The sequence below is a fragment of the Filicampus tigris genome, chromosome 5, assembly GCF_054856515.1.
Source record: "Filicampus tigris isolate MCC_2025a chromosome 5, RoL_Ftig_1.0, whole genome shotgun sequence".
NCBI classification, from domain to species: Eukaryota; Metazoa; Chordata; class Actinopteri; order Syngnathiformes; family Syngnathidae; genus Filicampus; species Filicampus tigris.
In genome coordinates, this window is record NC_141221.1 from 7,143,146 (window position 1) to 7,204,093 (window position 60,948).

A 60,948-nucleotide genomic window follows, 5' to 3' on the forward strand; every position below is an offset into this window, starting at 1 on the left:
CAAGGTGCACCAAACCAAAGGTTTAAATGGTGACACAAGCTGGCAAAGTTAATCAGTAATTCACACCAAATAGTCAAGCTTTGATTTAATCATTATTTTCACATGTATTCCACATACATTATATTAAGCAACCTCCTATTTCAAATCATCCACGTTTAATTAAGGGAAGTTCAGCAAGAACCCTTCACATGTTAAATGGTATTTGAAAATGGCTAACTGTGGAATTCCAAACCAAAAACTGTTAACATTTTTACATGTCAAAGGAAAAAGCGGATTGATTTTGAACGAGCGGATCAATGTGGCATGAGGAAGCTGAGATGAATGGTCCCCCAGGGGGTTAATTACTGTACGTCAAAGCTGAAATCATGCGTATTTTGAATACTGTCTGATCCGAGATGCTCTGGAGTGGCTGAGGTCATCTGCTGGCTCCCATTCTGCTTGAGCGCTCTGCTGGTTTCCATTTCAAACATCTTTTCCTCTCTGTTAATCTTTGATGGCCTCAAAGGGCGACACCCTTCCCCGGTCTCCTGCTGCAATATTCCCCACATGGCCTTTTTTTTTTTTTTTTTTCAAAAACATGATTCAGCTTCAAAGTTAGAGGATGACGCTCTATAATGGAAAACCCTAAGCTGAGTGGAATCTTCAGAATCTCTTGTTTTTATTTACCCTCACTACGCCCCATTTAATACACACGGGCATTTAAATTATAGATGCTCGAGTGAAAACGCGGGCAGAAGGAAATTCTATCCTGAGCGCAGCTGACGTATTTGAAAAAGTAGCGAACGGGCGGAAAGGTCTCCGAGGGCCCACTGGAGGTTGGAGCTTTCAGATCCACCTCCTGCTGTACACACCCGTATCAAAGTAGGCTGATATTTATACAAGCGTCTTGCACTACTTTTTAAAGTATACTGTGAAGTGCAGGTGGAGTCCTTGATGGGTAACAACTCAACTCAATCTCTGCGGATACAGTACTGTACGTACTTTACAATGTGTGTGTGTGTATAGTACAGCTACAGGGAACATCCACACTCATGATCAAAAATGTTTCTTTTAGCAGGTTGTATTCTCACATAAGGGGGAAAGGGGGGGGGGTATAGTACCAAGACTGACATGTGAGCAGCAGCACGGTCCAAAATCCAATTGACTAGGACTAACCACCCCCCCAAAAAAATAACTTTAGTTCGATAGATTACCAACCAAACAACTAATCAATCAACCGATACAATAAACTATGAAAACATCTAGCTAGTCAACCAAACAACTAACTAGTCAAGCTAAAAGCAAACTAACCAAGCAAGCAACTCACGTGATAACAAACAACTAGCGAGTCAATAAAACAACTAACCAACCATCCAAAACAGACATGGGGAAAAAAACTAACCAGTAAACCAAACAACCTCAAAACAAACTCACCAAGCAAACAACTCATGCAACAACCAAACAACTAACTAGTCAACCAAACAACTAGGGAACCAACCAACCAACTAACCAACCAACCAACGAAAACAATAAGCAAAGAAAACACCTCACTAGTCAACCAAACAACTTGTACAAAAACTTTTAAAAAGTACAATCCAAACAAACTAATAACTAGTCAACCAAACAAAAAATAGAAAAAATAGCCAACTAACTAACCAACTAACTAACTAACTAACTAACTAACTAACAAGTAAACCATAAAATTAACAAACCAACCATCAACTAACTAGTTCAATAGCTAACAGACCAAGTAGGCAATTAATGAAGTCAGGCAAGTCTTTGAGCGACTAACTAATCAACCAAAAAAATAACCAAACTAACTAAACATCAACCAAATAATCAACCAAGTGGCCAACTAATCAAACAAAAGATGAACTAATCAAGCAACTACCAAATGAACAAACTAATTAACAAACAAACAAACAAACAAACAAACAAACAATCGAAACAAGAACCAACTAACTAATCAACCAAACGGACAACAAACAAATTAACTAATTAACCAAGTAACCAATATTGGAATTCCCAAAACAAATAAGTCACCAAACAACAAATCATACAATACAATATAACACAATTTTATTTATACAGCGCATTTCATAACAGCTAGAGCTGGAACAAAGCACTTTACAAAACAATAAACAATAAAACAATCCACCAGATCAACTAATCAAACTATAGCAACTGTCGACCATTCCAAAAAATCTACAAATATGCCAGCCAAAACAATCATCCAGCAAAAACGAATTCACTCAACAATCCCACGACGTAACAAACAAAAACCAGTGCGCCACACTCTTGTACCTAATACGCTCAACGTTATGGTTGTCGTTTGCAAAGCGGCTTTTGCACTTCATGCAATTGAAGCTTTCAACGCGTGCATCACAGCAGTGGCTGAGGCGTTTACAGGAAGGGGCCTAAAGTTGAAGGTGGGGCTGCTCAGCGGGTGTGCTGGATGAAGTCGCTGCGCGGGAGCAGATGTCACACCGCATATGACGTAGAGTAAAGACGCATGTGGGGATGGCGCTCGCGCCAACAAGCTATGGATTAAACATCAAGGAGCAGCAGGATTAGCGCACAGTGGCTGCCCACTCGCCGGATATTAAGTCCTTCCCACCAATCATTGCTCCTTTGGCATGTTGGAATTACATTTTGTCGCCGTGAAGTCGCTCCTTTGCGTTCATCATTAATCAGATTTCCAAATGGGGAAAACAGCCTGCGCTTTGTAGACCTAAAGCAGATTTACGGAAGTAAAATGTCGCATGGTCACGTTTATCTGTTTCCTACTTTGTTCATCGTTGTCGTGAGAAATCGCGGTCATGTGTCTTCGCACGGATGGAGATCATTATTGTTAATAGCATATATTAAAGGTCATTTGAGTACATTCATGCGCAGGTGTGTGTCTGGTTACTCTTTCGCATTGATCAGGACCCAAGAAGGACCTTTCAGTTTCAAAAACGTTGGCAAGCCCTTTGTTTCTATATATGAGCAGTAAGACCACACACGCAGTTTTTTTTCCTAGTCACGCGTGGGGTTTCTTCAATTTCCAAATCTTTCAAAAAAAAAAAGCTACATGCTTTATGCGGGCACTCACTTGTCCCAATACTTATGACCACATGACAAAGTTAGGTTTACATTTGAACACTGACGGTGTACGAAGGTCGTGCCTTTCTTTTCTTCACATAAACACAGCCGTTGTCCCATTTCAAGTTTATCCCTCAATCACATCCTTCTAATGTGCAACTTTTATTACAGTGGGTGAATTTCATCTCAGTATTGTTGGGGAGGTCAGAAATCCTGGCGTCAAAACCCAAGAACCGCTCCCTAACATAAGGTTTTTAAATGATGAAATAAACAAGACGAAGATTGCTTTTACAACTTCGAGACTCGCGTAAGGGAAATCGAATGCCAGTTTCCCAAGCTGAGCACAATCAAATGAATTTGGTGTGTGTGTGCGTGGGGGGGGGGGGGGGGGGGGGGGGGGGGGGGGGCGTATAGGAGGAGAGTGCAGCATGCGTGACGCCGGTGGCAGGCGGCCAGAGTCAGAGTGCCGCCTGCATGAAGGCCGCAGTCGTGGTGGACGCCTACATTTGCATGACATTGGATGTGTTTCGTTATACGTTACGTAATGTTGACTCCTTTTTGGAATGAGGAAATTGAATAAACAATATGCTTGAAGGGGAAGCCAACCCAAATATATATATTTTTTTAAGAATATGTTTTATGCAGGCCCACTAAAAAAAAAAGGTATTCTGATAAATATTGTATTTTTGGAATAAGAGTTAATCCACTGGGTTTTAGCCATCTCTGGGGGCGGCCATTTTGTCACTTCTGTCAACTGAAAATGACATCACAGTTGTTCAGGGCTCAGGTAGCGATCAATCACGGCTCACCTGTTTTGGGAAGCTGAGCCATGATTGGTCATCAGCTGAGCCCTGAGCATCTGTGATGTCATTTTCACAGAAGTGACAAAATGGCCACCACCTGAGATGGCTAAAAAAGGGCACGCAAACATTTTTGTTTCCAGAACATGTTCTATGCATGTCCACTAGTTGAAACAGGGCATTTTGTTAAATATTGCGTTTGTGGAATAAGTGTTAATCCACTCGTTTTTAGCCATCTCTGGGGGCGGCCATTTTGTCACTTCTGTCAACTGAGAATGACATCACAACTGCTCACAACGACCAATCACGGCTCAGATTCAGAAAACAGGTCAGCCGTGATTGAACATATTCTGGAAAAAAATATGTTTGGGTTGACTTCGGCTTTAATGCAGTGGCGTCTCCAAAAGCGAACACAACGTATTCCGTGATGCTGATCGTTGCTAAGTTTGAAATGACTTTTGAGGTGTATTTCTGCACAAACTGTTGCTTGAGCTCCACTGTGGTTAGCTTGTTGAGGTTTACCCAATGAAGAGTGCTTGCACTTTGAGCAATGTTCATCAGGTTATTTTTCCTCTTATAGCCAAGAGTCATCTTGTTTCTTTTATTGACCATCATGCCAGTGCCTACTGGCCTACATACACACTGGGATCACTTAGTAGAAAGTACATTTGTAACCTGGACCTTCAGTATATCTCCCCTAGCGACTGTCTGCCCCACACAGTTCTTGTCCATCCTCCATCTCTCGTGTGTGTGCTGTGCGCCCACGGATGATTTTTCTCTCAGTTGCAAAAGTGCCGGCCTTCCTCATCATTCATCCTTTGCATGGGCCGCCCGTATGCTGAATAATGGACGCTTCCGCGGCATCCTTGTTTTTTTTTTTCATTTTTCGGCCAACTTTTTTAGCCATCAGCCGTTTCTCATTGCCACATTTCAGTGTTTTAATGTTTTATTTTTTTTTTATTTTAGGGCTCTAAAAATAATGCTTGGCTCAGCGTCTTTTCCAGAGCTTCACCCAAAAAGATTTTATGTTTTTCCTTTTAATTTTTTTTTTAAATAATTTAAATCATTCCCAATGTCTTCTGTGGTGGGAAGTAACAAAATAGACAACATAATGAAATAGTCTGCCAAAGTGCATGGCTCAGTGCTTGGTAGGTAGTTTTATCAACTGGGCTAAACTTCATGATTGCCTTTCACCGGGCCCCGGCTCCTTTTTAACCATACAGAAAACAAATATTCTGCTGTCAGTTTTTTTTCAAAAATTATTTATTCTTTGCTTACATTAAAAATCTTTACAAGAGAGGTCACAAGAATTGCTAAACAACCCGACCAAATCACTGAGTTGGTGCTTTTGTAAATTATCTCCTTTCATTTCACAGACATGTTGTTAGTGTAAGCAGTGCAGAGGATGCATTTTAAACTACGGAAGCAATAAAAAAATAAAATGATAAAAGGAACTAAACTAAAAAATAGATCAAACAAAATATTGTCCTTACAAACTCACTCTGATCAGAGACTCTGAGTCTCCCTCCAGTGGAGATGTTCACCGCTCCGCGTCCAGACCGCAAATAATTGGCACGTGCCCGAAAGCCACCACAGGCAAATTTGATCATATACTCTATGAAATTGTTGTGAGTGACTGGTGCTGTGGAGGGAATTCAGAATGCTTCGCTTCCGTGCACACGCTGTGACCATCAGCGTGTTCCGCAGGTGCCTCATTTCGTTTTTGTCGTTGTTTGCCATTCCACTCTGTTTTGCCGCCTCATGAATTATGGGAGGATCAACAGCACAATAGCAGAAACAAGGCACTGCTTTGCTTGCTTGTCAAACAGCCCGAGTACACGCATCAAAAACTGCAATGCATTCATGTGACAACGCATAGTGAAATGCTTTCAACCAAATATGTCTGAATGTGTGGCAACCAGTCCAGAGTCTACCCCACCGCTTGGTCAAAGTTAGCTGGGATTGGCTCCAGCTCAGCTGCTACTTAAATAAGGACAAGCGCTATAAAAAATGGATGGATGCCGTCTCTTATTAGAGCCTCCAAGTGTGAACACTGTGAAGCCAATGCTTTGATGCTAGTTAGTTAGTTCCTGTTCATTTTTACGTCCTTGTGACATTGCGAAACGTCATCAGTCGCAGCCCAAAGACTGTTCCAATTGAAAGTACGCACATATGATCAATTACGGAAATATGACAGAGCCAGTGGGAAAAGTTCACACATAAACGACTCTTGGCCCATTAGGCCATATAGGCAGATGCTAAGGGCACCAGAGGCTCAAGGGGGTATAGCTGGGAACAAAATTCATCTTGAATATTAATCAAACAGATCATTCCTTGGGCATTTAAAGTGGTAATTAACCCAAGCACATTTTTTTTTCAAGAATATATTCCCAGCAGGCCCATTAGTTGAAACACAGCATTCCGATTAATATCATGTTTGTGGAATATGAGTTAAGCAGCAAAATCCCCCCCCTCTTTAGCCATTTTAGGCGCCGGCCATTTTGTCACTTCTGTCGACTGAAAATGACATCACAACTGCTCACAACGACCAATCACGGCTCAGCTTCAGAAAAAAGGTCAGCCATATTCTAATGCCAAACTACTGTGAGTGAGGAGTGAAGTCTGCAATTAGCCAAACAGTGAGTCATTTCCCTCGTTGAACTTTGCCGAGGATCAACATCTTTAGGCTAAATTGAAATGACGTCTCGGCGGACGTTGAATAATTTCAGTTTTTTTCTTTTCTTTTTAAGCCGTGTTGAAGTGAAAATGGCATCCTCGCTCTTTGGAGCGCAGCGTTGCAATCAACATCGCGGGCGCCTGCCTGAAAATGTCAAGACGATCCAAACGTGCGGGCCCCCGTGTGTCACTTGAAAGTTGTTATGATGCAGCCTGTGTGTGCGTGTGTGTGTTTGTGTGTGCTTATACGCTTTTAAGGACCTCACGCATGAGGTCATCATCTGCCTATGAGCAGCAGAAGCGTGTCCTCATCTTCACCGCCTTAGGCCCCTTCAGGTGAACTGTTGTTGCCTCAAGCGGCTTGTCCCGTCTGAATAAGCCCAATTACTGTGGAGGAGTATGAGGGCCATTCTGATAAGGTCAAAGATCAGCTACTTTGAAACAAAAAAGTCTTAGGGCCATATTCTCCCGTTCGTGCTAAAATCATTTTTTTACACGCCTGGCTCGCATACTTTCAAGGCTTCTGACCCTTTTACCGTTTCCCCTTACCGTTTTAAAAATAAATAAATAATATCCAATTCTCATATTAACACTTTTTGTCACAATATGACAACTTTATGCGTCTTCCCATTCTAAAATGATAACTTTATTCTTAATATATTGCACATTTTTTGTCATAAAATCAATCAATCAACCGAACTTTATTTATATAGCACTTTTCATACAAAAATACAATTCAAGGTACATGACTTTAAAAGTGCTAAACACTTATTTTTGTTCAATTTTTGATATGCGGAATAAAACAAAACAAAATAACACCCAGGTTTTTACCAGAGGTCAAGGATGTAGAGACAGTGTTCGTACTTTGGTTAAAAGTGTCTCCCTCTGCGGCTCAGGACTGATGATTAAAACTTCAATCTTGTCCTGGTTGAGCTAGAGAAAGTTCTCTGCCAGCAAGGATTTGATGTCCAGGATGATTATAACAGAGCACTCATTGGACTGGTGTCATCAGGAGACACAGAGATGATGAGTGTCGTCAGCATAGCTGTGGAAATTCACTCCGTGCCTCCTAATGACACAGTTAATTTACATATATAAATGAAACAATAAGGGACCTAAAATTGAACCTTGAGGCACACCGCATGTTACTTCATAGACCTTTGAGTAGCTTGTATCTAAACTTACCATACAACTCTCAGTGAGTTATACAAGAAAAAAAAAAATGTGTACAGCACCAGAGAGTTTTAAAATGATGACTTAATTCTTATAATGTGTTATTATTATACCTTCATAGTGATAAAACTTTGTCCCTGTTATGCCTCCACCCCATAAATGACAGCTTTATTGTGATAATATTACACACTTATTCCGCATGCAGTATAACTAGTAGTTTATGCCTGATATACTTTGTTTACAACTATTACTCCAAATTACTCCAAAGTTCTTGCTTGTAGTGCACATTTTCTTATTTATTATTATATATCATACAATGGTCATATTTTTAAAAAAATACATGAAATCCTAAATTTATTTTCATAATACTTGACATATATAATAAAATAAGTTAGTACACTTTTGTAGAATATTAAAAAAAATCTAAACAATGTTGTCATGATAATGCATTTTTTTCTCTCATCAAATATAATTTTATTCTCAAATTATATGTCCATTTTTTTTCTCCTGAAATGAAAACTTTATTCGTACAATATTGCATTTTGTTCTTATCTCTTGAGTGTGTGCGTCATAAATTAACAATCCCCAGCTGTCACACACAAATGGTCCAATTCTCCTCCCTGCAACTATTTGCTTTTTAATGCTGTCGCCTGTGTTTGATGTCACTAGATACAGTAATTGCTCCTTTTTAGAAAGCAAAGAGGCCCACTCATCATTCACAGGATGATGCTGTATCCATGGTGACGAGCTTTGTTACCTCACACTGCAAACAATTGCTTATTGTACCTGGCTTGGGGAAAACACCATTGAGAGGAAGATGACTTTTCTCGTATCATTATAGTAACTTTATCGTTCCTCTCATAAATATCGTTAAACTTTATTGTCAGTCTAGTACACCCTTTGATTCTTAAAATATTATATATATATAAATATATTGTAATAATAACGAAATATTTATTAATATTACATATTTTTCATCTTCAAATCACAAGTTGATTCTTATAGTATGAATTGGTTATTTTATAGTATTACCCCTTTCCCTCAAAATGACAACAACAACAACTCTAATGCGACCACACTCAGGGGACACACCCTCCACAGGCGTACTGTATGGGGGAGAAAATTTAGAACGAACAAACTTTTGGATTAAGGGTGAAACATCTTCCGCAAACAAGAATCAGTCCAATTGCCTCGACTCAATCCTTTGCGAGTTAGTGTTATAGTGTATTACCCCGTTTTTCTGATAGAATCAAACGTTTTTACTGTCACAGTATTACACCCTTATTTCTTATAAAATGACAGCTTTGGCGTCATAATAGTAAAACCTTATTCTTATAATATTAAACTTATTGTCCTAATAAAATGACATTATTGTAAAAGTGAACCACAGCTCCTTTTTCTGTAAAATTTCATAGTCTCATAATATCATCATAATGCCTCGACTTTTTTCTCATTAAAAAGCAGCTTGGTTTTTATTTTACAAACCTTTTTGGTCACATTATTAACTGATGGACGAGAAGGAGATGCTTTTAGGAGAGAGAGAACATTCCAAGAATTCCAGTTATGCGCAGGATTATTGACTGTCATTCTTATGTCCACGTGTTAGCATATTCCATCAGCGTGGCGGGAGCCTCATGATGAATGATGATGAAGGATTCCAGTTCAGCCTCTGCTCTGGAATGCCAATCGCCTGCACGCTTCGTTGCAACGATGAAATTGGCCATCCTACATTTTTGCTGTGATTAGCGTTGCCAAATGCAATTACTACTGCCGGCTGGCTTTGCCTGCCTGCTGTATCAACTTTATTGTATCTCTGGACACTGATGATTTATTTCAATTTTTTGGAGGGGTGGGGGCACTGTCAGCTCCGGTAATTCTCCCAACTGGATTTTTTTTTATTATTATTTTTTTTTAATAGGAGTGCTGACCACGTGAAACTGCTGATGTGGTGGAGCTTTGTTCTCCTGCCTTCTTTCTTGGTGTCAGTGTGAACACCATTTTCTTGCAATATTACGCCCGTGACAGGACAATGACTCAAGAGCAAGCGTCCAGAGTGCCGTTGCAATGTCGGACATACATACGTCAAAAAGATGATGAATGACGCACAGTTGGAAGTTTTATTGTGTTAGATCGCTCTCTGGATCCCTGCATTGCACTTTGTGGATGTTCCAGCTTTTTCATTTATTGAACCACGGACAGGAAGGATAGGAGTGGGAGGGGGCTTAGTTTTGTAGTTTTGTTTCGTTTTTAGACTCTTTTTTCCCCATTGGTGAGCTATTTTGGTTTTTCCTTGATTGAGACTTTTTTCTTTACCACCTGCAAATAGAGCATGAAGCAGGAAGGGTAAGCTGCTATTTTTCTTTAAATCAGGGCTTCGCTACTCCGGTCCTCGAGGTCCACCGTCCTACATGTTTTAGATGTTTCCCTCCTCAAACACGCACACACACACACATTGTTGTCAGGCTTCAGCAGAGCTTGTTGATCACTTGAATCAGAAGGAAGAAAACATCTAAAACATGCAGGATATTGGCCCTCGAGGAGCAGAGTTTCTCATCGCTTCTAAAGTGTTTTTTCCAGTTTTGTTTGTCTAGGAAGTTAGATTAAGTGAATGTATCTTTGTTTGTTTTTTCTTCCCATAGGGCTTAGATAGCAGGTTGGTGAACACTCAATGTATTTTTGTTTGTTATTTTGGCCTTGGCTTACCCTCAAAGAGTGCGTCATTGCGCATTCGAGCCACATCGCCTGTACAGTCACTCGAAGCTATCGAGTGATATACGCCACTGCTTCATAAAGAACAGCTGTTGTCCCATTCTGATAAAATTGATACTATGTTAACTTTCATGCTAATCTCCGGTGATCCCTGTTGTTTGCTGCTGCTTCCTTTCAGAATGCTCGCTGGTCCAAGCATCCATAACAAACTTTGAAGCTACTTTGACAAGATGACATTTTTTCTGTCGAGTTTAACTTGTCCTCCAAGCTTGGAAATCCTCCGGTAAACAGAACAGATTTATTTATTTTTTTCCCCAAACAGAGCTGTCTGTTTTTGTTTCATTGGGGAAATTGACATTTTTTAAATGCCAAATCCTCCACAGGCACCACAAGTCTTTGAGTCTTCCTTTCCTCTCAGGAGACTGACAGTGAGGATCTGTAATTGAAATTCAGATGTAATGTTAAGGAGGGGGGGCCTCGGGATGGGGGGCGGGGGGAGTGAAAATGCATCACTGCTCATCATTATTCTTCCTGCTGGAACGAGACGAGTTAGGGTGTGCAATGAAAGGTCAGCTTCATTTAAAATACTTTAAAATCAAATCAAATAAAGTGCACAAGATCATATACACCATTAGTAGCAAGTTTGTGTGCATAATTCATATAATGTATTCAAACGGCATGCAATATTGGCTTTTTCCGTATTTTCAACTTGTCGAATGCTTTAAACACTGCATGAACTGTGCTGCAGGAAAATTCCATTTGCTGATGGGACAGCATACAGCCATTGATCTCACCCAGACTTTTATCATGCGTACGGCACGTAGTATGATTACGGTCCGTGGCATAAAAAAAGGTTGGTGACTGCTGTAATGTGCTGAACAAATATAGTATTAATAATGTTATCAATAAAATATCAATGGTGTCATTGATTTGACTCTACTTTCCTTACATTAGAGTTGAGTGCAAAAAAAAATCTTTAGTCATTCAACCCGTCCCCTCCCATAAACTAAAAAAAAAAGTTCATGGCACGCAAAGTCACAGATTAGCATGTGTGTGCACACTTTGCATGTGCCAAATAATGAATGCAATGCAGATATTTATGACAACCGTTGCTGTACACAATCGAAATAGAAATGGAACTACATGAAAAAATTCAGTTAAAAATGAAAAAAATTGATGGTATCCGTACACATGGTCACGTGCATGCAATTTGTTATTTCATCTGAATGTGATCCCACCACTCACCATTTAGTCATGGTAACCACAATCTTGAAAAATAGCAATAAACAGACCAACAACAAAATGAGCAGTCCACGAAACGGCCAAGTCCAGCCAGGTTCCAATGGCCTAATGTAAATCACATTGTGCAATGACGTCATCAATCTTGGTCACATGACCTCAGTACTAAAGAACACCAGGATTAAAAATGTTGCTTGTTCAACCCCCATTGCCATCTCATGATTGTAATATTCATATTCGACTGTGCAACGATTCAAATGAGGCCCCGAGGTCGCAGGATAAACTGTGGAATTATCTGTGACCCGACATTCATCCCCCACTCACCATTCAGCTCCATGTCAGATGCAAATGAAAGATCAGTTCAATGCACAAAACACAAAGTCACATGGTGGTAAATAGCTGCTGCTTGATTAATATTATTTTATTGTCTTTTTGAGATAGCACTGGTTACCAAACTGGATCCCCACTTTGTGGATAACATTATTGAGCCCTTTCATCCTGGCATAATTAACACAAAACTTCAACATTTTACTGAATGATAATAATAATAATAATAATAATAATAATAATTAATAATAATTCACAACTCATTCCCAAAAAGGTGCAAGGTATTTTCACTGACTACAATACAATACAATACAATTTTATTTATATAGCACATTTCATAACAGCTAGAGCTGTAACAAAGCACTTTACATACAAACAACAGAATAGCGTCTATTTTTAAAAAAGTGACCATCAAAAAATTGTACATTCACATTTTTGGTAGTTTTGGAGGCTTCTGGAGATGTTCTGTGTTTCCTATATGTCCAAACTGCAAATCAATGGCACTTGCTCAAAGCCACAACTGGCTAATTTAATCAGTTCATTAAAAAAGCGCTCATAATGATTCGATTGTCTTTTTCCTTGTGACGGCAGCACTGCATCACCTAGGAACCAAGTTCCACTCTGCCAATTACAGTAATGTCTCGAATTACTGTGCCCTGATTGTCCTCGACAGGGTGGAAGAAGAAACTGATTTGGACTGTCTCACGCGGACAAAAAATTCACACAAAAAAGTCACAAAACCGTTTTGTATCAAAAGTGATGATAACCCTCATTATATTGCATTTTTCTTTTACCTATAAGTATAAAAAACAACACCTCTGTGTTGCATTTATCAATTAGATTCTACAAAAAAAAAAGCATTTTTATGCCGAGCAAACAGATGCTAGTTTTTCAGAATAGGGCTCTAGCTATTCTGTTTTCTTGAGAAACTTTTTATTTCTTGGCTTTATCCATGGTTTAACCGAATAGCTTAATAAATCGTGGTGCCAGGGGTGGCTGTGATGCATATTTTGAGGAGCAAATAATTAATAATTCAATAAAAGAGCACCATAATTGTCAAATTAAGAATTGTATTTGAGAAACTAAACTAACTCAAATAAAAACAATTTGAAATAAAACACTCATTATTTACCAAAATCATAGAAGGATCAAAGAGTCGCATGCCGGTAACTGAACCGATGAGTGCCGTCTGGTGTCCAACCACAACCTACATGTACTATTCTGCTCATTGCCCAAAGAATATATTCCAAGACACTCAAACTCACTAAAGGGTATCTCAGCAAAAATATTCTCCATTTATGAGTAAGAGTAAGAGTAAGAGTGCTCAGCTCCCTCTGCTCTCGTGTAACATTATTCAAAGAAAATGTTCTTAATTCTTCCTGGGTAGCTTCTGGCTCTCTGCGTTCAACTTGCAAAGGACTTATTATTATTTAAGGTGAGTTTTCACCCGACAGCCTCCGAAAGAGACAACATGTCCAGAAAGGTCAGGGGTTCGGGGCAGACAGCCAGCCAGTGGGCCTTACTCTTTACTGACCTGTCTTTTTTTTTCCGTTAAATGGCAAGTGGATGAGAGGAAGGAAAAACAGAATAAGGTTTGGAGTGAAAAATGGAAAATAAAGAGGGAGTGGATGGTTTCTTTCACTGAAAGGCTTCAGATACAAACAAAAAAAGACTTTAAAAAAAACATGATTTTATGCACTTTTTCCAAAGACTCTCTTGGCCTTTCAATTGTAAAAGTAGTTTTCTGACCTGGATTTGTTCTTTGCCAAGAACAAATTGTGCACTGACAAAAATGATTATCTTTATTTTACTAAAAAATGGTACAGTAGGCAGCAAGGTGGAATAGTTACAAGTACATCTGCCTCACGGTCTGATTGGGGTTTCGAATCTCAAACTACAGGATGAGCAAGGTTTTTCAAACTCAAATTCCAGTTGCAAACAAGCAACAGCAAAGGTAAACCGAGAGAAATTACAACGCTTGAACAAAATAAGAATAATAGAAAGTACGACTAATTCAATGAAAGTATTATAAAAGCATTTATAAATATATTGTTCACATTATAATTGTATACTATTTATATACAATTATATTCACACTAGTGGTGTCAAATTAGTGCATCAATTGCGATCAATTAATTACAGCCACAGTTAAAGCGTTATTTTTTTTTAATCGCATTAATCTCATTTTTAATCTACTGGTTCTGTATCCATTTTGATGCATGGGGCTTCTGCTTGAGTTGTTTGGGGCGTAAAAAACAATAGTCAATGTCACACCCTGAAGTGGACACTGATTGGCTGTCATTGCGTTTGGCATAACCCGATAGGATCCTAGTGTAGGTGGGAGGGCAAATTCAGGAGCAGAGAGAAGACGTGAAAATGGAGGAGCATGTGAGAGTTGTTGGTTTGATGAATGGTAAATTTGAAAAAAAAAAAACGCCCTGACAGCACTACTGGTAAATGCAGAGTCACATGCCTTCTTTGTAAGAAGGACTTTGCTTACCAAAGAAGCAGTTCAAGCCTACCACAGAAATGCCAAGTAACCAACCGCGACTAAAGCTACAGCTAATGATAGCAACAAAGACGCTAATGTAGCGAGCCATTGCAAAGCTCTTCGCCGAGCTAGACTCAAGAACAGCCCGCGTATGAGCAAGTCTGCCACTGACGGGCTGACGAATGATCTTGCCAAGCGAATAGCGATGAACTGCAGGCCGGTCAACATAGATGAAGACAAGTGAAAACAGAAACCAGGGACTTGGTTGATACATGCGAAAAACCGGTCCTCGAGGTGGCAAATGACTGGGTAATTGAAAAAAAGATATACACCATAAATACACAGATATATGCATACAGACATTTTTTTCCTGCAATTTTTAAGTGAGGTTAAAAATAGATTAATTAGATCAATTAATTGCATATCATAATTAATTAATCTCTCATTTTTTTAATCTCTTGACAGCCCTAATTTACACTAAACACACTTAATGGAAATCGTGCACCAATGTTGGAAGGTTAAATTTTGATTTTAATAATCAATCATTGTGGTCATCCAAGTCACAAACATACAATTTCCAAAGTGCTAGAGACGTAATGGGGAAAAAAACAACAACAACAAAAAACGCAGAATCAGGCTAACTGGCGGGATCACACATTGCTTCATGCCACATTTCCTCACATCACGCCATCATCATGAATAGTGCACAGCAGCGTGTCTATTGTTAATTAAAATATGTTTGACCTGAATGTTATCTTCTCTGATCATACACAACACACACACACATTTCTGTTTGAACAGATTACGACGCATGACTACTCACCTCATGACATACTGTAATTTGTCCTACACATGCATACGAGTCATACACACACGGTTGCATGTCCTATTTCATCCCCCTTTGAAATGGCGTGGCCAAAGGATCATAGGATAAGCCCCGTGGCATCTAATTGGCCTCCTTTAGAGACTCTGCATACACATGACGAGGTGTCAGCGCGCTCTCAGGCTGTGGAGATGTGCCGCGGCAAACGTTCTGTGACAGAGACTAATGAAGAGTCTTTTCCACGGGGTTGGCTGCTGAAGCCCACGAGCGACAGTCAGAAATGAACGGGCAACATACTCACGCACACAGACATGCAGGAGAAGGCACTTGGGCAGATGTAAAGAACACAACAGGAGTATGAGCATCGCAAACCTTACGCGTTTGGCACTTATTGTATAAGGTCCAACAATTTTTTACATGCCGTACACGCTGAAAAGACACCGAACGCAAGATACTAAAACCCTCAATTGATTCTGGCTGGCAAAAGTGCTATTATTGTGTTTTCACTTCACCGCTGCTGTCGCCCTGCTGGTAGCTGGTGGCATCATCGAGACCAGCACGAAAACAAAACAAAACCAGCATGCTGGTTGTGCTGGGGAGCACTTATGCTGCTCTCTGCTGATTTTTGTTTTGCTTTGTTTTTTGAATTTTTTTTTTTTTTTCAGCAGGGAATCAAGTCATGTCAGGTTGGGTTACAAAGTATGTAAGCCTTAAATAACAAAAGAGTCCTAAAAGTCTTCGATTCATAAAAATCAACAGCATCCCGAGGGAAAACGCTGAGAAAAAAAAAAAAAACATTTGGAGAAAAATGGAAAATAAAGTAAAAATAAAATAAAAATATTTCCAAATATATGTTAAAAACATAAAAACAATATAGTTGATGATGAGTACAGTTGTTTCATTCGTCTTTATTGTCTGAAACCATGACAAACCTCTGGACTGGGGCGCTTTACCCATTATATATACAGTATGTACATACAGTATATATGTATGTATGTATGGAGAGCTGGTCATTTTACCAAAATGTCCCGGTCCGTTTATCGCCTTCCGCCTGCAGCCGGGCCACCCTTCAACCGTCCGTCTATCCAACTTTTTGTCCAGCCAGAACAAATAGTAATCGCCTGCAGGCCGGTCCGCCGATCATTTTATACGGGCTTGAATTTCCGTCTACAAACTTCGACCAACTTCCACTCACCCCCCACCCCACCACTGAGCGCTATTTGAAACGAAAGACTCACCATGGCGTAGAAGCCTCACCGCGGCCGGACTAAATTCGTCTCCTTTTAGGACCCAGAACCCTTGGCCGGAAACCTCGCCGCGGTTATTGATGGCTCACCGCGAAAATAGACGATAGATGATGACAGATGAAAAAAATGGGCTTCCAACTATGCTTATAATCCATTAATATTTTTTAAGGTTCCCATCTATTGTTTATCACCTACAAATTGGGCGTCCGTCATAGGCGGATAGACGGACCGGAATGGCCAGCTCTGTATGTATGTGGGTTGGGCATTCGAGTGCACTGGAGTCCAAATCGAGAATTCTGTAGTACATGCTGACTTCATTTTAGGTCTGTTAGCCACCAAAAGACCAGCATGTTGTGAGTGTAAGGCTCAGGAAGGAGAATAAAGTACTACTAACTACTAAGAGTACTAAAGTAAAAGTAAATAAAGTACTATTTTTAATAGTTTACATGACTTCAATATGGCGCCCCCAGCAAAGTTATTAGCAGCTACTTTACAAAACGAAATTGGTCCATATGTGCCAGGCACTGCCTCATCCGATTTCATGAATGAAACAGAAGACACTGTTGAAATGATGTTGCTCCTCATTTTATTGATAAGGTGGGGCCACCATCATGAAATCATGTGAACGGAGGCTGCGTTTTGATTGGCCACCCTCAGCACATTGCTCAAGTAACAGCTGCAAGGTCAGTTTTAAACCTCACGAGACAAAAAAAAAAAAATCAAACCATAGATTTTCATGCCAAGGACTCTTGGGGCAGAAAACTCACAGGAAAATTGCTGAGAAAATTATTTTTTGCTCAATATATCACTCCGGTATACATCAGGCTGTGATGAGCAGATGCAAATCACCTCCCCGATTGATCGCGGAGGCCTAGCATTTCCCTATCCAACACATGGTTTCGGTATGGAACAAGTAGCGGAATGCGTACTTTATTATCCATATCACATGAATTTCCTATACACACTATGCACACCTACGCCTCATCTCCTTCAACTTAGCCTTGAGCCTAGACTCTCATTATCCCACACTGAGGATTTCATCCTTTGATGACAAGTATAAGCCAGTACCCCACAGATGCCTCTGATGCTAACATTAGCCCGCACAATGAGGCTAATACAAAAAAAAAAAAAATCTGGTTCACAGTCTTTTTTTTTTTTTTTTTTTTGCCTCTGTGTGGACTGTGCACACATTAAGAGGCAGACTGCCTGCCGCTTTAATGCACACTTTCTTCCATAAGAAAGCAAGTGATCATTGTTAAATTATCCTCTGTGTAAATAGTTGTCATCCCGGCATAGAGGACATCTCTGAACGTGCTCCACTGATAATATACATGATAAACCACCCCCCCCCCCAAAAAAAGAAGCGGATGTACAGAATTATAACTAGAGGGCACGTCATCTCTGCCCATCTTCAATATTTAACAAGAAGAAAATATGATGGAACACCAAGCCCACTGTTTAAATGTTAATGTTTATGGCTGTTTGCTGTTTTATTATGTGGATCCTGTGGATTATGTGGAGCATATTGCTATACTTAAACATCAGTTCCTCTCTCTCTCTCTCTCTCTCTCTCTCTCTTTCTGGAAAATGCAACATAAAAAGACATGAAGAAAAACATGACCCCTGTGATTTTCTTCCTGATGTTTTACGACACTGAAGGGAAAGTGGGAAAGCAACACCTAAAAGGACACCCACTGAGGAATCTACTGAACATCAGCCCCCCAACCCCCTTTTTTTTTTTTATCGCCTCCTAAAAGTTGATAGTCTGAGGTAAATGTTAGATAACAGTCCCACAGCAAACTACTGACTATTTTTTTTTTATTTAAAAAGACACATTATCCAGTTTTTGAAAACAGTTCCCAGTTTTCTTAATGAAATGTCTTGCTGACATGCGTATGTTAAAATACCGTACTGATCAATAATTATTTTAGTTATTATACACTTTGCACACCCTAGTTCTTGTTTTACCGAAACTGGACCACGAAAGCACTGTAGCAACAGTGTATGGATTCAACAAAAGTCAATGCAGCACTGCTTTCCTATTGGCCTTTGACATACTAGTAAATCAGACAATGTAATTTGGCTGTGGCTTGAAAGTGGCTTTGAACCTTTGCCCAACCTACTGACCAGGTCAAGGGAAGATAAAGTAGATTTGAATTGATAAAAATTCAAAAGTGTTGGCAACAAATTTCAATATCAAGTCCTTGTGTCGTGCGATTATTATATCACTATTATATTAGGATCATGAGAACATAATTGCTCTGTATTCGATATAAAATACTGTATCTACCAGAAAAGAACTCCAGCTACTGTATTATGTGATTCTCATTGAAATTGCATTGACGTCACTTTGTGTCACCGCGCCGGCATCAGCGTCTTGTTGGCAGCCAGAACAACATGACTGAAAGACGGCTCAGAGGACACTCACACATATAAAAACAGGATGTTAAGCATTCCGTAATGACCGCCATCTTATAAACACTAAAAGCATGGATTAGTGAACTTTAGCTAAAACAAAAACAGAAAAAGGAAATGAAAGAAATGAAACATAAAAAATATGAATTATATGTAATGCCCTGAAGCTAAAAGCTGACATGTTAAGTGAACCTGTTTACAGGACATAAAACTGCACCGCAATAGCCGGCAGCGCATGTCAGCCGATTTCATTTTAAGGCAGTAAATCTAACGCTTGGCAATGGACAATGCATGATGATGAGCGATGGAGATGATGCAATAAGCCAAGCGATGTTTCCTCACCGTCATGTCTTTGTCTCTCATCCACAGACCAAAAACCGCATCAAAGCTGCCCGAGCCGATGAAAGACCTACAGTGACTTATTTTTCCACTTAATCTTGTTTTGGGAAGCACCACTTTAGACTGTGTTTGAGGAAAAACACTCACTGCCCACTTTTAGTCCAGTATGTCTGACGGAGAACACTGTAATAAATATAGAAATACAACCCTATTGGAAATATGAGAATCACCCATCCATTTTATACTGCATATCGTGTTCAGGGTCACTGGTGAGCTGAAATCTATCCCATCTAACTTTGGGCGAGAGGCCGGGTATGCCCTGGACCACTCGCCAATCACAATCAATTTAACACCTGTGGACAATTTAGATTGTTCAGTGAACCTAACATGCACGTGTATGGAATGTGGGAGGAACTTGAGCAGGCTAAAGATAACATACGCTAGGAAGAGGAGAACTGCCTAACACCACAGAGATTCTAACCCGGAACTTTTGGCTGTGTGGCACTCTAGCTAACATTGCACAGCCCATATTAGAAGCACCCTGTAAATAAATTTAAGACGTTCCTAATGAAGGGAGGGGGAAATTGTGTCCCGCAGGCTGAATACGGGTCACTGCGTTCTTTAATGTGGCCCACCGAGCATTTAAGAGTCCTGTGATATCTGCTTCGTTAATGTAGTTATTTGTTCCAGGTGTTGGTTAAAATGTATGCATTTATTTTCTCTTTTTAATTTATTTTTGTCATTCATTTGTTGATTGAGTTTTGGTAAACAATCAAATCAAAAATAGTAGTAAGTTAAATAATTTGACATGTTTCAGTTGAATGAGTAAGTGGAAATTACATTTGTAAATATATAATGAATTTAATAGGTTATTGTTGACTAGTTATTTTATTATCATCTTGCGCACATTCAGATCGCGCTTTGCGCTAGACCTGCACTGGGCCCGAAAATAGTGTCCATGGTCTGTGCTGTTAATAAAGGTTTTATGATGGAGTTTGACATTATTGTTTCCAATGGGATTTATTTTTCCATTTTTTTTACTTCAGAGGTTCCACTGTATCTTCATGAACGTCCTGGAACATTGTTGTTTTTTTTTATATCCGTAGCATAGGAAACTATTCATCACTCGAGCATGATTCACATGCCAGGTAGAAAAAAAAAGTCCAAAGTAACTCTTTCATCCCAATGCTTGAGGCTGTTATTCAGTGATACATTGGCTCCAGACGTCACACTGTTACTAATATAGATCGTGGGGGTTGATTTGATGCCTGCAAGTGAGTGCATGGATGTACTGTATTTGCACCACCACTCTTTGACACGATTCAATGCATTCAAAAATCAAAGAAGGTTCATTTTATAAATAATAGATGATTTCATAGACGGGGAAAAAAATGGGCTTCCGACTATGCTTAGTCCGACTATTTATTAAAGTTTCCCGTCTATCGTTTATCGCCTCCAAAATGGGCGTCCGTCATAGGCGGTATGCCCAGTTTTGATAATAAAGTCACTCTTTTTTACTTGACATCTTTAACTATTAATGTTGTTGTGGCAAAACATAACAATTATCACGTTCATTGTCTTTATAAATATTCCGATTACATTTGAGTACCTCTTGCCGTCACACAATGTGGTGGGAGTTTTTTCTTGAAGCTCAAATGCATACTGTGTTGTGATCCATGTTTTTTGTTTAATTTGAGGAAGTGTTATAGAAAATAGATAACACTCAGTGGACAGCACACAGTGTGCAACAATTTCGTTTGTTTTAGCTGACACTTATTTCCATCTTCATAACACAAATCTCTGTCCTAGTGTTGATTATGTGGTATGACGCTGGTTTCCAAGCTTTTTTGTCTTGTGTACCCCCAAACTCTGTCGCCACTCCATGAGTACTCCCTCCCTCATTCGTGTCGATGATACTCTAAAAGTAGAACGTAACACAACTGATTGTTCAATGAAAATCATCTTATTTCATCTTCTTAATGTTAGCATTTTCTGCCTTCTTTTTAACTCAAATGAATCTTAAAAATAAATTATATGTTGCCTCTAAAATGAATGTATAATATAAATGTATTAAAATAAAAAATATGAAATCTTAGAAAATGATCCGGGGCGAGCTTTTGAATGAGTCCCCTCAAAACAGGTATTTACATTTTCAGGAACAAAAGACTCCCCTGGAAAACGTGTTCAAGCCCACACATAGCATTTTATTAACGGCTTATGAAATCACACAATACATATTTATCCCCTTGGAAATAAAATATTAAATCTTTCTACATACCCCACAGCACACCATAGGTCTGGTTGGGAAACACTGTTGTATGATATGGACCTGTAAGTCATCAATGCGCTGAAAATAAAAAACGTCATTTCAATTACTTCTCCATCAATTTAATGTGCACTGAATTTGTAATAATATGAGGCGCCGATTAAAAATTCATATTGATTCACTGTCATGAAAAAATTTGTTTTATACCCCTGGGTTATTTGTTAACTGAAAATGAAACTGAAAAATCACTCCTTCTCATCTCAGTTGTGCTTTGGAATGTTTGGCGCCATTTGCCTGGCTGCATTAAACATTGTTTATTTGTTGTCCTTGAGCGCAGCATGGCTGCCCTCTGTCACAGTTACGAGTATGCGCGCGCGTGTGTGTAGCACTAGCAAATAGTGTCAGTCCAGCTCCATCTTTTTGGTATAAAAATAAATGAGCAAAAAAACAACATTCTTTTTCTGTATTTTCTATGAGGGGAAAAAAAAAAAAAAGGAGAAACTGCAGTATACTCTTTCTTACTGACTGATGTGTTTTTTAATTTCACTTTGTCTTCCAGTAGCAACGTAGACATCTACAGACACGCTTAACTCGTTGTGAAAACTTGACACAAGCAATGTTACATTTTGATTTATCAATCAGGCGCACAAATTCAGCGGGGTACATCACACGCATACTGACAATCGGGACAGATTTCAGCGTTTCCCCTCAAAGTCAGTAAAGGTGTGATGATTGTCAGATATATCTGAAAGACTGTCCTTAGCGATTAACTTTGAGGTGGTGGGGTGTGCTAAGAGTGTTTTGAGTTGAATTGAGTCTGTCCTGAATACTCTCAGCATTAATATAGCAATGTATTTTTGCTTTGCTTACTTTTCGATTTTTTTGGGGCCCGACTGATATGGATTTTTTTTAGGCCAAAACCAATTCCGATATGTGGCAGAATAAAATTCCGATAACCAATTAATTGACTGATCAATGAAATCAAGAAAAAAAACTATTATGAATAACTTACATCAACAAAAAATGTGATATACAGGCTCATTAAGCAGTTTGGCATGATTTTGTCCTTTCGTATTGGTTTTACTTTACAACAGATAGAAATCATCAGTCAGACCCTAATTTTCATTCATTTTATTTTACTTTGGATTTTTTGGATTATTGTTCTCTTGGTGAAGTTCAAGCATGGTTATTTACATTGGTTTTTTTTTACCCTTTCAAATGTAACAAAGCAGACTGAGAGCTGGTTCATGCCCTTCTTGACACGACAATTCAGATAATTAATACAATTAATTATTGATAATATTAATATTAATAATATTTGATTGATCGTTTGCAAATTATTATCTTGGCCAGAAATGTTTTTCCCGTTTTCTTTTAGGCTGGAGGGTAGTACAAAGCAAACAAAGCCTGTAATCCCTGCAAGTGGGACCTCTTTATGTAATTCCCTGAGGTCGGGGTGAACGAGGGGCTCCTGCGTCAGCGCCATGCGGCCACCTACCTACTTTACATTAATAATCCCAGTGGGAGGGATTACTGCAGTCCTACATCATAAAAGATACAATATTACAGTACCGGTAGTTGGTCCGTTTAATATTAATGATAATCCCTCACCTCACGGAGACCGAAATGGTAGTGATCTGAATGGTATTTTCATTGGAGTGGAAAATGAAAATATGCCGGAAAATCCATGCACGACCTCTCTCCGAGGCTGTCGTCATTTCGGCTGCAGGTCACCGGTTTGAGATAAATGTACCCCATGAGCACTTTGGGGCATGCTGCATGTCACTGCCACCACCCAGTGACAGGGGTGTCGAACTCGGGACCTCGAGGGCCCCTGTCCTGCCTGTTTTCCATCTCTCCCTGCTGCAACACACCTGTTTCAAATGATCAGATCATCAGCAGGTTCTGCAGGATCCTGATCCCGATCGTTTGAATCAGGTGTGTTGGACGAGGAAACCTCGTAAGACATGCAGGAGGGCGGCCCCCGAGGACTGGAGTTTGACACCCCTGAAAGAGGGAAGAACAAAAAGAACATTGCCATCGCCCATTACCTTCATTAAAAGTAAATAATTAGAAACTATATTTGAGGTTGTTGCTGCACTGTAAAAAAAATTTGAGTTATGTATACTTGAAAAAATCTAGTAACGTTTATTCATTCAGAAATTCTAAGTACATTTTATGCATATTCTCAGTTACCTAAACAAGAATTACTTTTTGCAAGAATTATTAAATACTATTTATTCATATTTATTATTTTCTACTAATAACCAGAGGTGTCAAATCCAGGTCCAGAAAGTAAAAACAAGTAAATAGACTGTCACTTGTACAGCAAGTTTCTACCTTTGGTACTCAAAGCACCTCATTTTACTTACTGATAACACAGCATCAGGAGCAATTGTGGGTTGAGTATCTCAAGGAGACTTTGACATGGTCACAATGGCCAGGGATTGAACCGACAACCTCTGAGTGGGGAACTGACCACTCTACCACTGAGCTATGCCACAGTTTGACTTTAGCCCTAGGTGTCTTGGGGAGTTCCTGTAAAAGCACCAGTGGCTAAAGCTAGCCAAACTGTGGCTGGGTGTTTACTTTCTGGACCTGGATTTGACACCTCTGCTGATAACTACAACTGGACTGGGTTAAATTCTATGTTAAATCTTAGCTAAAAACAACTAAAACAAAAAAAAAATCACTACTTCTGTCTTGCAATTACATAATTTCAATTATTACAGGATCTTGAATATACAAAAGAAACGAAAAGTTGTGGTTAAACAATGTGGGAAAACAACCTAACTCGATGTAAACAGTTGTAAAACAAAGCTCATTTTGAGTAAATCTGAGTAAATCTTACCAGATAATGTCATTTATAAACATTACAGGTAAAATTCAAGTAGTAATATTTTTTTAAAGTAATGTGGATAACAGAGAAAACTGTAGTGAATATAATTATGAAATTGAAGTAATGTTTACAGGGATAAAATATTTTTTATCAGTGTGGTTACTGGTTAGCGTAGCAAAGTCCTCTCTGAAAGAAAGTAATCGTTAATAAAGAGTCTGAAACACACTTCAAATGTGTCAAAGTGCAATGAAAATCACCTTTTGACAAACTTTCTTTCCTTTATCTCCAAACTACACAATACATTTTACTTTATCAAAAAGCATTCACGCAGTTAGCTTGTGCTTTGCGCTAGACTTGCGCTAGACATGAAAACGGGGCCCATAAAGTCTGAAATATGATTGGACAAAAAAAATCCTCCCATACACACGTAAGTACCGGAAACAGTGCAGCCAAGAGAAATGCTACGAATTGAAGAGTCTAGACTATTGGGAACAAATTAATTCAATATCATGGAACAGATATTAGGTTGTAAATATAGGTCAGTGCTTCTGATAGTGTTTAGCTAGCTTGCTGGCCATGACAGCTGAACAATGTATATGTATATTTTAGTAATACAGTATGTATGTAATTTTGTGTGTTTTAATTTTAAAAAAGAAAAGATTTGATTACCCGTACTGTACACGGTAATTTTTAACCAGCCACATCATTACATAGTTTCGACTTATTTATCACTACCAAACATATTAAAGGAGCTCTCTTGATGATGCCCTGCAGTTCTCCAACCACAATAATAAACACGTAGTTCAATAATTACCTGTATACAGCCAATGAAGCCGCTACGGATTTGGGTCCCTTGAAGGAACATTCACTTTAGTCTCTTTTAAGTGTGCAGGTGTAAATAAGGTACTGACCAGTAATTGGGTTGTTCTACGTCATCTCTGCCATCTTTCACCATTGTTTATATGCCACAGGTGTCGCCTCTACATTGTGATGCTGTCTGGTGTTCCTGTCTGTCCCCGCCTCTCTCCCTCCCTCCATCTGTCGCTGACTCCCGATGCCTTGGCTTTGATTTGTTGCCATGGCGATGAGCTGAGTAATCAGCCGGCCGCCCTGTGAGGCCTGTGCACCTATAAGCAGGGGCCTCTTCCTGAAACTTGTCTTTCCTTCTTCCACATTTTCTCATCAGCTCTAAGTGGATTTGTGGCCGGGTTGGGCGTGAGAGACGAGAGTCACGCCAGTGGAGGTTTCCTGCATATTCTCATTTATCATTATTATTGTAGTGCTATACTTGGTGGCGTGCAAGATGGTGGAAAGTGGTTAACACGTGCATCTCACAATTTTAAAATACTAATAATGCCTCAGTATATGTCATGTCAGGTATTAATTTAACAATGTGTTTAGGGTTGTAGTTTTGTGTAGAGTTGCGCTGCATCATATTGAGAGCTGTCCCTAATTAGTTGCTGAATAAATATTACAAACAACTCTCAATAAGTGGTGCTGAGCGACATTAATATTTGTAACACTGGTTGAAATGTCATTGGACAGTCTTTTAGAATGAATCACTTGGAACACAAAACATTTACCCTTTTTTCAACTTTAGTGACTTTTCCATTATATTTTATAAAGGATATCGCCTTGTACTTTAATCATTTTTAATGGTCATCATTAGCTTTTTTTTTTAATTCGCTATCAATATTGCAGTACTTGTACAGTAAGACCTGCTTTCTTTTGTTTCTGTTTTTTACAACAACATACAGTACCTGTATATTTTATACTTTTATTACTTGCCCCATAAAAACAATACCATTACCATCTTTGTTGTTTCGCTGTTGTGGCCGCTGTTGTTGTTGCGGTACGTTATGGACTTGTTCCAAGACTCTTTCAAAAGTTGTAAGCATTATTGCATTTTTCAAAAACTATTATTTATACTTAAAACTATACTATAAGCATATTTTTCCTTTATTGTCATGACCTTAAATTCAAGTTGAATTTTTTTCTTTTGTATTTAAGTCTATATTTCATTATTATTGTTATTATTATTATTATTATTATTAGTAGTAGTAGTAGTAGTAGTAGTAGTAGTGGTAGAAGTAGTAGTAATAATAATAGAGGCGGTTATAGTAGTAGTAATGTCATCATTCACCTACAGTAAGGTACTGCATTATACTGTGTCATGTGGTATCACTTTTGACTTTATAGAGTCGTTTATAAAAGGCTACATTCGCGTTTCAGTGTTCGTTATTATTATCTTCACAAAGGAACAGTCCATGTGTACCTAATGTGGTGCCCGCTGTGTGTTTTATGATGACAACAACACATCCATTCTGTCTGTCTTCATGTTGTTGTTGTTGTTGTCGTAAATACAGTAGCTGCGGAAAATCCTTTGCTCTGTTTGTGTCCATTTGCAGACCAGCCTCAGACTCGCCGCTGATACCATCATCATCGTCGTCGTAATCATCATCATCGTCATCATCATCATCATCATCATCATCATCCGCATAATAAGTTGCTTTGCCCTTCCCTCCCCAAGCTGCACTGCACAAGATAAATGCCACGTGATGTATATGAAGATTTATGAGCAGAAATAAGTTAATAACCAGCCTGCCTCATTGTTCTCCTTGTTTCCCCCAACACACTACAAAAATGGACTCGAGTTAGCTTAATAAGGACTGACTTGCATTGCATTTTATTGTTTCAGTGCTACAAAGCTCGTGATGTCGGCCTGCGTGACAGAAATGCATGGATGGAGAGCACTTGGCAACACTGGGGCGCCATTGCACACGGGCAACAAACACAGTGGGCACAAACACTAGATCAACGCACGTACGAGGAGTCCTTGTTTTGTTTTCACCAGAGGCCTCGTGACACACAGAGACTGAGCCTGAATTCAAGTCTGTGCATTTGAATTGTTATTTTAGAGTTTTTGTTTGTTTGTTTTTTACTCTCCATACTGTCAGTAAACATATCCTCTTGTCGTTTGAGTAACTCCCCCCCCCCCAAAAAAAAAAATGTGGCTTAGCACGACTTCTTCACTGTGTGCTCCGGGCACACTTTATTAGGTACACTTGCACAAATTCAAGAGCTGTATCCCAAAAACATCTGCCTTTAAAAAGAGAGGTATTGGCCAACTGTGATTTTGTTTATTAAAATATATGAAATATAAATGGTGAACTAATACATTATATTAAATATTTAATTGCGAGTAAAATAAATGAAATAAATGTAAAAAAAAAAAAAAAAAAAAAGTAAAAGTAAATACATTAAAGTTAAAACTTGAAAGCTATTTTTTTGTATATAAAAAAAATAAATAAACTAGCACTGCTGGTTAAATGAAATTCGTCCCTGGCAGAATTACTGTATATACAAACGATATAAAAATATGAGGGATAAATCCATTACATGAACGGGTGAAATATAAATGATTCACTAATAACAATGAATAAATGAACACAATAAGTACAACCTGACAGTATCAGTGTCAGTCCTTTTTGTACTATTGTTCAAATTTACAACTGGAGGGTTAAACAAAAACCTTTACTTTACAGTTTTATGTCAGCTAACGGTGGAAGCTAAGCAGCTGGCTGGTGTTTTGTTTTTTGTTTTTTTATTCCTTAACGCACACAATGTGATGCACTGCAAACTACAACCACAGTATTAAATTATGGTTCATACCAAAACTGAGATAAGACGCTGATTCTGATACAGCTCTTGCATTTGGACGCCTGCGGACGGTGTAGTAGGTGTACCTAACGAAGCGGCGCGCGCGTTGTGTTTACGGCCTGTGGAATTTGCACTTGACAATCTTCTTGAAAGCACTTTGGAAGTCCTTGTTGAAGTAGGCGTAGATGATGGGGTTGAGCAGGGAGTTGGAGTAGCCCAGCCAGTTGATGACGGCGCCCAGCCACTCGGGCATGTAGCAGCTCTCGGCGCAGAAGGGCAGCACCAGGGCCACGATGAAGAAGGGCAGCCAGCAGAAGATAAACGTGCCCATGATGATGCCCAGCGTCTTCACCGTCTTTCGCTCCCGGGCCAGCGCCAGTTTGCGTTTGGCGCCGCAGTTCCTCTCGCTGAGGTTCTCGTGCGAGGACGACTGCGGGGTGTTGGGCAGGGTCAGGTGGCTTTTGGAGCCGCTCACCTCCATCACCTCCAGGGACTCGGCCTCGTCGCCGAACTGCACGGCGCCGTTGACGCACGGCCTCCCGCCTCCCGCCTCCCCGTTGCTTTTCTTATGGAGCACCGCGGGGGACAGAGTCAAGCAGCGCTCACCTTTGACCTTCTCCGTCTTCTTCACCGTCTTTCGGATACGGAAGCGGGCCGCCTTGAAGATGCGCCCGTAGAGCACCAGCATGAGGATGAGGGGGATGTAGAACGCCCCGAAGGTGGAGTAGATGGTGTAGCCCGGGTCCTGGCTGATGATGCAGGCGTCCGGGTCGGCTCGGTCCTCGGCGCTCCTCCAGCCCAACATGGGCGGGATGGAGATGGAGAAGCCCACCAGCCAGGTAACGCTGATGAGGAGCGCGGCTCTCCTCGGGGTGCGCTTGTTGACGTAGTCTATGGGGTCCGTGATGGCCCAGTAGCGATCAAGGGCGATGGCGCAGAGGTGCAGGATGGACGAAGTGCAGCACAACACGTCCAGAGAGATGAACAAGTCGCAGATCCCCTGGCCCAGGGTCCACTTGTTCAACACCTGGTACAGAGCCGCCATGGGCAGCACCAGCACCGACACCATGAGGTCTGTCACGGCCAGGGATCCGATCAAATAGTTGGCCACGTTCTGGAGGGACCTCTCCAGGGCTATGGCCGCCACAACGCACGCGTTGCCGAAGATGGAGCAGAGGATGAGCGCGCCCAGCAGCAGCGAGGTGACGATCTGGAAGCCCAGTTGCACGTACGGGAAGGAGACGGAACCGCCGGTGTTGTTGTTGTTGTTGTTGTTGTTGTTCTTGTCGGAGCCCAGCCAGTCCGCCACCACCTCCGCCCCGGGTGGGTACCCAAAGGTGGCGTCGCTGTCGTTGCCTCTGGCGGGAAGGTAATCCATACTTTGAACGCAACTTTCCCGGGGCGGCGCAGCGAGGGCATGCAGCCAGCTCGGGGAGGTTTCACGGGAGTGAGAGGCTGGCTGTCCCTCAGCCGCTGCCGGTACCGGCACCGGTGCTCATCCCGTGCGTCCTGGCGCGCTCTGGCCGAGGTGGCGAGTTACTTTCAGGACGCATGACGCGCGCTTGGGCGCGCGCTGCGTACTGTTTTACATGTGTGTGGGGGTGTGTGTGTGGTGTGTGCGTGCGTGTGTATGTGTGTGTCGGTGGTGACGGCCGTGCGCGCTCACTGTTGCCGAGAGTCATCTGAGCTTGGTGACGACGTGAATGATTTTATAGTAGCAGCCTCATACGTCAGACCCGGGAGGTCTCTCCCACTTTAAGAGGCGCTGGTCCACCAACTGCTCCCCCTTTTTTCTCTTTTTCTCTTCCAACTCGCATCTCACTCCGCCGGATTGTTGCGCTCTGCTCTCTCACCTTCACTTACAAGGGTATTTATTTCAATCAATGCAGACAACAGATGATGTGATCCAGGCTGGAGTTTAAGGCGAAAACTGAGCAATTCCGTAAAAAAAAAAAAAAAAAAAAAAAAAAAATCAAAATGAAAAGTGGAATATTTGAATGTGACGCGATGTTTTGGTTTTAAAACAGTTTTTAATTGGAGTTCATGGAAGAGAAGTATGAGCAATTTCACAACTATTTCAGACAGTCTTTAGGGGAGAAAGGGCAGCTACTGCTGCTATCTGCTGCACACAGGCAGTATTGCATCCAGTTACAGACGAGGCTCTGATTCTAGAGCCGTGCTCCTCAAACCTTGGAGATCCAAGGCACTTATTTTGCTATTAGAATTATTAGCACAGCACACCAAATAAAAATGTCGCAAAAGTGTAACTACTGAAGATCTTTACCCACCAACTGATAGATAGATAGATAGATAGATAGATAGATAGATAGATAGATAGATAGATAGATAGATAGATAGATAGATAGATAGATAGATAGATAGATAGATAGATAGATAGACGGACAGACGGACAGACATTACGTGCCTTTGTTAAGGTTATTGCCATGGATACATTTGTGAGCGAGGCAAGAGACCTTATATTTGATCCTTGCGGTGATGGGAAACTAATGTGGTGAATGTAGGATGGGTTGATGTGCTCATGTTTCGGCGCTCTCATCTGAACTCTGGCAGCACTCTACTGGAGGTATTGCAGCTGCTGGACGGATTTGCTGGAGATCCCGGTGACCATTGCGTTTCAGTAGATCTGTAGGAGACAAAAGCATGGACAAATTTTTGTGTGTCCTCATGTGTCCTGGCCAGAGAAAGTGATGGTGGTGGATGTTCGGATTTGGTGTTCCATGCTGATTAAAGGCTGTTTTGGTTTTTGAGCTATGTTTCAACCACGCCTCTGCCGATCTATTTTACATTGTTATTGTACATCGTTATTGATATTTTTTCTTTTCCGATGCCAGTGTTCTTTATTTTTATTCATGTATTTATTTTTCCGCACTAATGACGTCATCCACACTTTTCACACTGTGTAACCTGGCTAGGAAAAAGCTGACTGCATATGACCACTACGTTGTTTTTTTTTTTTTTTCACTTAATGTTGAGCACGCAGTGGCCACGCTGCACTGTGTTGTCCACACAAAGAGACCACGAGCAGGCCTCATCCTATTGTAATCTATTGTAACAAGACGGCACTGGGTAGGGTGGTCAACCTTTTTTTTTTTTTTTTTTTTGTTAACAACATGGAACATCCCAGTGGGCTCACTCGCAGTCTGTTTAGAGGGGCAAGAGCAGGCTAGGGGGCTTCAGGCTTCACCACCTGCACACTGGAACCATCCCTGCGCGTTCAAAATCGGCCCCCAGAGAAAAAGAAGTGGGCGGAAATGTGAGGATGAAATGGGAGAGCGTCGACGGGGCTTGAAGGTGCAGCCATGAGCTCCCATGTGGGGGTCAGCGGTGGGAATGAGAGCGCCATCCGTGTGGAGCAACTCCTGCGACCTGCGCTTCCGGGAAGGAAATTCCACAGCGAGACGAGACGGGATGGAGATGAAGGAGGACATACAAGAGGTTGGGAAAAAACAGGAAGGCACAGGAAGAGTGTCAGTATTGAAAATGTTGGCAATAGATCAGGAGAAGGAGGAAGCACGGAAAGTCTGTCCAGCTCTGGTTCGGATCAAGCGGAATCTGCAGATGGGTCGATCGAAATGCCAAGCGGAAACTCCGTCATGAAGAAAACCAATCTTCCGTCTCTCACCTCCATTCGAACCACATCACCCGTCCCTTCACGCTCTCAGAGAGCGTTGTCATCTGTGAGGCCACCCAACCGTCCTAGCGGAGACCCCCTCTGGGTGGACGTGAGGACAGCCGGAGGCTTGTCACGGCCTTTGGCCAACGAAGGGGAGGAGGGCCGGTTGGACGAGAAGGAAGAGGAAGAGGAGGGGGGCGGCGGTGCGATGGACCTGACCGGCCCATCTCGGAGCGCGGCGCCGGAGAGAAGGATGAGCAGGAAGGAGAGGAAGAGAATCAAGTGTGTGAGGAGGAGGCAGAGGAGGAAGGAGCGATGGAGGCAAAGTCAGATGCAGGTGATCCACACGGTTCATTTGAATCTTCATTTTGTGTTGACCTGTTATCCACATGACGGTCGCAGCGAAGGCTCAATTATTCTTTTTACACCGAAGAGACAGTAACATGAAAGAATGCAATGTGGGAGATGCAACTGTAACCAGACTAGTATGTCGAAAAAAAAGTACTGTGCCCGCACAGTAGAGTTATGCTCTGTTTGCAGCACTAATTTAAAGGTTTATAAATCACTTCGCAGTACACTACACTTATTAGCATTAGCCCATCTATGGCGCTTCACATGATGTTCGCACTAAGACAGTGCAATTTGATTTGACAATATCATATGGTTTGGTTGAACATTTTGGGGTTTAATTTCCATGGTTAATTATATTTTGTCCAATGTGTCAGTTTTATGGTAAACTTCAACTGAGAGTGACAAATGAACAGCTTGAAGCAAGCACACTTTGCATCTTACTTGGAGAATGAGTAAGAGCAGGTGCTAAAAGACACTTTAAAATATGTCTTATCCTCAGTGTACAGTAAGTGGTGATTATTTTTCTCCTCTCTTAGGTAATACTCTAATTTCTTGACACAAGAGACAAATAACAAGACAATAACAAGAGAGCAAGTACATCTCCATATTTTTAGGAATCTAAGGAACAATTAATTAATCAATCTAGAAGATGTCTTAGTTTGCCCCGAATTTCACGCCTGCACATTTTCATCTTTCACCTTTTTTTGGGAAGGCCCTTTTCTGCTCCAGCATGACAAAGAAAAGTCAAAAAAAAATACAGGGCCAACACTGCCATTAAGTTTTGGTAGGAAAAATCCCAAATCACAAAGATGGTTTGACACCACAATGAGCATTGACACTGAAAAAGATTAGTTTAAAAAAAAAAATACAACTAAATACAAATGAAGAAAATGCATCGAAAAAATACAATCACACAATACTAAACATTAAAAAAAAATACAATGTTGTGTTATGTGTTTTTCAATGACAGTCTTTTTCAGTTTCACCCTCCTTCTGTTGTATTGTTTTTATGGTTTCTATTAAATCGGCAGTGTTTCAGCAAGTTGGAGAGGGAGCTTTAGTTTCAATATCAAAACTCAATGGCATTGTTCTGGTGTAACAGTGGCGATTGATCCTGTCCAAGCCACACAATTCGGGATTCAAATCTGTGCCGTCACCGCTGGGAGGTGAGTGCCCTGACCATTGAATTGAAATCCTATAGGCTGCTATGTTTGGTTTGACCTTGCCCTTTGATTTGTTTTAAAGACTGGGTTCGTTTAAAGCCGAGTCAGTCGGACTGGTTTGTAATACATTTCACATCTGCTATAGGAGAGTTCATGCCCCCAAATATTCATGTGGTGTGTGGGTTGGTAAAAAAGTGATTGTTCAAATAGCACAGGAGTCATGGGGTTATTCCCATTTATTTTCGTTAATTAAAAATGGTATATTTCCTGTATCGAGACGTTTAACCATCTGAACGTTTTCCGGTCAACAACCAAAAGATGAACACTTGCTTGTATGTGTTAAGAGATTTGTAGACCTTCATTGTTAGTTATTTGTGTAATTATCGAAACTTGGGTGTCACTGCTGCTTTGTTGGGTATCAGCTGATACAAATAACAAAAAGTAGGTCATGATGCGTCATTCCTAGCCATAGGAAGTGTTCAGGGTTTTCGCCAAACAATTCACTGCACATGCACGCAATTACGTCACACTCCTTTTCTCCTCATTTCGCCGCCTTTTTGTTGCTTGAGTTGTTCAATTGATTTGAACCTTTTTTTGTTCAAGTGTAAATGAGACATCAGCAATGATGTTTTGTTCCCTGATACCATATTATCTAGGATTACTCAAATATACTAATATCTTGTTGGTTTTTCAGACAAAAAGAAAAAAAAAACAATCAGATGTTCTAAACACTTTCATACCATGCTGCTTCGTGAAAAAAAAAAAATGAAAATAGATAATGATTCTCACAAAATCAAATACATAATTTTTTGAATGTACAGTAAGTGTCAACGTAAAGAATGAGGGAAAGCGCTCTCGGTGGAAATGTGAGCCTTCCAAAAGACACTTTTGAACGAATCACTGCTGACCCAAACTGAAACTATTTGACATTGTCCTCCTCCTGAAACAATCGTGAGATCCTCCACGGGCACAGACTCTGTTCATTGAGATCAAAACGACGAGTTCCCCACTGGAAGTTATTACACAGCGCGTTGCCAGCGACGCCGATTGCATTGGTCCTGTGTGTTAATGACACACCTCGGGAGGGTGGGCCAGCACTGCCGGGGTCTCCCCCGAGGAGCGTGAAGCAGTAATTACTCCGGAAGCACCCTTTCGCTCCACTCAAAGTGTGAGGAGTCAACATGTCTCACCTGTCTTTATATGGCACTGCTTCAAGGTGAAGATGGGGGGGGGGGGGCTCGAGGGGCACGTGCACCATGCGCATCTTCCTGGAGGAGGTTGTGCTGTCAATTGGAAAATGGGAAGCTGTGTGTGTGCGAGATTGTGTGTGTGCTTGCGTGCGTGTCGGCGTGTGCACACGCGTGTACATGCAAGCTCTTGGGAGGGTTGACCCAAGGGGAGATGAGCGGGATTGTGGGGGTAGTGTTGTGGAAACACATGCAGGTTAAAAATACACCATAAGCAATAATTTGATGTAGAAAGGAAAGTGGATTCCACCTAACACTCCTTCTGTTTGCCCCACAGTCGAATACGGTGCCAGATGTGAGAAAACATTAGCGACAGACCGTCTCACTCTGCAAAAATCTCACCTGACATGTCACTTTTCAATCACACATATTATCTTTGTGATTGTGGGTGTCAAACTAATCTTTGTCTTAATCAACATTACAATTAAACATGAATGACAATTTGATTTTGGAAAAACATGCATTGGAAGTGCTCGCGTATACACACATGGACAAAATGTGTCGTGGCACTCCTCTATTAATGATAAATAAATACTACACTACTACTACTACTAATAATAAAATTATTATAAAAATTAGAATTATTAAATATTTTTTTAAAAGCCAATGAAACAGGCTCCCAAAAGACTGAAAATAACTTGACCATGGCAGTCAGTCATAGTGACATGGTGCATATGAGAGCTGGGCATTTTACTACGAATTCAGCGTCCGTTATTTGTGGGTACCCTTCCATCCGTCAGTTTTTTTCCGGGAGTAAAAAAAATGGTAAATACTATACGCCGGCCCGCCTCTAATTTTAAACTGGCGTCCGTCAGCGATTCCGACTAAACTTTCACTAGCACCCCCCCATCCTCCCTCACTCTAAACATGGACGAGAAGGAGGAGATTAGAAAGAACATTTGAGCTACAAGCGTGGTCCCTGAACAAATGAAACTCATTGAATTCCTTTCATCTGTCTCTTCTCCTCTCCAAGGGTTCCACGGGTGGTGTTAGCAGCAGCAGCAGCAGCGACGAGGACGAAGAAGACGTGGCCAAGGAGGGTTACATGTGTGCCGTGTGCCTGGACGTCTACTTCAGCCCGTACATGTGTCAGCCTTGCAAGCACATCTTCTGCGAACCTTGCCTGAGGACGCTGGCCAAGAACTGCCCCGCCAGCACGCCCTGCCCCCTCTGCAGGACCATCATCACGCACGTCTTCTTCCAGAAGGGTGAGGCTACGGTCAAGTTACATGAAGTCCGGGGGGGGAGGAGTGGGGTGGGCAACTGACAGGCGACCGTCCCGAAGGGGGCAGTGTGGAGCTCCGGCAACAGTCGAGACAAGACAGACTTTTTCTTGAAAACATACAACTGTATTCCAGCACATTTAGCTTAGCACTTTAATTTTAAAAACAAATAATTACTTTAGCTTGAAAGTAGAATGAGTTTTCTCCAAAATATACAACTTTTTCCATTAAAAAATACAGATTTTTTTTTTTTATAAATTATAATATCTAAAATATGACTTTTTCCCACAAAATATATAACTTTAATCTAGAAAATGTACATCTATTTGTCTAAAAACATCCAACGTTTTACTCAAAAACTTTCCCCCGTAACATTACGGCTTTATCTTGTTGCGTAATTTATTTTTACTTTTCATTGTGGCCTAAAAGAAGGAATGTTACTTTTTTACATCTACAAAGTTTGAATGTGTTCCTGTTTTCCAGCGCCCCGTCTGCAGCACACCTGATTCAAATGACCAGATAATCAGCAAGGTCTGCAGAAGCTGAATAATGATCCCGATTATTTGAGTCAGGTGTGTTGCGGCAGGGAGAAATGGAAAAACAGGCGGGACAGCGGCCCTCATGGAACAGGATTGAAGACCCCAGCAGTTGAGCATATTTGCCATCTACTGAGCTACTGAGTTTTGGAGATATACACCACTGCAAACTTCAACCATAATATTTTTAAATGAACACCGCTCTGACTGTGACAAAAGACCATTATTAGTATCTTTATATTGGATCTCATTAAATGTTACGCAGGCGTACCTAATGTTGTGGTCAGCCAGCACGCACTAATCTGTAAATAAGTAATGACGTGGGAGGAGCTACGGTTCTCTTATTTTTTTGGTTTCTGTGTGCCACCGCATCCATCAAACCCAGAGAGGATGCGGCCACAAGGAAAACACAAGCGCACTGACGAGAGCTCTATTTGGTGATTAGGTGATGATGATGATGATGATGATGATGATAATTTTGTTCTTGTGTTGATTAGCCGAGGCAAGGTCACACAGACTGAGAGAATGAGAATGAGAGTCTTGTCATGCGTCATGCTTCTGGGAGTATACTGAATGAATCAAATGTCATACAGTGTTTCGATTTTTATTTATTTTTTCCCACAGAGTTAAACCAAATGGCAAGGACGTTCTTCCCAAAGGAATACGCGTGTCGGAAACAGAACTTCCAGAAAGCGAGTTGTGCGAAATGGCCTCTGCCAAGCTGCAGGAAACTCTTCAGAATATTTGGAGGTAATCGGTTGAAGTTGTCAAAGTATGAAATACATCACACTTTAAATCTAGCATAGATTTCAAATGTAGAATGTCTCTGACTAAGACACAAAGCAACAACAGAAATTGCTGGGATACGCGAATAGAATCTTGCTCGTGAACTTATAAATTCATCCATCTCTTTTCTTATCTTCCTTGGGGTCAAGGGTGAGCTGAAGCCTATCCTGGTTAACTTTGGGAAAAACGCAGCCAGCTGCTGGGCACATATACAACCAAACACACACACACACACACGCACACACCTGCACACACACTCCTTCTGGAGTTTTTGGACAATAGCTTAAATATTTGTTTGACACTATTTTATGTCTTCTGATTTCAAATGAGTGCCAAGTACATATTTATATGTCTTGACGTATAAATATGTCTTTGGGATTGAATGAGTTAATCAATCAATATTTATTTAACTCATTCACTGCCAAGGAGATATTTATTTGTCTTTTCACAGTCCAGCCATTCAATCCTAGGAACTTATTTATATATTTTTAAATCATTTTCAAACGTTAGGGTAAAAGAGGGTCTGAAAATGTCTGGCACTGAATGAGTTATATATAACTATAATATAAGTCAAGTTCATTGTTGTTGTTGTTGTTTTGCTTATCTCTCCTTTAAATGTATTTTTTTAATTGGTCTTCACTTTATCGAGTATCAAATATGTTGTAAAATCCCGATTATAACATTATTTAGGTATCTGGTATCATACATGTCTGATATTTCTAATAAATCAATCGGTGTCAAAGAATGGGACAAATAAAGATGAATTCATTGGAGCCTAACACAGTTACTTCAGTACAGGTGAATGGAAGAGATCGCCGAGGAGTCTCAGTTCAAGATGGCGGCTGATGATTATTGAATTGAAAAAGATCAATGTAAAGCTTGGACCATAGAACTGAAATGGAACATCATTTTACGCAATTACAAGTTATTTATTCATTTATTTTTAACTCTGAATATGCAGGGGGAGGGACAGCAAGGGGCAGCACTGCCTCACTTGCCTACCCTGACCACACATCGCTGCTAAAGTGAGCAGCATAATGCTAAAAAATACAACTAAGCAAATAAAATGTGTCTTCCGCCATCCAGGTTTCAGGGGGCCGTCCAGCCCCGGGGCGCGGTTGCCCCACACGGGAGGCGGCTTCCGTCTGAGTGCATTGGACTTTGACGACGACGCCCGCGGCTGGCACTTTGACATGGATATGGTCATCATCTACATTTACTCCGTCAACTGGATTGTCGGCTTCTTTGTATTTTGCATCCTCTGTTACCTCTTTTTCCCCTCTTTTTGACAGCCTGGTGATGATGATGATGATGATGATGATGATGATGATGTGATGACAGCTAAATGAGATTAAGGTTTGCTTTACTGTGGACGCAAACAGGTGGGATGTTGAGTGGAGGGAAAACAGCGGCAATGTCACCTTGTTATCAGCCATTAATAAACAATTGAAGAGGTATATTGTGTAGGAGGTACATTTGGGCACGGGTTGATCAGAAGCATTGAAACTGCATGATTCATAGTCATTAAAATAGAAGGGGACATAATATTAGGCACACTTGCGATCACTAGAGCTGTTGTTTTTATTATTATTATTATTATTATTATTATTATTATTATTATTATTATTAAGTGAATATGAGGCTTGTTAAAGTTTTTTTGGACAACATGTTGTACAGATAAAGTGCTATGTAAGTGCACTCCATTTACCATTTGACATTTTTTTTGGACTATGTATACGTATCGATTTTGGGTGCGAGTCCGAATGCTAGTTTTTATTTTTAATATATGTTCTTAACTTTATTTCATGGCCAACTTTTATTTAAACCTCGAGAGATCACAGAGGGCAAGAGTGTGGGAGGGATAAAACTGTAATAACTATAAAAAAAAAATTTTTTTAAATGTTTTCTATCTCAGATATTCAGCTTTTCACCTAGGGTCTGGAACGTATCCCCGCAATAAAAAGGGGAGGGGGTGGGTTTCATTGTCCTCCCCCCCAACAGCCTGCTACAAAATGCTCCTCCAAGGTTACATGAGGAAGAACCGCACCGAGGAGGGAGGGGGGGGGGGATTTGTGAATGAATGTGCAGATTTGCAAGCCAAAGCTCCCCCCCTCCCCCTCTCCAAAAAAAAAAGTGAGGCGGTGACGTTTGCAGCTTTCAATGCTGCGAAGAGGCAGTATAGATGCTTATCGGCCGCCTCTGCCAGTGGTGCTCGGTGCGAAGCACAAGATTATGGACTCGTTGTGCTGGATGATGCGTGAGGGGGAGAAAGTGAAGCGAGCAGCCCGCTTGTGAGCTGCATGCAGCGGGAGTGAAAGGTGACTTGATGCGGAGAAGAGGAGCGCATCCACCACCTCCTCATCCTCGTCGTACGTTCTCATCTATGAGCACATCTGGCCCAACTCTTGCGAGGTGGTGCGAGGGCTGGGGTCTGAGGGGACAACCGACTCACAGCCATAAGACAGCTTCGAGTCAAGACTGTAGCGGGGAGGACGGTAAAGAGTTGAGGAGAGGAGGAGGAGTGAGGTGGCGTTGAAGAGTGTGGGGGGGGGGGGGTGGGGGCGCAGCAGACGGGAGAGATCGTTCCATACCAGGACTGTTTTGTTAGTGGGTGTGTATGCATGAGTTCTGCATCGAATGGGCGCAAAAACCGCCCCAGATCGGCCGGGACCATCTTCCAGATCGGCAAGCCCCTCTACCGAGACCCCCAACGGCGGGAGAGTACGGAGAGCAGCCGCAGAGCCCAGCGCGCCGTGGCCGACTGCAAGATGGTAGGTGGCGGATATACACGCGCGACCATCCCGTGTACCGGCGGGCTTTCCCTCCTCTTTGTGCATGCTGCACGCCCATGCACATGGCACATATGAGGACAAATTGCAGCATGCATGACGTACTGCGTTATGTGCATTTCAGTGGGTCAGGGCGCTGCAGTGGTAGTGGTGGTGTGTGTGTGGGGGGGAGGGGGGGGGGGTGTTGCTTTCCAAAACTGCATGAATGAGTGTCCACTGCTCTGATGATGATGATGATGATGATGATGATGATGATGATGATGATGGTGATGATGTGATGTGATGTGTGAGACATGAAGCATGTCAAGTGAACGTCATGTATGCTGCGTGCAATGAACGCTCTGCAGAAGCAGCACGCAAGTCGAGCAGCTTTTCTTTTTATTATTACAACGTACCGCGATCGATTATCAACGGAGGCATTAAAGCATTCTGAGCTATTTGATTAAGCCTTTTTTTTTTCAAGGACATGTTTGTAAGGCTACTATTTTTGCAAGCTGTCTGGTCGCTTTGAATGTTTGTCTTACTGTTTTTTTGTATTTTTTAAATCAATTCATTGACTTGTTTAATAATAATAATAATAATAATAACAATAATAACAATAATAACAATACTTTATTTTATGATTTGTGTTTTTTTTACAAATTTTCATTATTTAATTTTTTTTAACATTTTTTATATTTTTATTTATTTTAAAAATGCACATGGGCTGGCTGCTTTGGTTGTTCAAATTATTTCATTTGTAAATGTTTTTTTGTATATAATTCGTGCTATTTTATTTGAATTTTTGTTTATTTATTCTTTTTGAAAATGTGCACAATTCAGAGCAAAGAGACAGGACATATAGTCCCAGGATATTGGACCTGCAGAGATTGGTAAAAATCTAATACTACAGCTGGCGCAAAAAAAAAACAACCAGAAGACATTGTTTTATTTTATTTTACTTTTCATTTATTCTAAGTTTCATTTATTCCTTCATAAGTTATAAGTATATATGAGTTATATGTATAGCATGTTCAAGTGTAATGTGCCTATTTCCCCACAGAGTGGCGCTGCTTTAATAATGCCCTCATCATCCACTTGTGGCTTTGAAATCATTAGAAAATTAAGATTCCACATATATATTAACATATTGAATTATATGTTGGAATATGTTGGTATGGTACACCACTGTGCATTTGGAGTTTAACGTTGAGCATAATTTTTTTAAAAAAGGCAAACTGGTTAAAACAGCTCTTGCATTGGGTCATTCGGTTATGCATGTACAAATGAACATGCTGTTGACTTTACATGAAATGTGGTTGCAACACAGATCGTGCAAGAGTTCAACACACTGGTGGCGCTGTACCGAGAGTTGGTCATCTCCATCGGCGAGATCACCGTCGACTGTCCCAACTTGAGGGCCGACATGCTGAGGACTCGAACCAAAGGCTGCGACATGGCCAGAGCCGCACACCACAGTCTCACCTTGATAGCGGGGTGAGAGTCGTCATACAGGCTGTAATGCCTACTAAAAGAAAGGGTTTTCTCAAAAACATTTTTAAAGCTTTTTAACCTATTTTCTATTATTCACAGAAAAATTGACTTATTTGTATTGTTCTGTGCTCTTTATATAATGTTCTAAGACAGTGGTCCTCAACCACCAGTCCACGGCCTTGTACCGGTCCGTGGATGTTTTGGTTCTAGGCCACACAGATGGATTGAATTAATTTTTTTGTAACGGAGCGTATATGCCCGGATATGGAATATACGTCATCACACCTGCCACCCTGCTCACCCTTTAACGATTAGTTTCCGATCAGGAACATACGCCACCACCACCCCGTTCGTCAACAAATGGCTGATGCTCGGTGGAACGTCTGTACTAACATGAACCAAACAACCTCTAGGTGTTCATTAAAAAGGAAATATAGTTTTTTAAAATACTTTTCTTTAAAAAAAAAAGATCATTTTCTTAAGGCAACCCCTATTTTTCGTGAATAATGCTTATTGGGAGTACCGGCTTATTATTGCGTATTATGGTTTGCGTATTATGGTTTCCTCTTCTTCAACTGTTGAATATCATAAGAATAATTCTCACGCAACCTCTTAAACTAGTTGACAGTTGATCTATTGACAAATATCTTCACTGTAAAGTAATGGAATGGAGTTGGTAGATTTTTTAAATATACTTTAAAAACATTGATTTATTTTTGCTTCCATTTTTTTTTGTGCTTATAAAATACTGCTAAACATTTGTAATCATGACCCCAAAATTTACAGAAATGTATTTTGGTACAAAATGTAGTGCAATGCCATTGTTAGAAATCTGACATTTATGGTTTACTTTTGCTCTTTTTTCATCTGATGACAATTCTATTTATCAGAAATTATGGCAAAAAAAATCTTTTTTTTGGGGGGGGGGGTTACTTTAAAAATGTGACGGTAACAGTATATCTATTAGAGGTAGGTATTTGTTTGAGGAGTGTAACTGGGCAAAAAAAAAACATTTTAAACTTAATTTGCACAATTTCCTATTCAATCTTCATGTGTAAACCAGTTGTGTGTGACAAATGCCACTCACTGCTTTCACTCTCCGGTGGGTGATTTAGTGCTCACTCAGTTATCACCTGCTTTAGTTTGAAGCATGTGCGAAGCTGCTGCAGAGTGTCATAAAAGCCGTTGATGACGGAGCAGCGGGTAAATAAATCACACTTGATGGGCTTTTTATATCAGCACTTTTCATTACTGGTCCTCGGGAAGCTAAGCAAACTCAAAGATGGACAATATCATTAAGCAAAAATGAAGGAGCAACTCTGCTGTTAATTTGTTAAATATATGTAATTTTTGTAGGCTGAAGAGGGAGTAATGCATTTTTTGAACAAGTCATGTTATGCTTTTTTTTTGGTTGGGGGGGGTGGATTTCTACACACTTTTTTAGTACCCCAAGAATCAAGATTTACACTCGCGAGGACAGCAGTTCTCTGTATGTGTATGGCAAATGGACAAAAATAAATCATTTTATAAATTAGCCCCACTTTTACATCACAGTGAGGACGAAGTGCAGAAGGGCTCGCTAACACGTGATCAGAATTAAAAATAGACAGATAACTAATGATTTAATTGTTTTCTTAATTTCGCTTTTTTTTTTTATGGACAGGCAACTTTTATCTTAAATCTACTTTTTAGGGATCACTGATGTCTTTATGTGCTTCAGGCCAGAGGATGGCGAGATTCATCCAGAGATCTGCCGGCTCTTCATCCAGCTGCAGTGCTGTTTGGAGATGTACATCTCCGAGATGCTCAAGTCTTTCTGCTTGCTCGGCTCTTTGCAGCTCCACAGGAAAGGTAAACACACACAGTGGTACTTACCGTACGCACACTATGGTTAAATCCAATAATGTGTCAGTGGCTGAGATATAATTGTAACGCTTGTTCTGATAAGAAATTAAAACAATTTTGCAACAACAACAACAACAACAAAAAAAACATCATTCATAGGCTCTAATCCCAAATGCACTGAAATGTTTGCCACAAAACAGCATGTTGTGTTTTTTTTTTTTTTTTTAAATGTAACCTTGTTTTAGTACAAAATTCATGCTTGGAAAAAAAAAAACGTTTTTGATTAATGAATAAATCATAGGCCCTGATCCCAACTGCACAAATTATGGAAACTTTGAAACACTGACGGACCAAGTGTCGACGGAAGCGGTTTTCAGTCCGTCACCCGAATCGTTACCTACAACAGTGGTGGTCAGTGTGTCAGTGATGGACTCCAATTTCACAGACGACTGACATAAACTAGCGGAGGAGAGGCTTCTCGTGCGTTGACAGGAAAAAAAAAAAAAAAAAAGAGAACATCGCTAGTCACTATAGTGACCTGTGGTTGTATTGGATGCTAAATTTCGGTTCCTACTCCCTAAGTCTGCTTTTACGTTTAAATGTATTAATAAAATGTGGGCTAAGTGCTAAAAACATAACATTTCCCCCCATAATGCTAAAGGATATTAAAAAGATAGATAGGTTTCCTAGCTAGGATACGTTCAAATGTGTTTGAAAATACGTCCCACAGACCACAGTGACATTGTCCATATTGTAGAAGCCTTGTTAAAGAATCGATGAAGGAGTGACGGACTGACGACCTGATTTGACTTAGAATCACTCAACAGTAGCCACAGTGGCTGGTGAATAAAAAAAAATAAAAAAAAGTTCATATCAAGCCCTGGCTGTAAGTCATTTTATTGATCCTAAAGCAGGGATAGAGCTTCTTAGCAAATTATTTTTTTCCTCAAAATTGGGGGCACACCGTCTTTCTCTGTGGCGGCAGGCAAAGATCCCTGTAGCCTCCCCTCAGTGGACAGGAAGGCCGAGGAGAGCTCAGACGTCCCCATCCTGGATGACACCTCTTCCTCGCCCTCCGACGGCCCTCCACTCACATGGCTGGTGGCCACGGACATAGCAAACATTGAAAAGTAGGTCCACAATGAAGAGACTTCATCATTTAATTGAGTGTATCATATATACATGAATAATCACCTCATCGTCTTATTACTATTGTCACTTATTTTTTATTTTTAAAAAAACTGATTTTGATATAAGTAATAATGGAAAATAGTGACAACCAAATATTTCAGTACACACCACATCTATTATGCAAATTAGATTCAGACAACTGTTTTGCAAAATATGGTTTTAAGGGTTTTGTTGAAGAAAAAGGTTCGCCATATCTGTGACAAAAATCGGAGGAAAATTTGAAATTTCAGCATAACATTCCTGCCAAAAAAGACACACTTAACATGCAACCTGAAAAGGTCAATATTTATTTCTTTTTTTTTATTCTATTTGTTGCAGGGACATGAGGGAAATGAAGAACCTTCTCAGTAAACTCAGGGAGACGATGCCTTTACCACTGAAGAACCAAGGTGTGTTAGGACAGGGCTTGAACGACTAAAGATTTTTCATTGTCAAAAGCAAACGTCTGCCCTAAAACATATTCACAAACACTTTCTTAAAAATCTAAAGTCACAAGTAATGTGATAAATAAAACAATGAGCCAACCAACCCTGTCTACTAAGTGGATATTAAAATGAAACGGAGACTTACGTCCATGACACACCAGGGTCCGTCTGCAATGAAGCATCAAAGGGATGGATTTTAAATGAACGTCAACTTAAATTGTAGTGTACCTGACTATTTTCCCTCGTTATCATCTAAAAAAAACATCCAGACGTTAAAGAGAGGCGAGCAATTATGGCACACAGCTTCCACAGAACAAGGAAAGTGAGGTATTTTTGCCACACTTCTGCAACACTTCTCAAACATAAATTGCGTTCAAGAGCGTCAGTGTATTTGTTTTCAAGCTATTTTCACCACTTTAAATTGGCTAATATTGCGCAAAAATTACAGATGAAGTGAGGACAGACCATTACTATCGATTTGTGGTGAAAAAAATGAATTTGAACAACATACGAGGGTACGATATACAGTTTCTAGTATACAGTAAACCCCCCCTCCAGTGCGGGTTCAATCTATTTCGCAGATTTTCTTTTGTCCAGTGAGGAATCAATTTTGTTGTTTATTTTGGGTACAATTCCACTCACAGCCACTAGATGGTGACACACATGTGTTTAACATCATGTACATTTGAAAGAAGAAGGGTATTTCAGGAAGTATTTTAACGGTCATAGGTCCATTTTACAATGTACATGTTTGGGAATGATTATTGACGTATACTTTGAGATGATAAAGTTGTTGCTTGGAAAACACGGGATTTGTTTATTGTAAACACATGGACCGATCGGTACTCTTACACTGTTTGTAAGCTGTTTGTCTTGTTCGTTGCTGTTGCTCTATCTCGATGTAGTGATTGTTTAAAGTGTGTTTGTGTTATTTTGAAATGCGTTTAAAGACCTTAAAAAAGAAGTGCTTTAAATGTCACAAAAACATGCCTAGTGAGTATTCAATGTGGGTATTTCTATATCGCAGATTTCACTTACTGTAGGGCTGGTTTGGAACGTAAAGCCCGCAATGGAGGGGAGTTTACTGTGTATACGATATCAATCACAGTGTGAAATAAAAATTCGTTTCCAATACTTTTTCTGTGTTCTTGTGGCTTCTAGACGACAGCAGTTTGCTGAACCTGTCTCCCTACCCGCTGGTCCGACAGAGGAAGAGACGCTTCTTTGGCCTCTGTTGCTTGGTAACCAGCTGAGGTATCAACAAAAACATCAACAACAACATCAAGAGACAACATTGCCCTGTTCTGTCCTCCACTCCTCTACTACTGCCATTTTCAAACACACAAAAACATAGCAAGGCTGCCAATATGGGGATTTTTGGTTTGTTCTACAGAGAATAAACGCCAACACATTCCCATGGTTTTGGATCAATGGAGCGTCTTAATGTAAAAGATGAAACGCGGCCATGCGCTAAAGGAAACACTTTTACTTTAAACCCTCCTGTTATGTATTTTTTAATGGTCAAAGTGAATTGAACCATTGAAGTATATATATTTTTTAAATGCAAAAATATTTCATTAAACCAAGCAATGCACAAAAATACTGCTTTAGGCCCTTTTTTGTTTAAATTTTTTTTAAATACAGTGGTACATTGACTTACAAGTGCGTCAATTTAAGAGTTTTTCATTCAACGAGCTGTCACTTGGTCAATATTTCACTTTATAATTTTAATTACAAGCGAGCTTCAGATACTTCTTATCGCAAGTGAAGGCAAAAAAAAAATGGAAAGAAAGAAAACCACTTTCAGCTGTTTGTTGAATGGGACAAACAGTCAATCACACAAATATAAAATGAAAACACTCTCAAGGAACGTGGAGAAGAAACTCACACCGGGTAATTCATTTAGCCACGCCCTATTATAGGCACACTGATTTGCTTTGTTGCACTTTCTAAAACCAGTGCATTTCTTCACATTCTTTTTAATCATGTTTTATTATGCCTTTTTTATTATGCCAAATTTCACTTGAAGGTGCCACTGTATTTTATTTCATTTTCAAGTGGATCAAATCCACCCGCAATATAACAGGAGGGTTAGGGATGTAAATGTCTGTTTTGTCCTAAGCAACGTGTTGAATAAATGCCACCTGAATGTTAATGGATGGCAAGGAAGTCATTTCACTGTGTAGTCCGGTCCAGTAGTTTCTTGTTTCTCCTCCTCCCTGTTCTTGATTTAGTCTTCCATGAAAGATAAATCTATATCTTAACTTGACAACTTCAAAGTGCAATATACTGTTTGATACAACGGAGAGAGAGAATTTTATTTGCGCTCACGCACACACACACACATACCCACGCACGCACACACACACGCACACACACACACGCACACTCACACGCAATATATCTTTAGATTTGTATATACACACTTGTTCCTGCCCTCTTTGAGTAAATTGGCCTGTTATTGGTTGTTGCTCAGCATGGCGCCACCTTGTGGACAATGGTTGTTGTTAGCGTTTGGTGCCCCTTGGACGCACGCGAAGATGGTGTAGATCATTTGATTTTACATGATGTTAATAAAACTTTTGTTATGGAAACTAAGTGTTGAGCGGGTTATTTTTCCCTTGGGCCCCCCGGGGTGGAGACCAGAAATGGGCACTTTACTCTATTTTGCCAGTCAGATGTCACACTGGGTTTTGCAACTAATAAAAAAAAAGGGCAAACTTATTACTGTTATCCTTTTTTACTTGAAAGTGAAAATTGAAGCCAGGCACAGAAAAAGGTGTATCAATGAGCTATAAGCGTTTGTTGAAAATAGCATTGAACAAAGATTAACACCAATTATGCACCATGCACTGAATTCTCAGGAACTACTGAGACCATGACTCGCAGTCTCAAATGCCCTGTTTTACTTTTACATTTCTTAAACTAAAAATTCAAGATTAAATTGAATTACAAAAAGAAAGCATTGGTTGATTATGAAGCTTCAATCTGTCCTGAAATGTGGACATAAGTAGTTCCAACAATGACTGGAAGATCCGTTTGTAAACATTCAAATAAAATCTGACAAACAAATTTCCTCAATAGGCAGACTTATCATCGAAATGGCAATTCTGGCATATACGTAAACCCATTTACCAGTGATGCATTTTTCATTGGCCCATTATTTGCATATTGCTGCCGTCAGGCGGAATCCTCGTAACTTCAAAATCATCACTTTTCAGGGGACCCCAAAAATGGCAAGCTTGTTCAACTTGTTCAACCATTAAAATTGCATCGTCAAAAAGAGCAAGACATTTTTAGATTGGTCAATAATTTGTACACATTTGTCACAGTTGGATTGACCAAGATTACAGATTTGTGAAAAAAAATATTAAATTGAACAAATTGTGACAAATAGGAGGCGCTGGCTCGACACCATTGATATATCCCGAAAATCTCTAAGACACGTTGACCCAAATTAGCATGTTTGCTAATGATAGCTCTTGTTTAAAGTTATCTTAAAACATAATGACTGAAATATACCTTAATCTCTCCTCTAACAAGTGCACATTTATCACTGCTGGGATTTTTATCTGGAAAAAAGCTTATTTTGAAATACATAAGGTTAACATTTTTTACTACGGGTTGTGCAAATGGGCAATGGACACTCATCTCAGCTCTCAATGTATTACTATTCCCTCCGCAGGCTGGACACTAGCCCTGACCATACAAAGGAAGAAAACTAGTATTCCACTTTTTAATTGTGCCCTCCGGTGGAGAACATAACTACAATGTGGCAACTTAGCCATGTGACAACAATCCCTGGCCTCTCACTTAATTCACTTCATTTTTGCCACAGTATAATGGGAGTTACTTGAAACGTGAATTTTCCCTCTTGAGAATTATGACTTGCACATATCTGACTAATCCCCACCATTAGTCATGGCCACACATTTATAGTGCAGGAAATACAAAGTGCAATGCTGTTGCTGTTATTTGCTTTAATTTTGACGCATGCATGTCAATGATGTGTTAAGAGGACTACTCTAGTGTATCACTTAAGGGGGTTACAAGCTTTGACGTCCTTTAAGAGTCACAGGGCATGATATCCACAACAGACACTTTTTCTCCTTTGCAGCGCCTCAGCCCTGCTTCACATTCACTCATGCTTCCCCTGGCAGGCGCAACCTCCCCAGTGAGGACGCAGACTTCAAAACCCGGAGTCAAGCACTCGGCGTGGTCCTTACAACAACACTCTCCAGTGTGCTCTGCAAGAAAGATATTTTATAAACATATCATGAATAATGTCTCATATCATGAATGATGTCTCGTTAAGAACGTATTTAGAGGTCCTCACCATCACAGGTTTCCCACATCTGACAGTCGGTGCAGCCGGATGTGGTGTTGCGCTGCGGCCACTTGCAGGCGCTGTCTGCTGCTAACGTGTAGTTGTTATGGAGACACCTCAGGGCGTGGAGCTTGCACACGCTGACAACGACTGACTTGCCACTTGCAACATCAGTGGCACACACTTCCAAAGAAGACCTGATCACAGTAATAAGAATAAGAAAAAAAACAATAATACTGTAATAACAACAGAAATAATAATAATAATATGACTACTTCCACTATCCTACCATTTCCACCACTACAGTTGTAGTACGATTACTGTTCCTACCATCCTACTATCACTACAGTTCCACTTCCACTATTACCAAATGGAAAACCATAACAAGTACCAGTACCAATACAATACTACTACAGCTATTCCCACTACAATACAACAACTTCCACCACTACCACCATTATCGCTACTCATTTGTCACAAAGTGATTCATCATCCTACCTGCACTCAAAGGGCATCTTACAAACACATTTTCCTCCAGACAGCTTCTCCCAGTGTTCACAGGGCGTGGAGCGAGTGAAACGATGCTGCTGTTGCTGCATAATGACTGTAATTCACACAGAAAACAAATACAGGCTCGCAGTCAAAACATTAGGTGCACCTCCACAATTTAATGACAGATAACTAGCAGTGTTTGGAATCACTTTCTATCAAGGTTATTATAGTAATACAATTGAACTGTACTTATGCAGTGACTCTTCACACGCCACTAGAGGGAGCGCACGTACCACCCCATCTTTACTGAATGTGTAATGGCTGAGTATAGGTTATTCCCCATTTGGTGACCTAACCCTAACCCTAAAAAAAGCAACATATCCCTATGATGCATTGCACTGACACAGAAAAAAAGTCCCATTGTATTGTTATATGTTCGACATTATACAAATTCATAAGATGTGGGGCGAAAATATCTTTAATATAACGCTGGTGCCGGGCCAAAACCTTGCACCTCCGAAATAGTCACTTTTCAGGAGAGCCCAAAAATGGCAAGTTTGTTCAACTATTAGCATTGCATCATGAAAGAGAGCAAGAGATTTTCAACACTTTAGATTGGTCAATAATGTGTAAAAGTAACACCCACGAGTGTGGACTGACCAATAGTATACATTTTTATGTTATTTTATATATTCCTTTAAAATATGAAATCCACCAAAATGTGACTTTTGAGGTTTTGGCCTGATGCCACACTCTAAAAACAGTTGAGTCAAAAATAACTATTTTTGGGTTAAATTTGACGCAAAAAAAGGACTGACGCAGACTTGTGTCAATTTGAACCGTAAATTAGGTTATTCAGTTTCGACCCAACTTTAAGGGTTAAATGAACACAACAAATTGTTGTCAAAACAATGCAAATAAATGAGAAAAGATCTGGGCACTCCCCTCCGGGGCCGGACCGGTCGAACACCCATTTTTAGGCGTTACACGTTTGAAAATTAAGCAAGGGCGGAAGCGGATTTTATTCCGGCACACTGATCGGTACTCGTGCGTGTGACATGGTCACGAAGCTGTAAATCAGGAAATACAAATCAGTGCATCAGATGAGTAAAATGGTACACAATTTATTTCAGTGCTTTAAACCAAGCATTGTTTCCTTGCGGTCATCACCAGACAATTGTCTCACACTTTCACACGGGCTGTGATGAGTTGTGGGTCCGTCTTGAAACAGTGTTGAGATATATTGACCACTTGAGGAGAGTTGCGCTCGACAGTTTTCAATCTCCAATCAAGGTAACCAGAACCACTCTGGTAATCATAGAAATGTTCCTGTGGATTACAGTAAACACCTAAAGTTAATATGGAACATTATTTGGAGAACGCACAGTTCTTGTGAAGTGTCCCATCCTACAATGGCAGCAGACTAATGCCTTTTTTTTTTTTTTTTTTTTTACGATTCCAGCACTCGTCCTGTCCCACACACACGCTCAGTTACAAGCAACTCGTTTTCAAAAGATTACAATGAGTGAAGTAGTACTTACCAAAACAGTGTGATAAATGAAGAAATCCAAGTGTCAAAAATGCCGTTGACTTGACGACGATGCTGCGTGTGTAGACATGAACAGTATGTCGGTGGCTGCCATGGCCGCCAGTCACACTTAATTCAAGTGTACATTTTTGACCCAACATAAAACATTACTGGCATATAACGCAATATATAGTTAATTTGAACCAACAATTGGGTTAATTTATAAGAAATAACCCAGAATTTTGACCCAACACAAACAATCCAAAAATTGGGTTAATGAAATAACCCAACTGTTTTTAGAGTGCAGCGATAAGCAGCGCAACATTATCACCACACGAAATGGACGTGAAGTGTGTTGCTTGTATTTATTTTTTAAAACACACTAATCTGAAAACATGCTATTAAAATTGACTGTATGCATTGACTCATGAGAGACAGTCCAAAATATAAAAGTTCCTATCTAGAAATGAGCGAGTAAGGAATGCGTAAATAATTCCAAACACAGCAAATATGAGTGGCATTAAATGAGTGACTACATTTACCCTCTCTGCATTCAAAATCTTCAGGGTCTGGCGAGAACTGCAGTTTGTCATCACAAATAATCTTAGCTTGCCCCACAAGCTGACGTCCCTCAGGACAGGACAGAGTCACTGCCTCTCCGATCCCATAGGACGTTTCTAACGGACTAACGATGACGTCATGAGCGAGGGACCACAGCTTGCAAGTTGGCACTGGAAAGACAAGCCGGAAGTGAACATGACGAATCACCAAATGACGATGAAAAAAAAAAAAATGTTTGCACGCTCACCGTCACACAATCCAGGCCGAGCCGACCACTTTTGATTGGCGGTACATTCCAAGATGTTTTGTCCACGGAGGCGGTACGCGCTGGTGCAGTTGTATTCAACCTTACTGCCTATAGGGTAGACATCTTTTGGTTCCTGTCAACAAGCATTAAACTAAGCGTTTTAAAGTGTGACTGTGTGAATATCTGAATTTCGGGAGTTTGAGAATAGGGGGACATGCAAAATTGCACTGTATGAGTTACCAGAACATAGCCATTAATGAGTGCAGGTGGAGTCCCACATGTTGGTCTTAGTGGAGCCGTTGGTTCAAAACATTGGGGCTCAGATAGTCTGGAAAAACAAAGCAGCCCTTTTATTGATGATTTCATTTCTAAAATGATGAAAGGTTGCAAGTTTGAAGGTGACCGACTTGAAGTGTTCCGTGTAGTCACAGTCAGACACGGTCTCAGAGCCGTCTCCTTTACATGCCAGCCCACCACCGTGAGGAGGGGGGTTGGAGCACGAGCGGCTTCGTGACTTCTGACCCCCGTGACACATGGACCAGGCGGACCAGCAGGACCAGCTGCCGTCATTCACGGCTGTATGGGCCCGCAAAGCAACAAAATAATTGCAGCCCTCTTTAGGCAATGATAAACAACATTCTCGAACATACGCTGCTTTTATGGAGGGATCTGCTGGGCAGGTGGCATATCTGTTGGGGGCAAAAAGTGGCTGGACAAATAAGTGCATATTCGTGGATTTGGAGCTTTTCTTCCCCCAATATTTATTTGTTACATTTGCTTGGATTCTCCATTTTTTTTCAGTTTTTTTCTTCCCCACCAATTTCCCCTATTTTCTCATGGAAGATATTTTTTGTGTTTTAAAAAAATATATTATTTATATCTATATCTATATAACTATATTTATAAGACATTAACTTTGGGGATTAATTTAAATGTTATAATGCGTTACAAAAAAAAAATCTGTTAACTCAGTTTTATTCACTTCCAGTCAAACTTGCTCGACGGCTCATTGGAGAAATCCAAAATAATTTGCGCACTTTGCAAAGCCAAATTCAAGTATCATTAATTGTAAGTCTTTGTAGCATCGTTCGACATTTGTATTTTACGCAAAAAGAATCTTATTCAAGGGTCAAATAAAGCTATTAGAACAGTCTTTGAATCGAAATACACTTTACATTTTTTTCCCCCACATTAATTCCAAGATTATGGAAAAAAATTGCGATTAATTTGTTAAACATTTTGAATCACTTGACAGCACTAATAAATATATAGATTTTTTTGTTGATTTTTGGGGGATAAATTAATCAAGGGGCCATTCTGAGTGTGGTGGAGCGTCATTTGCCCATCCCTCCGCTATCGCTTTGTAACTTAATGTAAACACTGTAAGGGTAACCTTCTTGTAGAGTACAAAACACATGGAAAAAAATAAGATGAAAAAAGAACATAATAAACCCACCTGGCTGATCTTTCACAACACCGCTTCCGCTCTCACAGGCCAGCCCTGAAGTGCCAGGCTTACAAATACACTTGCATACGCCTTCCTCCATGACGGCCAGGCCGTTGTTTCGACAAGGAAGGCAGTGGCACGGGTCACTCTCACTTAGGTATTGTTCCAAGGCCCGGTCCAGGTTGAACCTCTTGAGCTCGGCGCACGGAACCTCCTTCACCAACTCTGACAGCCGCCTCAGCTGACCAAAGAAGAAGTGGAAATATACACTGTATATATATTTTTTAAAATACTTTGTCTGTAACTGTATGTCATGTCTGCTGTTTGGGTGGTGTGCGTGTGTTAGTAATGATGTCTACCGCGATACACAGAGTTACCAGTTATAGTCTAGATCACAGGTGTCAAACTCAAGGCCCGGGGGCCAGATCCGGCCCGCAACATCATTTTATGTGGCCCGCGAAAGCAAATCATGTGTGTTGACGTTGCTTTCAAATTGTCTTTACATTTTACACTTCATATGGGATATTGCAAGCATTTCTTACCAATACCCACTTTAAAATAAATTAATAAATTAAAAACGAAATTAATAAATATTTGAACAAACTATTCACTGGCTTGTGATTAAATAATAAACAATTTGTTGCGTATATGTGTTGATATAAGGCGACCATACATTTACATGGCACTCTGAGGGACACCAAAACTATGATGTGGCCCGCGACAAAAATTTGTTTCACACCCCTGGTCTGGATAATAAAGTTAATTATATTTTTCCCGGAGGCTGAAAAGGAGGCATCTGTTTGGGGTTTATTTATTTATATTTGACACGTACCTTTGGTTTTATGACCTCTGGGGATAAGCGCAGCGAGCGGGTCCAGGCAGAGGACACATCCCAGGCCTTGTCATCATCTTTCCTCATTGGTGAAATGAGCTTAATGTCTCCTCCTTCCACTTCCAGCAGGTGGGCTTCCAACCTCCTGCTCGGAACTATTTTAGCATGTTTGTTTTAAGGTGAACAAGCAGGATTTTCTTACTCTCACGTCATTGGTTCGTGTGAAATATATGAAATAGGGTTTTACACAGAATTGGAAGAGTTATTAAGCAGGCCGTTCCAATGATGAAGTTAAAATAATAAAAGATTGTGCTGCTGTATCTGTTGTTGTTGACCATGCCAGAATATGTGTTGAAGCGTTTTGCTTTTGTTGTTTTGCTGGCTTCGACTGGCTTTCAACCAGTGGTTGGCCATCTGGGCCAGCAAGACCTTCCCTGCTGACTTTTGCTTGTATGGCACTTTTCACTATCAGAAGCACTGATATACATACATCTGGGGCATGAAATTGTATTTATTTCCAACCGACAATTCCAAGCATTTCTTTTGGCTGCACATGTTTGCGAATGTTACATTTTTTTTGTCCAATCCGATTTCAGCCTGTATGTGTTGCCAAGTCAGTCTTACACAAACTAACAGTTTATTACAAGTTGTTCCATTGACCGAATCCTCACCCTTCTGACCCTGCGTTTCCGTAGTGACCGCGGCGAAGACTGTGACGACGCCTCCCAAGCTTCCTTCTGAGAAGTAGTGTGTTCCAAAAGTCTCCAGCAACTTCCTGTAAGCGGCGTAGTTGTAGGCCAGCGGGAGCTGGGCCAAGGCCTTCCAAAAGCTCTCGGTTAAGGGGATGTATTGGGGTGGGTCTGCTTGAAATTGGGCTACCTCCGTGACAGTTTTTGAAACCAACATTTTGTGGTCCTAGAAAGAGCAAAATCAAAACCAAAAGAATGTAAACATTATTCTTCTTTTCCAATGCACATACCTAAAATGGTTACCGCACTTCGGCGCATGGCATGGCGCAGGTGATGATGTAGATGCAGTGTTCGCCATAGTACACTATAACCCCTAATATTTGCCCAAAATTGGATGCCTCCAAACAAAATGGCCAAATTCCTGTTCTATTCCGACATGGATCCCTGAGACTTTTTCTCGCTTCTTGTTATGCTAAAAAATGTCCACCAAATTCGGTGTCAATTATTAAAACTGATGGCCTTATGTTCCCCAACTTTGCAGGAGGCAATACTGAGTAAATATTGGGGCATTGTGCTGATGATACAAACAATTTTACAAGGGTACACAGGTTTGCCAAAATGGCTGTGTTTTTGCCCATATTTAGTGCCCATGAAGGCAATTCAGTCCCTACTGTCAGATTTGGCTTCTAATCAAAATGGAGCAGCATACCTGATTTGTGCCACTTGTCAGATGAAGGCCACGGTGGCGCAACCCTCTGGCAGACATTTCCTTTGCATAATGCCATTGACTGGTGAACATCTCCTCACTGAAGTCACTTTGAGCATCAACCTGGAGACAAATATTCATCATCTTTTACAATCGTGTGTGCTGCGGACCCCAATTTAAAAGCATAAAATAGAGAAAGTGCATCAATGAATTCCACAATCACAATTGTGTGACAAGTAAATGAAATGACGTATTTTTATTTTAGGCCATGTATTTATATATAATCATTTTTATCCAACATAAATTGATAGAGGTAAAATTACACAATTATCCTGTTAAAATGTATTTAAAAATATCGATGTCATTTAATGTACTATTTTATTTTTTTTTTTTTTCAGTGAGAATTTTGACTGGCAGGGCTGTGCAAAGTTCAGAATTTCAGAATTCATATAAAAAATATTTGAATCTGAATTGACTCCACCCCCACAGGATGTTGAATTTAATTCAATGTAATTCAGAGAAACTTATTCTCATCACAAAACAGGTGTGCTCTAAACAAACTGTCCAAAAAGTTTTGGCAGCCATTTAAAAGACTTAGATAAAGCAAGGAAGTCTGGGAAATGAAGTGCTGTGCTACCATCTTAAAGTTTTTAAAATTTTAATTAATCTGTTTTATTTGAGTTGGCTTTTAACGTTAATAAAAAATACTACACTTTACTGTAATTAAGTATTGTGTGTACAAAGTTCTTACAATAACATTTTATAGGGTTACAGACAGTATACAGTATACTGTAAAGCTTCATTGTTAGATACACTTTAATTTTCCATCATGAATTTCTTTGAGTTTCATGCCATTTCAATTGTATTTCCTGCAATTCAATTTCAATTGCAATTCTGCTTCCTGTTTGCCACCTCAATTCAAATTCAAGAAAAAATTCAGAATTTGGTTTTGTAGATTTTCATATAGTTTAAATGCTATTTATTTATTTGTTCATTTTGGTATTATATATTATTATTTTACTTTTGTGTGCATTACATTTTATTCAAATCATTATTTAGGTCCACAGTTTTTTTCATATTCATAGAAAAAGTTTGCTAACCACTCTTTGAGTATAATGTTATTGCTCTAACTGCATAATGGTGCAGTGTCTTACATCACAATAATATTAAACATGATTTAGGAATAAAACCTGCCACATTTTTATGAACACCTAGACCTACTACGCTACTGTGCTTTAATGGAAAACAAAGATTATTTTTGCGTTTTATTTGGTGTAAAAAATGAGGAAAAAACTTCCTAAACCCATCATTTAGAACAGTAGACTAAAGAGCAAATTCTGTACATGCTGTTGTAAAATTGCACATTATGAAACCAACTTGAACTGATAAAAAAACAGATAATAAAAGAGAGCCTCATGGGCCTTAAGTTATCGCATTTTTTATGTTGCTCAAGCTTTTCTGAGGAAACCAGTTGCACAACAGTTTTAGCTCAATAGACGCAGGAAGACAACACTATTCCCATATCGGCTCGGCCCACAGATTCCCGAAATGAGTTGGAGTGACCCACCTTGAATCTCAACCGGGTGGTACTTAAAGGGAGTCTGAATGGAGCGTTGTGAAAGCCGCTATAAATGAGGCGACACTGGCCCCCGAAGCTTTTTGTGTTGATGACACTGCCACGGCTCTTTCCTGACACCACATCAAACCTATGGCCAAAGAAAGGAGAAATGAATTACGTCATTTTAGTTTTATATATATATATATGCCGACTTACCCGGCTCCCAAGAGCTCTATGTTGGGTGGGAGTGGATTATTTGGACAAAGGATGTATCTTCTGGTCTGATCACAGTCATGCTCGTCATCTCTATCGTCGCAGTCCCTGTCTCCGTTACAAAGCAGAGAGCGGCTCACACACTTCCCTGAAGGCCAGGAGAGACTTCCGTTATTTGATGGACCGTGATTTGATGTTATTTGAATTGCCGTGGAACCAGCGCATTCTGCGCTGTTAAAAGGTCATACCATTTGAAAACCAAGGACATTTTTGGTAAAACTGTAGGACAACGTTAAGTCTTTCCCCCTTCTCACTCTTATTTGCAATGAGAGCGTTTCAACAGTTTTTCGTTGTTTTGACATTTTTCTAGTGTTGGCAATCGAGGTTTTTTTTTTTTATTCTTGCGTGAAAGTCAAGAATGGAGGTCGAGCATCATTAGATTGTGAGGCACCACTGTGCAATAGTTCTGTGGGAATGGGGGACAACATATTTCTCGCAATAATATGGTACAAAGTGAAAATTTTACACCGCCGTCTGCAGAGACTGCCATCATTTGAAGTGTTACTACATCAGAAAATAAATGAACACACAAAATTAAACTGTTAAATTGTTTCAATTAAGATTAAATTATATAATTTCCCCAAACTTCAAAGTGTTGGCCACATAATTTGATACATTTCTATTAGTTAAAAAGGCAGCACAATAGAACCTCAAAGATCATGACTTCTACATGATCGTACAATTGTACATGATTGTACAATGTGGCAGTGGAATTTAGTAGTTTCTTTTTCTTAGTAGTTTACTTTTCTCAAACCGAAGCTCCTCAGTTCACTTCAAATTGGTTCTTTGGCATCAAGATGCCCCCATAAGGCATTTAAATTATCATCTCATTGCTTTGATCTTAGCACAAAAAAAACAAAGAGGTGAGCGGCAAAGAACGGAGGATAGATAAAAAAAAAATGTGAATGGGCAAATTTGGTGAAATAAGTTAAATGTGGATGTTACAATGCGTGAATTTTCGTATGAAAATGGTCACAACAAAAATCTTATCCGAACACAGAAAAACAAAGTTCATGTTGAGCCATCTTAATTCAATTTCCCATAAGACAGGGCACACAGAATGTACAACCTGATCGACAACGAAACCTGTTTCCACATCCATCTGCTAGAGGGCAGCCGTGCATCGGGTCGCAGGACCTGGTCTCAGTTTGATTGCCATCACACGGGTCCCCCCCGAACTGTGCATACACTCGTATTATGCGACTTCTGGTCTGCAGTGTCACACATAAGGCAAAGAACATGAAAAAAAGTAAATTGTTGCAGTAAAATTAAAAAAAAAAGGTAAATGGTAAATAAAAATGATATTACAGCAAAATATATATATATATATATATATATATATAAATAGAGAATTATTTTTAGCTCTTGTAGCCTGCTAAAATACTAAGCTTACAAAGTACACTCATTCCCTTAGATTTATTTGGCTATTCAGTATGTGTGTATTTATTACTTAACTACTGGTTCATTATTTGTTGAGATAAAAAATCTCCAAATATAACTTTCTATTAAATAGGACAATGACGCATTTCATGATTTGCAACATGTTTTCTGAGGATGCTAATTACATTTTAGAAGTTATAGGATTTAATTTCCTGCTATTGCTAACATGCCTTTTCTATGAAAACTGTACAATTGTACAATGGTCACTAAAGCTGTCTTTATTTTAATGTCACTGGAGGAAACATCATCATGTTGTTTGCGATACACCAGAGGGATCTGTGATGTGAATTGCCGGGGTGTGGCAGCCATTTTGCAGTCAAACAATAGAAGGCACCAAAATAGATGGTGCTATTTCTGAGCGATGTAAGAATTTATGAAAGAGTCAGGACGTATGTGAGGATGCTGTTTGTCGATCATAGCTCAGCTTTTAACATCATCATCCCAGACATCCTCAAAAGGAGGCAGTGTGATCTTGGCCTCTCACCCCGATTGTCTGATTTTCTCACCGACCGACCTCAAGCAGTGAAGCTTGGTCCCCCGTGCGTCCTCCCCCCTCACGCTCAGCTGCTGCATCCCCGCAAGGCTGTGTGTTGAGTCCTCTACTCTGCTCTCTGTACACCTCTGATTGCACCTCCGTAACGCCGTCATAAAGTTTGCTGACAGTATCAGATAATAGATGCTACTATGATTTTTTTTTTTTTTTTGGGGGGGGGACAAATAACCATACAGAGTAGCAGTCCACAGACTGGTTACATGGATCAAAGACAACAACCTGACACTCGTCACAGAAAAAAAACAAAAAAACTCAGTTATAGACTTTAGGAAGTGTGGTGCCCTCCCTGTCCATTAATGGTAACTGTGTGGAGAGAGTACACCATTTTAAATCTTTAAATCAAAGGGGTTTTTTTTTACTTTTATGACAATAAAGTGACATTTCTATGAGTAGCAAGATAAAAATGAATTCAACAGAAACCTGTAATTTAGTACAGCCATCACACTCGGACCACTCATCAAATGGCCCCCACTGGCATTGCACCGTCTCCTCACATGACCTGGTAAGGAAGAAATATTCACAGTTTGGTTTTTAATGTGTAAAGAAATGAAGAAATCAAATGCATGAAAAGTTGAAGCAAATACGGAGGTACCCTTTCAGAGTAGCTAGAGACAGCAACCATGGCAGCACGACTACACAGAGGCGTTCTGTGTTCTAAAAAAAAAAAAAAAAAGAGACCAAATATATGATATAGTGTGTGTGTGTGTTTGTATAAAATATAGCACGTTAAGCGTCTTACCTTCATGATGTGAGAATGAGCAGCAGACTGAATTCAAATGAACACCGAGGCTTTGCAGCTGCTCTTATGATGTGCAGGAAAACAGTTGGAATGTTGATTCCAAGGAAATCGAGTGAGTGGGTGAGATGTTTCTCAGCCAACAAAAACCTTGAGTCATCTTAAAAACAAAGTGAAACTTGTATGCTTTCAGCGTAGTATTAATCACATGAATTGTTATGTACAAACCCCAACACCAAAGAAGTTGGGATGATGTTTAAAAACTTAATAAAAACAGAATACTTGCACATTTGGGGAGCTCTGTGGGTGGAATTCTTTCCCATTCTTGATGTATAACTTCAGCTGCTCAACAATTTGGGGTCTCCCTTGTCGTACTTTTCACTTCACAAAGGGAGACAGGTTTGGACTGCTGGCAGGCCAGTCCAGTACTACTTGCACTTTTTTACTATGAAAGCCATGCTGTTGTAACACATGCAGAATATGGCTTGGTATTGTCTTGCTGAAATACGTCAGACATTGCTGTTTAACATCCTTTTTTTGCTATGTTAATGTTAATGATGCCGCTAAAGCCAAAAACTAGACCAGGGGCCACCAATGTAGCACGTGGGGCTGTTCTAAAAAATTGCTCACCCAAGATTCGGCATTATTTTCTAGAAATGTTGTAGAAGTGATAATATGTGAACATTGGCAGAGATTTTTAGAAATGATGCGTTATACATGATATTTTATTTCCCCTAATTATTGTGCGAAGTCATTCAAATGAGTTTTCTTCGCATAAATGACCATTTATTATTTAGAATAACATAATTTAATTTGAATAAATTGGTTA

General features: G+C 40.1%; 4 protein-coding genes across 4 annotated transcripts; 2 read left to right on the forward strand and 2 right to left on the reverse strand.

Annotated features, from left to right (window-relative positions):
* Nucleotides 1–27,061: 27,061 nt before the first annotated feature.
* On the reverse strand, nt 27,062–29,735 carry htr1aa (5-hydroxytryptamine (serotonin) receptor 1A a). Its single transcript, XM_086032070.1, has one exon. It carries the CDS (start codon nt 29,443–29,445, stop codon nt 28,180–28,182), a length of 1,266 nt encoding a protein of 421 aa, XP_085888196.1. The 5' UTR covers nt 29,446–29,735; the 3' UTR covers nt 27,062–28,179.
* Nucleotides 29,736–31,073: 1,338 nt separating this feature from the next.
* rnf180a (ring finger protein 180a) lies at nt 31,074–38,450 on the forward strand. The gene is made up of 4 exons (XM_086030987.1): nt 31,074–32,038; nt 35,436–35,670; nt 36,846–36,971; nt 38,094–38,450. The coding sequence occupies exons 1-4, from the start codon at nt 31,388–31,390 to the stop codon at nt 38,294–38,296; spliced, it is 1,215 nt and encodes a 404-aa protein (XP_085887113.1). The 5' UTR covers nt 31,074–31,387; the 3' UTR covers nt 38,297–38,450.
* Nucleotides 38,451–39,558: 1,108 nt separating this feature from the next.
* On the forward strand, nt 39,559–47,324 carry rgs7bpa (regulator of G protein signaling 7 binding protein a). The gene is made up of 6 exons (XM_086030991.1): nt 39,559–39,778; nt 41,106–41,272; nt 42,990–43,120; nt 44,100–44,244; nt 44,624–44,694; nt 45,892–47,324. Exons 1-6 carry the CDS (start codon nt 39,629–39,631, stop codon nt 45,981–45,983), a joined length of 756 nt encoding a protein of 251 aa, XP_085887117.1. The 5' UTR covers nt 39,559–39,628; the 3' UTR covers nt 45,984–47,324.
* A 1,371-nt stretch (nt 47,325–48,695) lies between these two features.
* Nucleotides 48,696–60,221, reverse strand: c7a (complement component 7a). The gene is made up of 17 exons (XM_086030990.1): nt 60,123–60,221; nt 59,976–60,037; nt 59,804–59,882; nt 58,460–58,601; nt 57,334–57,478; nt 57,127–57,265; nt 55,563–55,682; nt 54,836–55,079; nt 54,165–54,319; nt 53,342–53,573; nt 52,293–52,461; nt 52,126–52,213; nt 51,886–52,018; nt 51,620–51,808; nt 49,556–49,661; nt 49,067–49,254; nt 48,696–48,977 (listed from the first exon to the last, which is right to left on the reverse strand). Exons 1-17 carry the CDS (start codon nt 60,126–60,128, stop codon nt 48,796–48,798), a joined length of 2,379 nt encoding a protein of 792 aa, XP_085887116.1. The 5' UTR covers nt 60,129–60,221; the 3' UTR covers nt 48,696–48,795.
* Between the last annotated feature and the right edge of the window lie 727 nt (nt 60,222–60,948).

What these genes read in the sequence shown, in the direction of transcription:
- htr1aa (XM_086032070.1), bottom strand. Translation starts at nt 29,445, where the DNA reads ATGGATTACCTTCCCGCCAGAGGCAACGACAGCGACGCCACCTTTGGG.
- rnf180a (XM_086030987.1), top strand. Translation starts at nt 31,388, where the DNA reads ATGAGCTCCCATGTGGGGGTCAGCGGTGGGAATGAGAGCGCCATCCGT. An exon ending in GGAGGCAAAGTCAGATGCAG is followed by an intron (nt 32,039 to 35,435) that starts GTGATCCACACG and finishes CTCCTCTCCAAG; the next exon opens with GGTTCCACGGGTGGTGTTAG. An exon ending in ACTCTTCAGAATATTTGGAG is followed by an intron (nt 36,972 to 38,093) that starts GTAATCGGTTGA and finishes TCCGCCATCCAG; the next exon opens with GTTTCAGGGGGCCGTCCAGC.
- c7a (XM_086030990.1), bottom strand. An exon ending in TGACAAGTGGCACAAATCAG is followed by an intron (nt 55,080 to 55,562) that starts GTATGCTGCTCC and finishes TGCTCTTTCTAG; the next exon opens with GACCACAAAATGTTGGTTTC. An exon ending in AGATTTTGAATGCAGAGAGG is followed by an intron (nt 49,662 to 51,619) that starts GTAAATGTAGTC and finishes TGTGAATTACAG; the next exon opens with TCATTATGCAGCAACAGCAG.
- rgs7bpa (XM_086030991.1), top strand. Translation starts at nt 39,629, where the DNA reads ATGAGTTCTGCATCGAATGGGCGCAAAAACCGCCCCAGATCGGCCGGG. An exon ending in AGTCTCACCTTGATAGCGGG is followed by an intron (nt 41,273 to 42,989) that starts GTGAGAGTCGTC and finishes TATGTGCTTCAG; the next exon opens with GCCAGAGGATGGCGAGATTC. An exon ending in TTTGCAGCTCCACAGGAAAG is followed by an intron (nt 43,121 to 44,099) that starts GTAAACACACAC and finishes CTGTGGCGGCAG; the next exon opens with GCAAAGATCCCTGTAGCCTC.